At 40.1% G+C, this 72,089-nt stretch overlaps 3 protein-coding genes across 4 annotated transcripts; 1 reads left to right on the top strand and 2 right to left on the bottom strand.

Annotated features, from left to right (window-relative positions):
* Nucleotides 1–13,834: 13,834 nt before the first annotated feature.
* On the bottom strand, nucleotides 13,835–49,819 carry RDH10 (retinol dehydrogenase 10). 2 transcript variants are annotated; one of them, XM_063130841.1, is made up of 6 exons: nucleotides 48,802–49,819; nucleotides 46,757–46,992; nucleotides 21,723–21,821; nucleotides 20,552–20,697; nucleotides 18,644–18,775; nucleotides 13,835–15,067 (listed from the first exon to the last, which is right to left on the bottom strand). In XM_063130841.1, the coding sequence occupies exons 1-6, from the start codon at nucleotides 49,091–49,093 to the stop codon at nucleotides 14,944–14,946; spliced, it is 1,029 nt and encodes a 342-aa protein (XP_062986911.1). In that variant the 5' UTR covers nucleotides 49,094–49,819; the 3' UTR covers nucleotides 13,835–14,943. The 2 variants fall into 2 exon arrangements, with proteins under 2 accessions (XP_062986911.1, XP_062986912.1); XM_063130842.1 differs by having other exon boundaries at nucleotides 46,757–46,989; nucleotides 48,802–49,818.
* Nucleotides 49,820–51,896: 2,077 nt separating this feature from the next.
* Nucleotides 51,897–61,406, top strand: RPL7 (ribosomal protein L7). Its single transcript, XM_063130840.1, has 7 exons — nucleotides 51,897–51,972; nucleotides 53,624–53,729; nucleotides 54,646–54,812; nucleotides 55,820–55,957; nucleotides 58,371–58,480; nucleotides 60,164–60,374; nucleotides 61,347–61,406. The coding sequence occupies exons 1-6, from the start codon at nucleotides 51,905–51,907 to the stop codon at nucleotides 60,370–60,372; spliced, it is 798 nt and encodes a 265-aa protein (XP_062986910.1). The 5' UTR covers nucleotides 51,897–51,904; the 3' UTR covers nucleotides 60,373–60,374; nucleotides 61,347–61,406.
* Nucleotides 61,407–64,110: 2,704 nt separating this feature from the next.
* C7H8orf89 (chromosome 7 C8orf89 homolog) lies at nucleotides 64,111–67,005 on the bottom strand. Its single transcript, XM_063129868.1, has 3 exons — nucleotides 66,833–67,005; nucleotides 65,691–65,755; nucleotides 64,111–64,341 (listed from the first exon to the last, which is right to left on the bottom strand). The coding sequence occupies exons 1-3, from the start codon at nucleotides 66,904–66,906 to the stop codon at nucleotides 64,202–64,204; spliced, it is 279 nt and encodes a 92-aa protein (XP_062985938.1). The 5' UTR covers nucleotides 66,907–67,005; the 3' UTR covers nucleotides 64,111–64,201.
* Nucleotides 67,006–72,089: the final 5,084 nt, after the last annotated feature.

Here is a 72,089-nt window from a genome sequence, read left to right as displayed (position 1 = left end):
AGTTAGGAGTCAGGTTGAGCCCAGCACCTTTCCTAGGATACATGCCAGTGTAAGGGGAGGCTGCCCTGTGTCACCCCACTCAGCACAGCTCTGAGTAGGTAAGGCAGGATGGTCCCCAAAGGCAAACTAAATCCTGGCGCAAGGGTCCCACAGCCCCTGTGCAGCTGGCCTCCGGATTTGGCAGTCACCATAAAAGCTCCAGCAAGTGCTCACCAAACAAATGAGAATCAGTGGCAGGTAAAAAGTCCTACTCAGCCCTCCCAGTAGGCCAAAGGAATTGAGGCAGGTGGCTACCAGGAGGAGGGCCTTCTCTGCTGTGGCACCCCGGCTGTGGAATGAGCTCCCTAAGGAGGTTTGCTTGGCACCTACATTATATTCTTTTAGACGCCAGGTGAAGACCTTTTTATTCTCCCAGTATTTTAACAGTCTATAAATTAATTTTAACTTTGCTTTTTTAAATTTGTATTTTAAATTTGTATTTTTGCATTGCTGCTATTTTTATCTTGGTTGTGCTTTTACATTGTATTTTATATTATTTTTATTTATTTTATTTATTTATCATACTTATACCCCGCTCCTCAGCCAAAAAAGGCTCTCGGAGCGGCTTACATTTAGCAAAAAAGACATAATATAAAAATATTATGGTTTTATACTGTTGTTTTGTTTTGAATTGTCTTAATTTTTTAAACTGCCCAGAGAGCTTCGGCTATTGGGCGGTATAGAAATGCAATAAATAAATAAATAAATAAATAGCTAATCCCATACTGGTTATAGGTGTGAGAGTCAGAGCCAGGAAGGGAAGAGGCTGAGTTTGGGGCGGAGCCTGCCTTTATAGGCCTTGCACTGCCCTTTATGCAGCAAGCTTGCATGGCCATGGTTCGCAGGAGCTTTCCCACCTCCTTCTAACTCGCAGATGCTGCTCCCACCTGAAAAGTTCCGGCAGGGCAGGAAATGGGCTTGGGGTGAGTGGAAATCCCCAATGCAGGAGCAGAAATTAGTATGTGACCCTTAAGATCCTGGTCATGATATTTTGACTGGGACAGATAACACATGTCATGTGTGAAGAGGCTATGAACATTGTTGATTTCAGATAGCATGCTGGAGTTACTCTTCTTGTTGGAAAGCAGACCAGAGAAACAAAATACATCCACACTCACACACAGCTCTCGGCAACAAAGAACAGGAAGCACCAGCAGCTGTAGAAGTTTCCCTCAGGGATTTCAACATTCGCTCATTCTGTCAGGCCTTGTGCAGTTTTAATTTTTGTTCTCCCAGACATCTCTGTAGAGGCGGGAAACGACGCCTTTTCTATTCTCCTCAGTTCTCAACGGGGAGATTCCCAGCTGCTGTTGATCAGCTCGGGATTCTAATACTGAGCGCGCTTACATGCAAGTAAATCCTGTCGAACCCAATTGGGCTTCTGAGTAGACATGTATATAGGATTGCCTTGCTCGTGTCAGGTGTGTGTGGGGTCAAAAAAGAGGGGCATTTCCCTTAAAAGGTGGGAAATGTCACTATTTTGGAGTAGTGATTGGCGACAGCATAAATTACCAGTTCTCCCAGTCGCTGCTGCTGCCACTCCCTCTCCCTCTCTCTCTCTCTCTCTCTCACACACACACACACTGTTCAACCAGCCGCCGCTGGCCTCCTGCTGCTGGGGAAAGAGCCACCCGGGTCGGAGAGCTCAGCGGAAGAAGAGCTCTCCGACCTGGGTGGCTCTTTCCCCGGCAGCAGGAGGTGGGCGGCGGCGGCAAGGACGCGGCCGGATTCCCCAGCCGCCTCCTTCTCCATCTCTTCAAAGGCAGGATCTACATGATCGTTTTGGGGGCGCACTGGACGCACACGCAAGCGCCTTCAGTATGACGTGTAGATCCCCTCTAGATCCAGAGATACAGTCACAAATGCTCACTCCCAATGTGGATCACAGGAATATTGACAACATTTTGATATCTGACTGGTCAGATGGGGGCCCAGGAGACAGTAAGGAAAACAAGGACAACAACAACAACAAATACAGTTTCAGGAAAATAAATATATGAACTTTGCAAGCAAGTCACTTAGGAATTGTGAGGGATTTACTCATAAAGTTCAGTTTTCTTGATTGAATATGTTACATGTATGTGCTAGATCTCCAAATGAAATCTGTTCCCTGGAACGTATTAAAAAACAGAGAAAGTGAAGTTGGTTTCTGGTTTCTTTTGCCGCCCTGAATTGATGGGATGTTTTGCTTTATTTTTTCAAGGTGGGTATGCTGTGTAAAAAAAAAAAAAGTTTCCCTCAAGAGGTGAAATGGTATTCCCCAAAAGATATTCCACCCTGCTGATGGCAAGCTGGCCCTTTAAAAAAAAAAAATGCATAGCTGCTTTTCTAGCTTTAAAGGTCCAAGAGGAATGTGGAGAAAGTCAGAGGCGGTTTTGGATGTCAAGGGACGTCTAACTCAATTTGTACACAGACCTGCAATGAATAAAAGGTACATTTCCAATATATTTTTCAAAAACTGATAAAGATTATTATGATCACATGATAGTTCATCATAGTTTTTTTGACAAATCAAATTTGCCAATGTCTTAACCAAGAGAATGTTTTTGCATGTTTTAATAGATCCAACAGGCAAACATCGCTTATTACAGGAGCAAGCTGCTAAATTCCTCCTTGTCATGTAGGTCTTACTATACCCTCTTGTTTCTGTACTTTCTGTGCGTTTGGTACTCAGGAAGGGCTGTGGCTTAGGGGTAGAGCACATATTTTGCATGCAGAAGGCCCCAAGTTCAATTCTTTGCATCTCCAGGTAGGTCTGGAAAAATTCTTGCCTGAAACCCTGGAGAGCCGCTGCCAATCTGTGTTGACAATATTGTGCTAGATGGACCAGTGGTCTGACTCAGTATAAGGTAGCTCCCTATGTTCCTCCATAAAACTAGATTGGAGACTGGCACATGTCAATTGTAACACATTGTGATGGTCTTAAAACAGCTTCCCCGGCTTTCCAGAACAATTCAAAGTGCTTTTCTTGACTTATAAAGTCATTTATCGCGTGGAAACAGATAATCTTAAGGACTGCCTGCTCCCATGCCCACCGATTCACTTAGATCACCCAAACCTAGCACCCTCCAGCTATATTGGACTACAAGGCTCATCATCTCTGCCCATGCTAGCTGGGGCTGATGGGAGTAATAGTCCAAAATATCAGGGGGTGCACCAGGTTGGGAAACTCTGACTTACATCATCTGGAGAGGCCCTTCTCTAAGAGCTGCCATCTGGAGAAGTCAAATGTATGGCGAGAGAGTTGAGGTCTTTTCTGTAGTGCCACCAGTTTTAGAATGCTTTCCCCGGGGTTGTTCACCTGGGGGAAACAACCCCAGACAACTGCCAGTATTAATTTTAGCCTCCTTCTGAAAACATTTTTTATTTGCCCATGCTAGGGTGACCATATGAAAAGGAGGACAGGGTGTCTGTATCTTTAACAGTTGTATCTGGTCGCTCTACGCAGGTTTCCTGCAGCTTTAACTGTTGTGATAAAGAGGGAGTTTCACCAGGTGCTGCATGCATAAAATTGACACCTGCTGAAATTCCCTTTTCAGTATAACTGTTAAAGATACAGGAGCCCTGTCCTCCTTTCCATATGGTCACCGTAAAATTGCTCTATTTTATTTCTGTTGAATGTTTTGCCTTATGTTTATGCCTGTTGTTTTAAAATTTTATAGTGTACATTTCATTTTTGTCTGTTTTTATTATTATTATTTCGTCATACAGTGCCTTGAAAATATCCAATTGAAAGGCAGGGTAGAAATATTTTAAATACGAGATGATAGTTTGATAGATAAATTCTTAACAGAGCAATCGTATGCATGTCTACTCAGATGTAAATCCAACTGAGTTCAATGAGGCTTACTCCCAGGTAAGTATGTATAGTATTGCAGCTTTAATCCCAGGATTGAAGGGCAGATGTCCTTTATGAATAGACCCATCCTTTAAGCCTACATGATAGTGAATGTCTGGTCTCCCCTCATTCCTTTTAATCTTGTGTGCAATTACCGCAGTGGCATACATCAAAGAAAAATCAGCTTCAGTATGCAGCACCAGCTCTTTGCAGATTCTTTATGAATACCCAATTTAAGGGTGATTTTTTTTCAAAGGTCTATCCATCTGTAACAGTGCCATTGATGTCTTAACTGTGCAGGTTGGTCCTTTGGGAGATGGTGGGTGGAGGAACCTGTCATGTGACAGGGATTGTTTTTTGATGTAAGATTCTATCACTGGTGTGTATGTATGAGGGAGAGTGAGAGGGAAAGGGAGTGAGTGAGTGAGTCATGGAATTGTAATTCTCAGAACTTTGGGCATTGTTTTGTTAAACTGGTAATATAGGTTTGAAATGCACTTTATTACTCTTTTCATAAACTGTGTCCATCTGTTTCCACTGTTCCTTCAAGAACAGTGAAATGTCAGCAATAACAGACAATCTGAAAGGTTCAGAAATAGACAGAAAACTTAGTGGTCGACAAAGCATACAAATTTGGAGTATGTTAGTGTTTTGAGAAAGTCTTGAGGAATTTTAGACCACCAAAGCTCCTCCTTGACTTCTTAGTTGCAGACCACTGACTTTCCTCCTCGCTGAGCTTTACTTCTTCCCCAAATGTTGCTGCTACACAGACTCTTAATTGGATTAAGAAAACAAAGGATCCTGTTATCAAAGCCCCTGAGTGTGCAAGCCAGTGACAAGTTTTGACTAAATCATTATTTAACATCAGTAATATCTAATTGGTTTGGAAGGCAACTTGGTCAAGCTCAAGTAAACAGGGTTCTGTACTGAGAATTAAGAATACGTGGGTTGCAATCCTATGCACACTTACCTGAAAGTAAGCCCCATTGGATTCTGTGAGAGTTACTTATGAGTAGACATGCACAGGATTGCAGTGTGAGTTACTCTGTTGCTCTTTTAACTTGCGAGAACTGCATCAAATATTCTGTTTGCCTGTTACAGAAATGTTAATTTTGAAGTGACGTTGATATGTTTTGCAGTTCACTTGATGCCATTTATTTATTCATTTACTACATAAATAATCAAACCTCCTGTGATTTTAAACAGTTGCAAGTTTGGAAGATGCTGATTGTTTTGTTGCTGCAATACTCAGATCTTTTGAAAGCCACTTACACATTCAGCCACCTAAGCAACAACTTCCATGCACCTATAATCCCAGCAAAAGAAGCAAGTAGTTTTCATGTGACTGTGCACACTTTTTCCATGCAGAATTAATGACTAGCCTCTCCAATTTAATGGATCCATCTTGTCCCTACGAAAGCCTGTAAATCTCATTCATTTCAGTTGATCTACTCTAAATATGACTAAGGCAGGATCTACAATACTGCTTTAAAGCGCTTTATAACAGTTTTGACAACTGTTGGGGCCCAGGACCATTTTCAAAACTGGTCCATATACCATTTTCAAAACTGTTATAAAGAGTCTTAAAGCACTTTAAAGCAGTAGATTAGATGCGGCCTAAGTCTGGGGCAGGATCTACACTACTACACTGACAACTGTTCAGGCCCAGGACACATTACGTATAGCATTTTCATACTGTTTTAAAAGTGTTATATCCTGCTTGGTGTAGATTGGCCCGCACCCAAACAATTTTTTTAACTTTGTGACTGCTGGTCACTAATAAAGTCCCAATGTATATGATTTTTTTTGGTATATTTTGATGCATTTCCCATGAATAAGTATAATCTAAAATTGACTAAGCATCATGTACTTTTTCTTCCTTATAATTTTATTTTCTTAGTTTTCCTCTGTTTGATGTAATACTTTGGAACATTTTGCTTTGTCTTTTAGGACTTAATGATTATGTGTTAACATTGTTTATGAATTCAGTGTATTTTTTTAATTTTTAGTCTTCAGATTATTCGTTTTTGGTGGGGTAAGATGGTGAAGGTCTTTTCGTTTTATACAACAGATTGAATTACTGGGATAAATCTTGTATTATTGTATCTATAACAGTTACTCTGTTCATCTCCTTATTTTCAGTCTATAGGTATACAAAAGGTGCACTATGTTGACAAGTAATCCCCCTTTAAATTCATAATAGACTAAGTGGCTACTGTATAGCCTATAATCTTCAATATTTTTAGCAAGACCATTTTCAGTTGGGGTTCAATCTGAGTTCCAAAACTGTTTACCGCTGGGATGTCTATAAACAAAAGACAACATTTTCCAAACAGGGCAGCAAGAACTCAAGTTTTACAGCACAATCCTACACATGTCAACTCAGAAATAAGACTCATTGAGATCCATAAGGATTACTAGGTAAATGGGTATTGGATTGCAGCTGCAATCTTTTGACTCTTAATAATTTACATGTATCTAAAAGCTATTTGTGCAATCATATTTAGAAACTATTTCTCCCCCTTTCTCTGTACTCCAGCTTTTTGTGATACAAGGCAGACTATTCTCTGCTTGAGTTGTGTTGGTGCTTGACCAATGTCAGAAAGATTTTCTGCAAACACGCATGATGACTCAACGGGGAAGATGTGGCGATTAAAGTAGTCCCATTGTTAACTTAGCTACCAAGTCTGGAATTATACCAATTTGTGGTAATGTTCCTGTGTTTAGACAGGATTTTAGAACAGACACGACCACATACATTGACTTCAGCTCTGAATGCAGTGCATTTGGGCAACACAATATCTTCAGTTTAAGTGCCACATGTGTTTGGCTCATGAGATTTCCCTGGCTCAAGCTGCTCCTCAAATCAAAGGTTTTGAGGAAGCGATTAAATTGGTTTACAGGTGTTTTCAGACAGATTTACCCCATGGGGTTGGCACCATCCAAGTATAAGCATGACAGCTGTACAATGTGGCCACAATTTTATGTTATGGTATGCATCCCTCAAAGGTGCCAAAGACATTTGGCTATTTCCTTTTATCCATCTATTAATGGCATGTGTTAATCTTTTTTCAGACACACTTCCCATATCTGGTTTTCCAAAGGGTCACAGAGAAATGGATAGGCCTGCTTTACAATGCAGCTGCTTCTGGGCTCTTCTTTATCATTTCAGGGAACTTCCTGATGCATACCTGGGAATTCACAAGTTAATAGATGCATCTTTAGAAGCAAACAAACCTGAATGGAGAAGACTGGCTAAACATTTACCATGCATACACATCACCAAGACATTTAACTTGTGAGGTGTGTTAAACAGATATAGTCAGGATTTATAGACCTATTTCCACTGCCTCTGGGACACTGCTTATTCCACTTTTATAACACAGTTCTTTGCAACTTGCTTCTGTAATGGGAGGCATATACTTCCCAGATACTGCCCAAGCTGTCTTGCCTCAAGTCCATTCACATTTTACAGAGGCATGGGAATGGTTGCCATTGTTCTAGATTGATGTGCAAAGGATTGCAGATTCCGGTTGCATATTTACTTGGGAGTAAGCCCCATTGAACTCAGTGGCCTGGTTCAGACAACACACTAAACCATGCTGCTTAACCACAAAATGGTTAACAGAATGCATTGACCTTAATGCATTCCATTAACCATTTTGTGGTTAAGCAGCATGGTTTAGTGTGTTGTCTGAACCAAGCCAGTGGGACTGAATTCTGACCACAGATGCATAGGATTGCACTGTTCTTTATTTATTTGTAATATTGCTTGCTATTAAGTCAGAGAAATTTGTAACAGTTCAGACGACATGCTACGCCACAGTGGCTAAGCATTTTGAGCTAAACATTGTGGCTTAGTGTGTCATGTAAACCATGACTTAGAGTGTTATGTGAACCATTCCTAACCATGGTGGCTTTATAACCATGGTTTAACCATGCTCACTAACCATTTGCTGCAAAAAGGGTTAGTGGCGTAACCATGGTTTAGCATGTCGTCTTAACAGGCCCAATGGTTAACTTTCATAGAAACATTGGAAGTTGCATTATACCAAGTCAGACAGGTCGGTCCATCTAGCTTGTATATATTGATACCTGAGAGAGAGCCTTCTCCCTTACCAACCTGCCCCATTACTGAGGTCATTGAAGGGCATGCTCCTGGTAGTTTCATGTGGATCTTTGGCGTGACTGGAGTCCACCAGAAGAATAGCCTTTAGTGTGGTGATCCCTTTTCTTTGGAACTCCCTGCCCCTGGAGGTCAGGCAGGTGCCTATACTAGGCTGCTATCAGTGCCTCCTGAAAGCAACTCTACTCCAGCAAGCCTTCCTCAACTGACCAGACACTGTTTTTATTGGTGCTTTGTTTTAAAGTGAACAGTTTTAATTTGCTGTTTTTAATCTTCTTTAGTTTTATTGTTTTATTCCTATGTGCACTGCTCCAGTATCTGTTTTAGATACAATATTAATAATAATAAATTTATTTCTTACCTGCCTCTCCCTTTGGATCGAGGTGGGGAACAACATAAGTACAATACAGTATAAATCAGATACATAAAATTAATTAAAAGAGCATATAAAATCAATGCAGCATCAAAATAACCACCAACAGATCTTAAAAATTCTTGGTTTACCATTCATCTGGGTAGGCCTGCTGGAAGAAGTCAGTCTTTATGGCTGACTTAAACTCAGAGAGAGTGTAAGTTGACGAATCTCCTCTGGCAGGCCATTCCACAGTGTGGGGGCAACAGAAGAAAAGGTCCTCTGGGTAACAGTTGTCAGCTGAGTTTTCGCTGACTGAAGTAAGTCCTCCTCAGAGGACCTGAGTGTGTAGGACAGATTGTATGGGAGAAGGCGATCCCGCAGGTAACCTGGATCCAAACCATGTAGGGCTTTAAAGGTAATGACCAACACTTTGTACTTCACCCGGAAACTAATTGGCAGCCAGTGGAGTGATTTTAATGTTGGGGTTGCTTATAAATATTGATGAGATGATGATGATAATAATTAATAATATAGTTCTACACTTGACAGCAGTTCTTCACAGGAGTATTTTGTAGCCCTACCTGGAAATTGAAGCAGGGATCATTTTCATGCAATGCACATGGTCTACCAATGAGCAACGGCCCTTCCTCCGGTACAATTGTATATGTCAGGGAACCTCAGGCCCGGGGGAGTGGAATTTGGCTGTCTTGGGATCCCAATCCTACCTCTGGGTTCCCCAGATAGCCCATCCCCTTTCCCCAACTACTAGTTGTTTGGTAGTTTCCCAGATGTGCAGGTTTTCTTCATTCTAAAAACTGGAAATATAGGCTCAGTCACTAGTGGTAAAAGCTTTAAGCTACAATATGCTGGTGTTTTTTTTGTAGGTTTAGCACAATTTTCCCTTGCCTTCATTCCCATTCAACACTGGAATAAGGCCCCTGAGAGCTTCTCCGAAATGGAGTTTCGCTGAAAGAAGTCCCTCACCCTTAGTATATGATCTAGGAACTGCCCCATACCACCACCCTTATTCTTTGATATCTTTACACACACACACAACAGCATTTTCAAGCAAGTTATAGTACAACAGATTCACAGCCACTAATAATTTGTTCCAGGAGAGCCAGAAGTCTCCTCCACGTAACATTCGACAGAATCACGATAACGGAGTTCTTCACTCAGCCAGTCCATAACTTGTGACAGTGAATATAGTGTGTAATGTGTCAGAAGCACCAGTTAGAAAATGCCTGTGATGTCCTTAGTGTCTGTGCCCATACAATGACACCTGTCCTTGTTTTATTATTATTTTGCTTCTAAGTCTTTAAAAAGCAGCATAGACGTAGAGCTCCCTCAGATGGGGGAAAATTGTATTCCCTTACTGTGGCTCTGCTTCCTGCTTCTCTTCTGCATTTACAACCAGCTGTAATTACACAAGAGAGCAGCAACCACGTGGATCATACAATTTAATGGGACAGCACACTCTAGAGTGGCAGGAAAACCCGACAAAGTGTCAACTTTTTTGCGGTTTATTATTTTACCGCTAAAAATGGGGAACGGAGCGGGAGCCACGCAGGAGACTGATGTCATTGTCAAAACGACCTGCAAACATCTGTGGGTGGCCACATGCTATAAAATGCTCATTTAAAGAAACTCAGTATAAACAGTGAGATGCATCTGTCAAGACTTTAAGGTGCCAAAAGACTCTTTGTTGTTTTGGCTGCAACAAATTAACACCATACCCCTCTAGAATCTGTGATTTTGTCAGGCCTAAATTCCACCCTGTGCAAAACAGTCAAAAAAGCTTTCCGCAAAAGAGAGTTTCTCACATATATCTTTCTAAGCCCAACTTAGGGCCAAAACAGTCATTAGATTACATCCATAAGTAGCATCTGATCCAGTTCTTAAAAGCCTCCCTGACCCAAATCCGAGGGGGCTGATCCGGATTGAGGGTCCTGTACCTATTCTAGAGTAAAAATGCACAAAGACATAGCTGCCAGATATAAATTTAAAGTTATGTGTGCTTTGGCCCTCAGCTTTGACAATATAGCCTGTGAGGAGGACGAGGATAAGCATTTAGGGAACTGATAGGATCCAGTCCTGTGTTTTATTGGTTGTACCCCACTTATAATAAAAAAGTGGGAAATAAATTCCATAAATAAATAAACCAACAGCATTCAGTTGTTTTGCTTTGCAATTTCCCCTTTTCATTCAGAATTGGGTGCTTAACAGGAATAGTCTCATTTCCATACCTGACGAAGACCTTCAAGCAGCCTTCCTAGGGACTTCCAAATGCAAAGCAATGATTCTCAGTTCATTGAACATATGACCTTGAAATATGTAACATGATCACACAAACGCCTTATGCTTAAACTCATACCCAGATGCCACTGAGAATCCACAAAATGTCCGTGTCAAGTAACTCTCCTACATTAACATCCTCCTGCAACAGGCAATACCTCCTCCCAAACATTCACGCTCCAATCTTCACCTCACCATCGTTCTGGTCAGGCACTATATTCTTCAAACAGTATATATGCATTGCAAATCAGGGGCAGTATCCAAGGGAGTGTTTATGCCCTTGCTGATTCTTTGGTGCCCTGCCAATGCCATTGGGGAAGTGGCCCCTGCCGCTTGCGCAATGGTGATTTAGCACTTCTGGGGGCCACGTGAAATGAGCCAAAGTGCTCATTTCTGGAACGGGGCAAGTCAGCTGAGCTGACATAAGGGAGCCCTGCCAACATGTCCTAGTATAGGGCTTCTTCACACAAACAAAATAAAGCATGCTTGCGACTGGCCACTCATGGAAGTACCCCCCCCCCCCAATTTTGTTTTAAAATAGATCAGAGAAAAGCTGGAATAAACCCTAATGGCGCAAAATTGGAAGTGTGTAAAACTGGGGTTGTGCTGTTAACTTGCTGAGGAGGGACTTTCACGTGTCTGCGATTGAGGGAAATGAAGGTATTATTATTATTAATTATTATTATTATTTATATAGAGCCATCAAGTTTTCATGGTGCTGTACAGAAGAAAATAAAACAAAATACCTTGTTGCAGGGAGGCATTGCAGGTAAAATGCCTCCCTGCAACAAAGGGAGGCAGATCTGATCCCCCACCATCCCACTAAGAGCATCCCTTGAAGTTCAGTGAGGCTTACTCCCAAGTAAGTATGCAGATGGTTACAGACTTAAAGCACAATCTTACATACACTCAGAAGTAAGTCCTGGCTTTCCTGCGGGCTGCGAAGAAACAGTATGGCACAAGTTGATCTAGGAAAACAAGACTTCCCCTCCCCTCCCCTCCTTGTCGCCCCCCCCCCCATGCAGTCAGTTCATATCAATCGTGTGAAGAATTAGGAAGCACAACAGCCCCAGGTAAACATCATGATTTCCCTTAATGTAGAGATGTTCATATAAATGAGTGTTTCGCTAAATCTCTATTACACAAGCGGAGGGTCTTGTTTTCCCAATGGAATTGGCAGGACCCACTTGCAGAAGGGAATCGTTGGGGGTGCAAGCATGCACCCCATGGGATACTGCTCAATGAGTTTCTAACTCTAAAAAAAACCCATCCATGCCCATCACTGCTTGTTGTTTCTCATACCTCCATTCTATCTAACATACTCAGAGGCATAGTTTTTACCAACTTAAAAGATGCAGGCTGAGAGAAATTATAGTGCCAAGCTGATTGAAGGAATGAATGATAGAGGATCGGATAAGCACATTGACATTTTTATGCCACTGAACTTTCACCAGACTCTTTATTGCCAGTCCAGGACCAGTCTCTGCTCTAGCAGCATCCCCCTTAAGCCCTTGCATTTCCTGTGTCGCTTTTAATCACCAGACCCAGCATTAGGCAGAAGTTTTATTAAATATTCTGCACTGTTCACTGGTGGTTGTTGATCAGCACTTCAGTGGAACCAATGTTATTGCAGAAGGTACAAATGGGTTTGGGGCTGCAGGAAGAACGTTGCTACTTTGAGCCTATAGTGGGGTGGGTGGAAGTGAATAGAATTTGAAGGGAAGCATGTAGGAGGATAGAAATTCTGGCCATACAGTTGTGAAGAGGCATGGCTCCAAATAGACACTATGTTTTCACATCCTCAAAATGTGTCCTCATCCTCATGGGTGAGGTCACAAAGTTCCACAAATTAAGTTTCATGTCTGACTTCCCAAGTCATATGAATGACCATGCATATCAATTGTTAAAGCAGACATTGGACATTCTTTTGAACAAAAGCTAGATGATGTTCACACTGATATACGTTTGACAAATTATTTTCTTGCGTATCACCAGCTGGTTTTTAGTTCTTAGAACAAAATACAGATTGCAAGCATTTTATGTACATATTTAGAGGCACTCATCTCCTAAGTACTGTTAAACTGCAATTCGCATTCAGTTACTTTAAAAACCCTATAAAAGCTTTGTTTTAGAGGTGAATTCACTTACAATTGGAGTGGGTTTGTCCTTTTTTTCTTTTTGCTATCAGAGGTTCTGTGCTTTTAAATCCACAGGTGTTAAAACCATTATTGGGGGACTCTTGCATCTCCCCCACCCTCTCTAAAGATGAAACAAATCAACACAATGGCAATTTTACTTTAGCACTGTTACAGCAGCTTACAGCATAGTCCATATTTTGGGATGAGAAAAACCATCCCATAGGATGAGCTACAGTAATGCAGTGGCAACTGCAAACCCAAGTTCTTACATAGAACTGGGAAAGACCATTCGTCTTTATCAGGAATTCATATTTATTGAGCAGCAATGTACATTGCTTTATAATGGGATGGGTGGGAACAACATTAAAACATAGCACGTTGGTTTTAATAACTAGTTAGCTATACTTTGTGGCAGATGACAATTTAAGGTACCCAGAATGTTAGCTGGTGAGAGATTAGTTTGTTTCTTTCTACCAAGGAACTCCAGCATGTTTGTTGTGAAACCCATATTCACTGTAGAGATTCTGAGAGACCTTCCCAATCTGCTGCTCTCCAGATGTTTTGGATGTCAACTTCAGTCAGCCCCAGCAAACATTATCAATGGTCAGGAATGTTGGGAATTATAGCCTGCACTATTTAGAAGACACTAGCTTGAAGAAAGCTTTTCTAGGCAATACCTTAGATTCTAGGATACACATCAAAGCCAAACGGTGGGTGCATCTTTTAACATATATACTCCTCTCCTGGAATTGCACATTGCAGAGGAAGACCAGTGGTGGGAGGACAAGGCAACGGACCTCAGGAAGGTTTATCTCCCATTACTGACCTTCTCAAACACTTGAGGAGCTTCAGAATTTCTTAGAACACCGCATGAAAAACCACTGCTCTATTTCATGAGGAATCTTAATACTAGTACAGGAAATGAAGATACATTAATTTCTCTTCTGTAACGAAGTGTCACAGAATCAGCATTAATAAGGGACCCTAAAACTCGTCAGCATTTACAACACGTACAAGTCAAGGTTTAAAGAAGGTGGCTCACTTTAATAACCACAAAAGTTGGTCGCTATTTAACATGACATTCTAAAAAAAGTCACCACAGGATTCATTTTTATAGTAAATTTACAAGTGGATGGTATACATTTAGATATAGAGGTAGAAGTTCACCATTACAATATTCTACTAATACAAATTACCAAATTCAAGGCACAAAATTGTTCTTACAACAAAAAGTAAGAATTTTCTTTTCTGTTCTACAATGCAGATACCTTTGCTGTGTGTAAAAAAAACGTTTTCACCCTTTCCATGCGACAATGTTCAAGTTGCATTCAGCATTAATTTATCTCTGAGATATCTTGGCATGAGAACAAAGACTTACATTTTTTCTTCTCTTAACAAATTGAGTTTTGATTCTTACAGTAATGAAGGGCGATGGGGGGGGGAAGAATTTTTATCATATAATGTAGAAAGACTATGTAGTTATAATTTAGATACATCTTTGCCATTCAAACACAAATGTCAGCTTTTTAAAACTGTTGGCTTTAAAAGGGCTAGGGGGGTATAAGCAAGAAGTGTCCTGTATAGCTTCATTCTGAAAACTCCATAAAAGATATGTACTTTCCTGGTGAATTAGGAAATATATGCAGTTGTTACACAGGAGAATTTCATTAAAAATTATCTGTTCCACATAGGCTTGGAGAACCCTTCAAACACAGTCCTGTTATGTCACATTTGTATAAAACGATTACACAGAAAATATCACAAGAAAATTAAGAAGTTCAGACACAATGCATCTTCTAGTTGAATGACTGTCTCAGAAAAAACACAAACCCTTACATAGTTTATCTCTACAAAAAAAAGGAAAAAAGAGTAGCATATGTTACTGTACATTTAGTAAATTCCAAAAGGGCAAGGGTGACCACTACATTTTATACATTTGTTTTGCCTGTCATAGTTTCAAAGAACTCTAATAACTTTATATACAGTATGAAAAAAAATTGATTTTTTTTCTGTTCACTATACAGGTACAGGATCCAAGAGAATGCCACAGTACAATGTTAACAATTGCATTTGCTAAATGCAAGTGCACTTCACAATTCAGTCATTCAGTTTTAACCATAATTCAGCTACAAATAAAGTCCTTTGAAAAACGTTAAATTCCATTTTTTGCTTCATTGTTATTTGTAGCTTGTTTTCGTTGAGCAATGAAAGGGTACATGCACTTGTCTGCTCCCAAAAACCGGTACATGCACACAACTGCTTCAAAAGGCAGGATGCTAAGCGAGAAAGGAATTGAGAAAGATTACTTTAGAAGGCAATTGATAATGAACAGAGATAAAGCATTCATTTTTACAAAAGCAAATGTCTACAGCAGGGGTGGAGTTGCAATCCGGCCTTCCCAGGGTTTCCCAAATCACCACACTCTTACTCTAGCCCCACCTCCTTTCTCTTTTAAAACCCATGAACAGAGAACTGCAACAACTCATGGAAATTTGAGAACCCCACTCCTAATCGCTGGAGTGGTACACTGTTGTTTTAACTAAAAAAAGCCTTCTAGAATGGTCTGCTCCTGGCTGCACACACCCCAGACCTTTCTGACTGCTAGGGCATTAATGGCACTTATTATGAAATTATTATGAACTCATCCGATCACTACCAGTTTTAAAACTAATGTACCAACAATCCCTTGCTACTGCAGTTGTTCGCTTTAACATTCAGAGATCTGAATATGAGAAGAGCCATGCTGAATCAGACCAAGGATCCATCTAGTCCAGCATTCTGTTCACACAATGGCAGATCAGTTGCCTGTGGGAAGCCCACAAGTAGTACATGAGCTCAATAGCAACCTCCAGCTCATGTTTCCCAGCAACTGGTATACAGAGGCATACTGCCTCTGGTATAGCCATCATGTCCAGTATCCATTGATAGTCTTATCCTCCTTGAATTTGTGATATCTGTTGAAAAGCAAGAAGCCTCCCTCCTTAAATGACCCAAGGCTATTTCATGTGGATAGTTCATATAAACTCTAAAATGGTGCCTGCTTTTGCATACAAAGGCATCAAAAGTAGGGAGAAAGTCACTGGACGGTGGAATTTTTAGTCAAAGCCCTGCCATACTGAAGCAATGGACACAGCTGCTATCAACTCCACTAGCTTCATTTCACAGAAGGCGCTTGAGCCAATTAAATTAAATTAAGCTGCGTGTATCATTGGAAGCTAAGACACATGGTGGAAGAAGAATTTTCCAGATCTGAAGCTACAGTGCAAGAAGAGATGGCTTAGTACTGATTAGCTCCAAATTACATCCCAAATTAAGAAGATATGTTTGCTCCCCGCCCCCCTTTCCCAACTGTGGATTCCACATTATGGAGACTTAGCAGCTGGACAGGGATGGGGGCGGGGAGGAGATGTTTGGAAGGGACCATTTATTAAATATGGGTGCCAGCTGGGCCTGGTGTAGTTTTTCTGTACTTCTGTGAACTATAAAGTTTCAGACACCAAAGGAGCCAAGTGTGAGGGAGGCTGGTAAGTGTGTTATGGCATCCACAGAGGCTGTGTGTGTATGTTTACATTCTTAATATGGGGATGAAAATAAAACATTTCTTTTTTAAAAAAAATAGTGCCTGCAGTTAGGGCCTGTTGGGATGAGGGAAAATCCCCTTTCCTCCACTACCAGGTCACAAAGGTTTTACCTTTTCAGGGTTTGACTTGAACAGAGCCAATGTGCTGAAAAAGTGTGGACCAAGGAGCTGCCCTCCCCACCCCCTCAGAACCCAGATGTATAGGTTTGACTTCAGAGAGATTTCTATATTTGGGACTAGAAATCACTTCCCGGGAATTGGGGAGGGGTGCGTGTCTGCTTTTCTCTGGTCATGCAGCTTGACTTGCATGCATGACCAGAGTTACTTAGTTATTATTTTAATGAGAAGGGTACTTCAGTGAATCTTTTTCTCTGGCATGTTCAAGTCAGGATGCAAATTAATTTGCAGTGCAGCACAGGAGCCCCTAGTTTAGGGTTCTCTTAAATCCTCATGTTGCTTCCAACCTCTGTGCTTCTATAGAATAGCTCTTACAGGGATTGTCATGTCTTGTTAAGCATATTGCTGATCGAGGCTACATCATGCTCATGTTTCTTCAAACAAAGGAACATGGGAGTGCAACAAATAGTTCTTGTTCACATAGAGTTTGCTACACTAATGTTTTCATGCAAACAACACTGCTAGAGGGTTGGAAGGGCATAACTCAGTGGTACAGCACATGCTTTGCATGCAGAAAGTCCCAAGTTCAATCCCAATCATCACTAGATAAAAGGATCAGGTAGCAGGAGATGGGAATTATCTCCACCTGAAACCCTGGAGAGCTGCTGCCAGTCAGAATATACTATACTTGGCTAGATGGACAGAAATGAAATGGTATTATACCAAGTTAACTATGTTCCTATGAGTGCTCCCACTGCACCAATACCATTTCACCTGTGTTTGTAACACAAATCCTACATGCCTGAAGTACACCAAGCTTTGCAGTCAATGACGACAGTCTTAAAATAAAAACAAATTCTTGCATATGTCTTCCTCCTAAACAAGTTCCGATTATAGAGTCTCTACCTGTGACAGTTTATGCCAGCAATTTTGTTTTATGTCAACAGACACGTCCAGTTTCCTTAGGAATCACCAGACTAGTAAGAGCCTGTGAAGAAATGCCTGTATATAACTGTGTTGTTATGTAATGATTACTCTTGTGTGGCCTTTGTGTGGCTACAGTGTATTAATGGAAGTCTTGTTTGTCTCTGTCAAAGGCATGTGTAGTAGTTGCTGAGTGACATTCTGAAGGGGGAAGAACCATTTGAATATTGTTAGTTGGGGAATGGATCAGGTAAATTTCATTCTGATTGGCTGGAGGTTCTAGCTAGGTAGAAAAGAGTGGCGGGAAATGAAGTTAAGGTATGACAGTTGACAGGAGTCAGTCAGAGGGAGCTTGTGGAGAGAGGGAGAAGATCTGCTAGTTGGTGTGGGGTGTTTTGGAAGGACTAAGAGAAGGCTGAGGAGAAAGTTAATAGCTAAGGCTTAAATATTAAGCTATTCTTTCTTTGTTGGATAACCTTAGATGACTGGTAAAGATCAGGAGTAGGGAGCAGATGGCCGTGTTACGTGAAGAGGCTGCGTTAAGATCTTGCCAGAAGAAAGTTATACAAGCAGGCAGTAAAACCCCAGATAAACTATCCAAGCAGCCAATAATTCAATGGGAAGAGTTTGGGTATCAGATGAAGACTGTACCCTAAAGCTGGATCTGGTTGTAAGAGTATTGGCTTGAGTGAAAGTTTAGGGAATTTGGCTGAGGTAGAAGTCGTCCTTAAAGGCCTGTAACAGCAATAGGGTTTCTTCAGTCCCAAAGAATTGTCATTAAGCGGTCTCTTGAAAATCCCAAGGTAAATATTAGTAATCCCTTATGTACAAAATATCTCTTTAATAAATCATTTAATAGTTCAACTTGTCTCTAGTGTTGGTGCCTTTCTCATGCCTAAGCCTCTTAAACTAGCTACTAGGTGGTTTTCAAGTAGTCTAACAGAACTAGTGGCAGCAGGAAAGAGTCAGCTTTTGGAACTCTTGAGCTATAGTTGCAAAAGGTTCCTTAGGGCCAGAAATTTAAGCATTTGCTATACGTAAGATATTCCATAGGTGGGACTGTCCTGTGATGGACCAGTTTCCTATAGGTGGTGCAGTACGGGGAGAGGAAATCCCCCATAGAGCCACTCAGCTGTCCCAGAGTACAGTGCCCTGTAAAGTCTGTCTACCCATTTTTCATGCTAGAGCTGTGCATATTTTAAGTATTAGGTCAGAATTTCCAGATAATCACCTTTTCATGAAGGTGACCATATACATCAGGCGAGGTGTGCAAATCATAGGCTGGTCTGTAAGTATAGCTCTCATAGCTTGCTTTACACAATAATCTGGTTTCAAAGGTGGAAGGAATGGCTCAATTTCTTTTCTGAAAAACAAACAAAACAGAACTCATTTTAGAAATGTGCTCACAGAAAAGTACATGCAGACAGAAGATACAACTAGAGTTAAAAGCAATTTTGTCCCACTGATTCCAAAGGGAGAGATCTGATCTGGTAATGGTTATCCTTGCTTTGGTTACATCAGGGTCAGACTATTGCCATGTGCTCTGTTTGGGGCTACCCTTGAAGAGTGTCAAGAAGCTTCAGTTATTTTTTTAAAAAATGCAGCAGCTAGGCTGCTAACTTGTGAATGGTATCATGATCACATTACTCCACTGGTTATCCCACTGGTTAACAATTATTTTCTATGCTTAATTCAAGATGCTGGTTTTAACTTTTAAAGCTCTAAATGCCTAAGGGCCCAGCTCTCTGAGGGACCATCTATTTTGATATGACTCTTCTCAGTTATTAAGATCAGCAGGATCTTTTGAAGACACCCTCGTTTGCCGAGGCCCACTTGTCAGGCTCTGAGGAAAGAGCTTTCTCCTGTGTTCTTCCCAAACTCTAGAATGAGGTCGTTTTGCAGTTGTGACTAGTCCCCATTTTCTCTGCATTCAGGGAAAACAAGACACATCTTTTCATCTTGACTTTTTAAATGGTTGCTAGAGTTTTTAAAGGTTGTTTTTAATGTTTTACTATATTTTATTCTAATTTTTTTTTCCTTGAACCCTTTGTAAACCGTCTTGGTTGGCTTCAGAAAGGCAGCACAGAAATATAATAAATTTAAGCATGTGCTTAACTCTCTCATGATAGTTATTTAAATACTCATCCCTCCACTCAATGAGTGCTCCAGATGATTTAAAATAAAACCATAAAAAGAATAAAATATAGCCTTAAAAAATTAAACTAAACTCAAGATGTACATTTATTACAATAAAACAAGAAACCTATAAAAATCAAAGAGTGATATTAATCACTGAAAGCTTGGCAGAACAGTAGAACATCATCTAAAGGTCCATAATGTGTGTTCCCCCATTATATGAACATGGTTATGATATTTTTATTACAGGCCGGGTTTGGATGTGATTTTAATCCATGGTGACACAGTAGCTTATTTTTTTTAAATAGTCTGCAATGCCCCTCCACACAAATACGCTAATAAGCTACTGTGCATAGCTTATTAAGCTACTGTGTGTGATTTAACTGATTCCTCGTCCTCTGTCCACTGCAGTCCTCTTGCCTAAGCGCGCTGGTATCCCATCTTCCCTTGCAGTGTTTAAGCCAGTTTAAGCCTCCCACTCAAGCATGTAGTAGCTGTTCCCAAAACCACTAGCTCATCTGCTAAAGCACCGTAACCACAATAGCCGGTTTCAGCTGTTCCCAATGCTGCAGTTGCACACTTTTCATTGCACAGAGAACGCCTGTGAAGAATAGAGTGGCAGCAATGATCTGAACCATTCTTGCTGCACGACTCCATAAGCGAGCAAATTAACTCATGTTGCCCAAACAGACAAATAACTTACTCCACAGACCATTGGTTATTGGAGCAGGTTCTTTTTGGTAAAATAAGCCATCGTAGATTTAAAAAATCCTGACAAATGACATAAGCCATGATTGGTTAAATAAAATATCATGGTTTATTTAATCCACCATGGGTTATTGTGTCACCCAAACTGAGTTATAATTATGTTTGTGGAGTGAGTAAATCTTCTATTGAAACAGACCAAAACCATGCTGTTTCAACAGCATTTGATATAGCTATGTTACCTTTTTCTATGTAAGACTGAAAATAAAGAAGAAGAAAATCAAGCTAGCCTACTTACCTAATTCTGCAGCCTCTGAACATTCCTGTGTCTACAAGGTAAGGACAGACCAACGTTGTTTTAATGCCATCTTTTTCAGCTGCCTTTAGTTCATGGCTCAGAGATTCATGAAAACCCACAGCTCCAAATTTACTGGCACAATAGTCCTAGATTGGTAACACAAGAAACAAGTATGAAATACATATATTACAAAATTTAGATGTCCCTAAATTAGGAAGCTAATATTGTTTCAATGTGACTTTGTGTTGAAATATTTCTATTATTTCAAGCAGCCACACAAAGAAATTGGTTTCAATTCAGCCAGATCTCTTTGCTACAGTTTTCTCCTATGGATTCTATCTTGAAATGAATAAAATATTTTTGCCTCAGTTAATTTGGACAACACTTAATTTGGAGGAACAATAAAAAAATATATCACTTTTTTATTATTTTATTTTTAGCTTTTACTGTAAACAAGGGTGGGCAACCAGTGGTCCTACAGTTAATTTTCAAAAGCCCTCTGCATGCAATCAGTTCAGACCTCTGGCAAGAATAATCTATGCCTCCCCTGTTGGGCTGCTGCATAGGAAGTAAGAAGGAGAAAGAGAATAAAGGAGTAATCAAAGCATTGTTGGCTCTAGCCTTTTCCAGAACTGACTTTGGCCCTGCTCATTGCTGACATGTAGACCCCCAACAGATTACCCATGAGGGAATACAGCTTTTGGCAGAAAAAGGTTGTCCACTCTTCTCTAAAGTTGTTGTTATTATTATTATCTCTCCCTCATGGCAGTTTTTCTAGACGGACATGATGGGCATTAAGATTAGGCCAGGAGAGAGAACATACGTGGCAGGTTATGTCATTTTGATCACACAGGCTATCCATTTCAAATATATGTGTCCATGTCTCTGGCATTTTACTTTGTAAGTAAGAATGTTATATTGCTCCACCTAGATTCCTCAAACTATTCTATATTCTAACAGTACTTTCTGGTGGTGCATAATGGTTAAATCTCATGCTGTTGGTACTTCAAGAAGGCTTGCTTATTCTTATTCTTTCTGCAGTGATAGCTTCGTCATAACCATTTCTAGAAAGAATTTGCTCAAGTACTGTATACTTTAACTTATGCAGCAAGTCTGATAGTGACATGAAGTTCTTTGACACACAAGAACAGTTTCAAGAAGTCAAACAAACCTCTACTCCAGCAGTACTAAATAGGCCGAGGGAACTTGCAACAGTAACAATGTGTCCATGATTCAATTCCAGCATTTTGGGAAGGAACGCTTTAGTGGTCTGCAAAAGAAGAATACAAGAGGAAGTTACTCAAATGCAAGCCATTCTTTGATCTATTTCTCCAGTGCAACACTGCAGAGAACTTTATATATAATCAGAATAGCCACCAGATTGGAAGCCCTGGTTGCATCATTTTAATAGAAATTTCAGCAAAGAATTGCTTAAGTACAAACATTCCATTTAAGTAGAACTACAGCAACAAGAAGCAAAGGTCATTTAGCCTCCTCTATTGCTATATTAACTTCAGCTGTTAATTTAGTTTTGAGAGCCAATGCTGTGGTTAGAGGCCTGGACTTCAAGTTGGAAGATTTGGGTTTAAATCCTCACGTGGCCAGAAAGCTCATTATGTGACTATGAATAGTTACCATTTCAGTCTGCCTACCCTACTGCCTAGGGTTATTGTAAGAATAAGAACATTTTGGAGGAAAGGTGGGATTAAGAAAAAAAAGTGTGGTGGTGCATGAAGGAATGTTCTGCTGCTATAGACACCTCTTTAACTCTGAATTGGCAAGTGGGGGAAGGTAAGTGGCAATCCTTACTGTCCTAGATTTAACCCATGTGCCTCCAGCTGCTAATCCAAGGGGCTGATCACATATGCCATACAATCTTTCAAACATCTGTTATATAAACCATACATCAGGAGTACATGAAAGGGCCACAAACACTAATGGAATTACTTTAAAAAAAATTAACACCCATGAAACAAATATCTGCAACTCTTAAATACATAATCCCACTAATGACCAATAGATTTCTATTCCATCAAATCATCCCCCAGTGTCTGAATATCACCCAGAATTCTAGCACTAGGAACACATCTAACGTTAAACCATAGGGAGCTCTATTAAAAGAAATGATCTAATTTGGTCAGGTTGCTTGTCCAGATAGCTGTAACTAATTGTTTGTAGTAACAGTTAAATGAGTAACTTGACCAATTGTTTTCCATGGATCTTCTCTATGTGAGATTAAGTCTGGATCCAACAATATCTATTAGAATTGGAACTCAATTATTTAATTTGTACCTCCTGCCTAATTTCTTTTCCCAGTATATAATGGCTAATGTAATCTATCCACTACTTTTTCCATATCATGCTTCATTATTAAATGCCATCTCCCCATCCCTCATATTTTCAAATGGAAAAATTCCTAATATTAGGCTGCAATCCTACACATACTAATTAGAGCATGGTAATAATAATAATAATAATAATAATAATAATAATAATAATAATAATAATAATATGCAACATGGTATCCAAGATCTTCACAGTTCAGCAAGAGTTATTTCTTAACTGTACACATATGAAGTACTAGTTGCTGCTTGTGCTGTATTATTTCCTTTGCCAGTTGGCTTCATCAGCTAGTTTTTGCAAAATCCTTTAGCAACTTGATTGTCTGGTGCAAACATCATAGACTTAGAAAGTTCTGTATTTCATAAATTTGATCATTTAATAACTAAATGTTTGGAAAAGCAGATAAGCATTAGAGATTGTAACTTAAATTTGCTGCACCACCATTCAATTTTGCAGGGCATGCTGACCATAATATTAAGACAGAAAAATATTGTAAATAAATAAATAGTATCCAAGCTGTTTTTGATGCCACAGAGTACCACTGAACAATATTGTCTCATGCCTTGTCACGTTTTATAGGGATACTCTTAAACTTTGTACTGAAACAATCTTTAATATGGAACAATGTGCATGTCCTTCTAAACTGTTTACTGGCTTCTTGGAAGTTAACACATGGTCAGTGTAAATGGATTTTCAGAGCCCTTTTGACAGCTAAAAGTCATTATTACGTTGGAAGGATAAATGCTCACCTCCCATAATGCAATGGATTGAGGATTCAACATTTAAGCGGGTGTTATATAGGTGCGACTTGCGACTGGATAAGTGCATGGATATTTGGTCTGCTTTTCTTGAAACCTCTGCATAACTTTCTCCCTTTAATTTTAAATGAATCATATACCAATGGGGGAAAAATGCTATTCCTGTATATGTAATGTTTCTTTGTTTTTCTTTTTTACAATCTATTTTTGTTCTATTTTGTTAAATTTCACAATAAAAAAGAAAAAAATGAGCAAAGGCTTAAGGGCCAGAAATATTGGTTTTGCTCAAAGACAGACATCCACATAACACACAGAGTTATTCAATCCCTTCTACCCCGAGTGACCAGTAGGAGAGCAATGTAGCCATTTACACAACTCACTAAAAACAGGACAAAAAGTGATACAGATTTGCATAAAATTTAATATGTGTGTGAATGCAAATATAGAAATAATTACTACAATTTAAATACAAATACAATGTATCTAAATCCCATCATGGAGATTGATCAGGTGACCTGTGTGCCTACTCAGTCTGCTGTCCATTATGTTGATGAGCAATTTCAGCATCTATGCTTTTTCTTCTTATGGTTCTTTCTCTTTAAACTGGACTTAAATGGACAGCCCTTCAGATAGAGGACTGTCGTCTGTAAAATAAGACACATGGCCACCCTTATGGCACCTCGGCTGCTATTTTCCATTTTCCCATGTCACTGGCACAGGATTGAGCAGCTGCCATGCATAGTAAGGTTAGGTTTAAGGTTCACATTACAGGAGAGAAGGTTAAAGTGTCTGTTGCTTGAGAAAAAGTGACAAAGATACAGCACAAAGCCTTATGATCAGAGGCTATGCTGGGAGCCATATGAAAAGCCTTTGGTCCATTGAACCTCAAGCTGCTTACCCCTACTCCTGATTATCCTAGTAATGTTCCCTTTAGGTGAGAAACAGTAATGAAGACAAGATGTTTGATAAACAAGCTTTTTTTAAAAAATAATCAAAATATAACAACTGGCTAACTGATACTAACAACAGGCCTCAATTAGCACATGGATTCCCACTCAGGTTCTAGCCATATGAGGTAAGGTGGTTGTTTTGCTACAGGTTTTCTGGGAGATGGTGTTAAAGCAATAGCACCATATACCACAATCCTCAGGTCTCCAGAAGTAGAATTTTTTATTATTACTTCCATTTATAATTAATAAAAGGAGCTAAGGAGCACCACACATGGTGGTCTTTCTCCCCTTCCCCCTATTTTATCCTCACAACAAACCCTGTGAGGTAAATTAGGCTGAGAGAGAATAACTAGTCAAAGTTTACCCAGTAAGCTTGATAGGCAAGTGGGAATTTGAATCCTGGTGTCCTCCCACCTAGTCCAACACTCTAATTCAGTCTTCCCAAACCTAGTACCCTTCAAATGTATTGGATTACAGCTCCCATCATTCCCAACCAGCATAGCCAAATAGCCACTCTAATTATTATACAGCACTATACAGATGAACTCCAATTACAAGTAAAACAAAGTATTTTAAAAGTATATCTTGTTAGTTGCTTTTCCAAATCTGTAACAATAGCTTTATATTTCTCAGACTAATATTTAGTTATTTAATTTTTTTTAACATTGCATCAGGCATGCTAGGCCAGGGGGAAAAAGTAAAATAAGTCTCCACAGACACAGCTCCTTCTATATTGTCATCCCACAACACCTGGATATGCCTCCATGGACTTTGCTAGGATTCCACCTGCAGAAATCCATTTGAAAGATTAAGACATCTATAATTACTTTACAGCAGTCACTTTACAGCTGCCATGTGCTTGCAGGAAGTGACAATGTGCTAGAATTGCACTTCTGCCAAATTGGCTACATCTGTAAGCCAGAATTAGGGCTCAGTTTTAAGTTACTACACATCAGTTCCGTACAATTAAGACTCCCCTATTCAAACTAATACTGGCAGCTTCTTAGTTAAGCAATTAATTTTTAAAAATCAGAATAATTTGAAGTACTGAAAACTAGCCACCTAGTGAATTTTCTTTAACTTAAAACACTTGCCAAACAAATTTCTTCATTGGGTAATTGATGGCCTGAACAATTTTAGATTCATATCCGTAGAATATGAATACAGCTGACTCAATTCCATTCTTATGGCATCTCTGCATTTTCCAATCAGAGATGTCAGAACAGTTTTCCTTTAACGATTTTCACATGTTCTTGTACTCATTTTTGCTTGCAGGTGTTAAATGACTAACTCAGACTGCTGAGCACCACACAAAAGAGGGTTTTTCATTGGGCAGCTGGGGGATGACAGAAGATTAACACACACACACACACACCATTCTTGCCTCTATTGTCGATTAGCAGAAAGATGATCTTTGCTTCGGAATTAACCTGGTTTGCTTGTTTCTCTACTCCCTTAAAAGTTGTTCAAAATATGAACCCTGCAAGGTTTTTTTGGAGGTCACGTAGTTTACTACACCAAATAGTACACAAGTTCTGGGGCCAAAATTAAACTGAAAAGTGATATTATGCCCTATGCCCAATTAATTTATTGTTACATTTCTATGCCTCCATTTTTTCTCCTCCTCTCCATTTTATCATCACAACAACCCTGTGAGATAGGTTGGACAGAGTCAGTGACTGGCTGAAAGTCACCCAGTGAGCTTCATGGCACAGTGTGGATTAGAACCCAGATTTCCCAAGTCTCACTCTAACCACCTCCCTGGCTCTTGATATTTTGTTCTTTTAAAACAGGAAAAGACACATGTTGCTAAAGCTAAGGAACTAGTAAGTGAATGGGTGAAGGGTCCTTCCTGTCCTGTGGAAGTATGCTACACATTTACTACACATAGGCTGGGCAAGTGATAGAGAGTAACTGGAGGATACAAGGGAAGGGCTGATAAGTCCTACGAAGTACAAACTACTTATCTTCAAGACTAGAGCCTTTTACTGAAACACCCTGCATGTTTTAAACATATCTCTGCAGCTGTAAAACCTGAATACACACACACACACACACACACACATACACCATTGAAATCTCAGATTGTGCCAAATGTTGGATTCTGCCAAGCTCCATACACAATTCTGTGTGAATAGACACATGATAAAACGATCGCATTTTAAGTCCCTGCTCTTGCAGCCAGAGGCATCTGCAAACATCTTGTGTACTGATAGAGATGGGAATCGGTTCCATTTACCACCAGTGCCAGAGACATAAAATTCATTTCCTTTTCTTGAGTACAGGAGAGAACAGTTTATGCTAGGACAGAATGGTCTTGGGTGCAACACACATCTGTGGATGTGATAACCTTAGACAAGAAGAATATATTTCAAGTAGATGGGAACTTGAAGGACCAAAGAAGTGATCTGTTTTTCCTAATAAGTGGACGTTAGATGCCTAAAAGAGAGTGCCTTAAGTTGAACAATGCATTTGTGGTTTTCCCATATATGAGACATCATATTGTAAAGAACTATTTGCTTGGTTGCCTGTGGAATGCAAGACTTATTTCCAGGCAGTGAGGCAGAGAAGACAGAACAAAAGCCAGGTCTTCTTATGGGCATGCGACATAAAAGTTGGAGGCTTGTTACTTTATGTGGATTCATTTAGGAGGCTAATATTTCTTATTTATTCCCAAGCTTTTCTTGCTCAGAGAAAAAAAAAGTAGATAGCATTCGTTTATTTATGTAATCCATTTCTCATGGGAGGAAAGCTGTTGCAATGCAATGCAATGTGTCATTGTGCCCCATTTTAAAATTTAAATAAGTTCATCTTTATTGTTTTCTAGTTTTCAGCTATCAGCTTCGCCACCATAAAGGTCCCCTATCCCCATTTCACGTATCTCACAGGATCATTGTGAAGAAATGGAGATGTCTCATATATGCTGCCTTGGATGAAGGGTTGGACGCAAGGAAAGGTCTCTTTTTGTACCATTGTCTTATAAATCAACTCATAGGCACAAGGTAATTCTAGCTCAGCGGTTCTCAACCTGTGGGTCGGGACCCCTTTGGTGGTCGAATGACCCTTTCACAGGGGTCACCTAAGACCATCGGAAAACACATATTTCCGATGGTCTTAGGAAACTGTATTGACTGAACTATGTCATGTATCATCTTTTGTATTATTAAAGCTATTGTTATGTATTATTTTCATTAGCAAACCATCCCATGACAATGGATCATGTAGAGAAGAATGAAAATAATTTTATGGTTGGGGCCACCACAACATGAGGAACTGTATTAAAGGGTCGCGGCATTAGGAAGGTTGAGAACCACTGTATCTAGCTGAAATACAGTGGACAACCAACATGAACCAAAGTTTAACCGCCTAGGCAATTTTACTACATAAGCAGAAGTCCTCCATAGACTGTCTTAATACTTAATTTTCTTTAATTGTGCAACATCCTTTTCAAGACTTAATTTAATCTCAAGAAAGAACCAGGTGCTCATTTGATTCAACTGATTGGACTTGGAAGAGGCAAAGCAAATCCACGGTTCAGGACCAGGTCTAAATCCAATGTATCACTAGTGGAAGAAATTCCTATGGAAGTGGAGTTTTTCCTGACCATTTACCTGGAGCCCTGCGGAGCAGGAGGGAAGAAGGCCGGAGGATTTTTCATAAGCTGGCCTCCCCAGTCCCCTCCCACAGAACTGCCCCTTTCCTCCTCTCTGAGGAAGGCAACCTTGGAGAAGCAACCAGGGTGGTTCTCTCCATGCCGACTGTGATGAGGAAGGGAAAGAGGCAGGGAGCTTAGACTCCTGGGTCTCATGCCGGAGTGTTGTTTCTGACCTCAGATCCAGGAATCCAATTATCCAAATCTTGATGCTGTCTAGGGGCCCTAGGATTGCTCTCCCGGTTAGTATAACATTTTATAGTTATAGTTTTTACTCAACATTTTGACTTTTGGTAAACTTAACTTCCAACAGACTTCCCTTCATTTCTCCAAATTGTTTAGTTTTATTCTCAAAGCTGTTAATGAAACAAGTTGAACAATGTTATAGTTCAAAGTACAATAGTGAGAAAAGATGAAGTATGAAGCCTTTCTTTCTTTCTTTTTTTTAAAAAAAATCTGGGCGCAGTACAACTCAAGTATGGAAAAATAAATGTTCAAAAACAGAGAACATGGAAATATGTACAATACAAAACAGTGCAACACCAGGCACACACACCCCTTGAGTTCATCAAGGAAGATGTTAAAATAAGGGCTCTACTAACATCAGTAGCTTAAAGAAGCATTAGGGAAGAGTGTAAACCAGCTCCTTTGCACCATCCTGACAGCACAAAGGAACTGGTTCAACTGGTTTGACAGCCATAAAAGGAATTCCCTTGATATGCACATAGCAGCTACTCTTGATGACTCTAGGATAAGCAGGACTCAGTGTACTGTGCCAAAAAAAATGCCAAGTTGTGTGTCAAGGAAATCCTACTTTTTTCTCCAGAGATAAATTGAATGCATTTGCTACAAACTGACTTTAAAATTTGTATTTACTCTGCATGGAGGTTTTTTTGGGTTTTTTTAAGAATCTGGGATGCTTCAGCTGTGGAGAAAGAAGGTAAGAATAAAGAGAGATGTGCACGTGAGATAACATGAGTAGGCACAGAAGTGTTAAGTACACGGAAGTCCTACTTCAGACCAAACAAAGCTTTAGCTTCAGCCAGTACTACCCACTTTCAAAACTCTCCTCTATGAGACTTAAAAACATTGTAAAATGCAAAAGATACTAAACACATTAAGCTCTGAGTGGGGTAAACAGACAAGCACACACACACCCCAATCCTCACACATACACATGCACACAGACCCACACCTGCCTCTACTTCCCTATCCCTCCTCTCATCTTCCTCAAATCAGATTTTAGATTGTAATCTCCGTTGGGCAGAAACCTTTGTAGAGAGCCCTTGGGCCGGTCTGGCTTAGCCTAACCTCCCTCACAGGGTCTGTGTAGATAAAATGGTCTGTGTGAGGGATAGAACCACGTACACCATATTGAGCTCCTAGGAAGAAAGACTGGATATAAACATAATTAAATCAGATTGTTGTAAGAATTACACCAAGTAATTGCCTAGAAAACTTTGAAGTGCTATATAAAAGCCGTAAACACTGCAATGAAATATGTTTGGAGCAATAATATGCAAAATATTATTGCCATTATTGATGGACAGTAGAAGTGCACTATTGCTAGACCTGTTGCACCATTTATACATCATTGTTTATCTTTAAGGACATAAGCTATTGCCTTCTGGAATGCCTTGCCAAACTAGACTAATAGTGCCCGAAGTTATAGCAAGCATTTGCACTTTACTCCTGCTAGTTCCATTCTGCATCAGTACGTCCCTGTATACCTCAGTGCAATGGCAGGAGTGGGTGGGGGAAGAGAAGGTTAGCAGGGTTGTGGGGAATAGGTTTAGCTTATTTTTTAATCACTGTGGTGGGGAAGCATTCACACAAAGGAGATAGGTTGGCCTGCGCAGTGAGACTGTTTAAATTGTTGTTGTGGGATGGGGAGATTAAAGAACATTAGCTATCAATCTGTAGTAGTCAAAAAATGAGAACTACCTGTTCAAAGTGGGGGAAGGGGTTGTAGAGGATGAAAGTATCTCAACATAGGTGGGTGAGATCGTTACTCATTGGTGAGTGTTATCAGACACCGATGCCCAAAATACTATAAAAATGGGATGGCTGCATTTTCCTACCAGCTCAGGGTGTGACTTCAACAATGGAAAAGAAGATCCAATTCTTGGTCAGGGAACACTATTGAGATCCCCTGAAATGGCTGGGGAATGACTGCATTTTAAGGACTTTATGTAACATTTGTACATTGTTCTTCGATTGCAAATGAGCCCATGGATAATGAAATAACTCCAAGGTGTGTGGGATGAGTGGGGAAGAGAAGGAGGGAGTAGCAATGCTAACTTATCTTCCTCTAACAGGAGATGTGTTGTCCAGAGGTAGAGAACGTGAGAGCACATAGCTTAACCACAGTCTAATAAGGGGAAAGGTGCACACAAGCAAAAAGGCATTGGCTTGCTTTTTATCATTTTCCTTCCCTATTTTAAAGGCTGGCTGAGCACCTTGTCCTTCATACCACAAAAGCATTCCGCCTATGGTACTCAGCATAATTTCTGTAATCATGGAAAGCAAGACTTCCCCTGCAATGACAATGAAGGCAATAGCAGAGTGTCCCTTCTCTCTGTGAAGTAAAATTTTGTGAGGTCCTGAAGCAAGGCATTCTCCATGGAGATGCTGCAGCTCTGGAATCATTCTCCCAAGGATAGCTGCCTAGCCACCACACTATTAAGGCCAAACTACACATGTGGGAGATTGGATTTCCAATGCATTTGTGTTTTGCTAAAAGCAGCGGCAGGGCTGAGAGGTGACATTTAGATTGGGGATGCAGTGGGGGAAGAGTTCAACCTTTTCACCATGTGCCAATTCCCTGATGCAAAATTACTCCCCCCACCCCACACCAATACTATTATGTGCAATGGGGAAAACTTATAAGTGCCTCTTTGGTTTATCCCACTTTTTCCCAACCCTTCTTTCCCAAACAGCTGCTGCTTTTTGGTAAATGGATCTCCGAACCAAATGACGTTGGTTCGGAGATCCATTTACCAATCTCCTATGTCATGTGTTTGGATCATGAGTTCAGGCAGAGTAAAGCACCCTTATTATTTTCCTGCACTTCAAAAATGGTTAAATGGTGTTGCTGCATTATTGTTTTATTTTACAGAATCATTTTAATTTTATTTTAAAATCAGTTTTATATTTATATAGTGCCTTGCATAAGAATTCATCCCCCTTTAACTTGTCTGCATTTTGTTGTGTTACAACTTGGAATGAAAATGGAGTTAATTGGCAAGTTTGCCATTTGGTTTACACAACATACTTAACACTTAGAAGGTGCAAAATATTTCTATTGTGGCACAAAAGTTAATTAAACAAAAACAAACTGGCACTTGCTGGTTGCATAAGTACTCACCTCCCTGAATCAATACTTGGTAGAAGCACCTTTGGCAGCAATTACAGCTGTAAGTCTTTTGGGATAAGTCTCTACCATCTATGCACATCTGGATCCCTGCATTATTTGCCCATTCCTCTTGGCAAAATTGCTCAAGCTCTGTCAGGTTAGATGGGGACTGTTGGTGGTCAGCAATTTTCAAGTCTTGCTACAGATTCTCAATAGGATTGAGGTCAATGGGCCATTCTAAGACATTCAGGTTCTTGTTTTTAAACCACTCCAATGTAACTTTGGCTGTACGTTTAGTGGCACTGTCCTACTGGAAAGTGAACATCTGCCGCAGTCCCAGGTTCCTTGCAGATTGAAACACATTTTCCCCTAAAATTGCCCTGTATTAGGCTCCATCCATCTTGCCCTCAGTACTGACCAGCTTCCCAGAGCCTGCCAATAAAAGGCATCCCCATAAGATCATGCTGCCACCACTATTCTTCACCATGGGAATGGTGTTCCCAGGGCAATGAGCACTATTGGCTTTGTGCCACACATAGCGTTTTTTGCTAAGGCCAAAAAGTTCAATTTTGGTCTCATCAGACCAGGATTTAATATTTTTTTCAGAAATAGCTTTCTTCTTGTGGAGCATCCCGGTGATAATTGTCCCATGGATGGTTTCTGCCATTTCAGCTGTGGATCTCTCCAGCTCCTTCAGAGTTACCATTGGCCTCTTGGCTGCTTCTCTGACTAATGCCTTCCTTACCTGGTTACTGAGTTTTGGTGAAAGGCCCTCTCTAGGCATAGTCACAGTTGTGCCATATTCTTTTCATTTTGTGTTAATGGATTTAACAGTGCTCTGGGGGGTGTTCATAGTTTGGGATTTTTTTATTTATTTTTTATAAACCAAACCTGATTAGTGCTTCTCCAGAACTTCTGTTGATAGCTCCTTGGTCTTAATTATGCTGTTTGTTTAGATATGCCCTACAACAAATTCTGGGGTCTTGCAGCAACAGGTGTATTTTATCTGAGATGATGTGACAGTTGAATCGAGCACAGGTGGACTCCATTCAACTAAGTTGTGACTTGTGAAGGCAGTTGTTTGCACCGGAACTTATTTAAGGGTGTCACAGCACAGGGGGTGAATACATATGTAATCAAGACCTCAGTTTTGTATTTGTAAATCAATTTGTAAAAATATGTAGATTCTTCTCCCATTTTGATATTATCAACTATTTTGTTTAGATCACTGAGAAGAAAGCCTAATGAATTCCATTTTGATTCCAGGTTGTAACATAACAAAATATGGAAAAGTCAAAGGGTGTGTGTTAATATCCATTTATAATCTATAAAATTTTAAACGTATAAAAATTTATAAACTGGAAGCACTACTGGTGGTCATTTGTTTTGTTTTGTTTTGGAGAGCTGTACCATGGGGATCACCTGCATATCAGTTGATTTTAGTTTATTATACATAGCCTTGAAGTGCTTGTAGCAGAAATATGATTACATTTGTTAGACTTCTCATTAGCTAACCACTTGTATTCTCTCCCTCACTTCTGTGCAAGAGGAATGACTCTTTCCCTTAAGAAAGACTCTTTCTCTTAAGTCTTAAACAAGATTGGGGTGCCCAATAGGCTGAGTTACACCAACAGACTGGCATTTCCACACCCCTGTCTTAAGAGACAACATTCTTCTCTTGAGCACTTCTTTGGAGAGTTAAAAAAGGTGACTACCACCAGCTAATTCATCCTTCACTATCCTACCATTGATGAACATACACAATATTCTATAATTTGTACAATATCTAAACGTTCTAGAAATTAGAGATGGATGCATCTGTCAGTTTTACTTTCTCTCACATTTCAAATTCTAAAAATCTTAAGTTCTTTATGAAGAAATGTGTGAATTCTGGCAAGTTCTTATGAAAAGGTACAGCTAATTCCAGCATGGAGAGGACCATGTTGTACCTGTCTGCCAAGTGGCTAATAAAGAGAGGACCCTGATTTGGGGTGGATGGGGAGGCAGTAACCCTAATTCAGCCCTACAAACATGGTTGAATTCAAACCCAGACTTTTAAGAGTTAAACATCAAAGCCTTTTCCACCTGGATAGGCAAATCTGTCAATTTTGCTTTCTCCCACTTTTTTTAAAAATCAAGTTCTTTCCATCCTGTTTATGAAGAAATTAATTAAGTTAGTAAGTACTTATAAAAACAAGAGAGCAAAGAAAGTTGTCAACTACAAATACAAGAACAAGAGAAGGGTTTTGTACAATGTACTGTAATAAAACAATCCTTACATAAATTAACTATTGACCCACATTTCCCAATAAGGTATAAACATGAAATTATCCAAATACTCAAACTGAAGCAGGGCAGAAAGGAGAGGGAAAGAGGAATATCATCTTGCTAATGAGCCCACAGAAGTGGGAAAGGTATCTCAAGATATCGTCTTAGTAGGCTAAGAAGTGGGTGATGTTCTAGTTCATATCTACAGGAATGGGTTGTTCAAATATTGGTTGAAGCAAGGAGTAAACAAACATCAGGTTTTGATTGTCGGTCATTGATTTGTATGTTACAGAACACTAAACCCTAGCCAAAGAAGATGTCAAAGGTTAAAATGGCAAAAGTATGTGTCATACAAGATTACCATACTGCCTGACAAATACTGAGTTCAGCTCAACATTGCCACTTCCATAGCATATGGTTTTCATTTTTTTTTGGTCTTCACAGAAGCCTTTTCACATATACTTGCTTGCAATAGACATCCTGTGTATTGCATAGATCTTGAACGAGTGTTCAGTTTAGGTAGAAATCTGGCCAGGATGTCGGGTCTCACCATTGCCCCATGTGAGCTGCCAGTACACCCCAGAACATACACATCACACTAAGGCATTACAGGGGAAGACTAGCAGTAGAGTTGGGAAATTTATTTATTAATAGCACTTATATTAATATGGCGTTTGAAGCATACAACATTTTCTGCAACACCAACTGCACAGGGAAGGGTTTTCTAGAGGGTGAGTGCTGCCACCGAGAAGGCCTGCCTTTGACATATTACATGGTGGCATTCTGTTGATTGTGCAATGACCAGCCTTCTCTGAAGATCTTAAAGGCCAGGTGGGTATATATAGGGGAAAGTATCCTGGTCCCAAGTTATTTAGGGCTTTGTCAGGTATGCTTTAGGGTGGATTCCTGCACTGAGCAGGGGGTTGGACTCGATGGCCTTACAGACCCCTTCCAACTCTACTCTTCTATGATTCTATATCAACAACACAACCTTGAACATGGCTTGGCAGCTAATAGGCAGTCAGTGTAGTTCTTTTAACACAGACATTATGAGGACATAGTTGGGTGTCCCCCTGACCACCTAGTTGCTGCATTCTGCACTAACTGCGAGGTTACCAGTGCATGGATCGCCATGGCTAGGCTGCCCCTATTCAGGAGCAGGCATAGTTGGCATACCTATGTATCTACTCCAGGAGGAGTGCAACCCCATCCAGAATGCACAAATAGCCCAATTCCAGGACCTGGGAACCACCCACCAATAGGTTCAGTTTATTAGCCCTCATCCAAACCATAACTGCATCTAGGCACTAGTTCAGAATGTGAATAGCCTCTCCCAATTTAGATGCCACAGAAAAATATAGATGGATGTCATTAGCATACTGGTGACACCTTGCCCCAAATCTCCTAATAACCGCTCCCAAAGGGTTCAGATAGATATTAAATAACTTTGGGGACAGTTCAACTGCCAAGGTGCCAAGGTAGAGTCACCCAATATTGTTCTCAAGAACTGACCTTGCAAGTAAGAGCCATAACACTTTCGAACAGTGCTTCCAACTCACAGAGTCAGTCCAGGAGGACACTGTGATCAATGGTATCAAAAGCCACTGAGAGACCAAGAAGTAGTAACAAGGTTGCACTCCCCCTGTCCCTTTCCTGAAGAAGGTCATCCATCAGGGCAACCAAAACCAAATCCATCTAAAACTTGAACAGTCTGGAATGGATCCAGATAATCAGCTTCATTCAAGAGTGCCTGAAGTTGGGATGCTACCAATCTCTCGAGCATCTTATCCAAGAAGGTGCCCCCTCCCTCCCTTCCGAATTATATAGTTGATGGTACAAGGCATATAACAACAAGCCTTCACTTTGTATGGTTCTCTCTTCTTACTCTTCCCCAGTCTAAGCCATTGTATAACAGCTTGCAAAGAGTTCCAAATCTTAGAAGTTAAAAGAGAGCTGGGGAACCTCTTTCAGACTGAGAGCCTTATTTAGTTTAGGAGAAGCCCTCAAAGGCTACTTCTCAGTGGCAGGTGGGGCGAAATGCAAAAGTGTGTGCGGGATGGGGTGAGGAATATAAAAAATACCAGCACATTGTAGGTTAAAACTCTTATTGCTAATGGCTGAGCCTTCGGAGAGGCATTTCAACCTTTTAGCACAGGGGGAAAACTGCAGAAAAGCCAGGAAACGGTGTGTGACCACCGAGAAAGCCTGGAGGGCCAAATTGGGACTGCATGAAGACCAGAATTGGGCCCTGGGCCTGAGGTTCACATTCCTGAGTTAAGGAATTCCCTTGCTGGGTCAAGGGTTGGGACAGATATACAAGTCCCAAACAAATTCAATGTTGAATCCCAGAACAAAGGTTTACACCAGGAGTGGGCAATTGGCTATGATGGATATAACTGATTGGAATTCTAGGCCAAAACACCTGGAGGGCTACAAGCTGCCTACCCCTGGTTTAAAAACTTACACAATCCAGTACCAGTAGCCAGAAAGCTATTCAGAAGCAAGGAACTAAACACATACAAGTGGGGGATTTCTCAACAATATGTCCCATTTTCCAGCATCAAAATCTTATACTTAAGAAGTTAGTGGCAAGCTCCAAATGGTTTAGCCATTGCTTTCCAACTATTTAGCCTATTCAAAGTCTATCCTGATTCAGTATCATCAGGAAACGAAAGAAGTTGGCATAGACTTTAAAAAGAACAGCAAATAAAGAAAAACCCATAAAGGTTAGTTTATTTTTAGGCATAGAATCTAAGCCAAGCCCCATTAAAGGAGTTACCTTTTGTCTTACACAGTTGTTCATTATAAATTAGATATTTCCTAGCACCTAAATCCTAAATCTCACTTACTAAAGCATTCCATTTCTAGTTGCGAGAATTCTTCACCTAGGCGTCAGAGCCACTTCCCATTTGGTTATGAAATAAATGAATAATGCAAATATATCAACCTTTTTTACATGACACCAATTCATGTTTCATTACTCTTAGTTAAACACACACACACACACACACTTTTTCCTTTTAAGTGTGACCATTTTTTTAAAAAAATCACCACTAATAAAATCAGGCATCTGATTTAGGGGATCACATAATAGAAGTCAATTCTTAGTTATTGAACTTATCATGGATGCATTCAATGTCAGTCTAACAAATCCTGTTCATTTCAATGGATTTACTCTAAGTAGAACTAACATTGTATATAACCTAATAAAATATTACTTTTACTGCTGGGGAGAGATACTTGTCTTCAGAACTATGCACTTTGACAATGGTAGTGATGGGAGGCATTTGCTGATCCACAAAAGGCAGCAGAATGTCTTGGGCCAGCCCTGCCACTACTCCAGATGGAGATACAGAACTTTTACACAATACCTCTAGCTTTTGAGGTATTGCTTTAGCAGTAGAAATGAAAAATACTCAGTTTATTGGGTTAGATCCAAACTGCTTCTTCGGTTCACAGTGGGAACTGTGAAGACCTCCTTTTGGAAAAAGGGGCAGGGCAGAAATTTTCCCATAATGTTCCAGAGGGACTTCCAACCCCGTGGGCATTCCAGAGCACAGACATGTTAAAATGAAGCAAAGTTGGGAAAACAAAAGTAAATTTTTCAGATTTTGTTCTATGAAAAGTAAGAGCAGTGTAACAGTGACACAAATATTGAGTGGATTTATCCATCAATTAGGAGGCAAGACCAAAGAAAGTTTGGTAAGGAAATGCATAAAAAACTTCAGTGAAATATACGTCAAGAGGATATATACAGCACTGATACACACATGTACTCTAACTAGCCATAAGCATCAGAACAACTTAAATTTCACGCTAGAAACCAGTTCTAAGATAGAGATTTACATACAGCAACAGAATTTCCACTGTAGTGAGAATAAGGAAAAATGTTTCTACTTAAAATAGCATTTTGCTTCTTGACTTAATTGTGCAATCCTATACTTATATATTCAGAAGTAAGACCCAATGAGCTCAAAGAAGCTTCCTTCCCTACACACCCCTAGAGAACAACAGTGCTGACAAACTTGTTATGTCATAGCTTGCCCTTGTGGAAATTTGTGACTAAGTGTCTGAGTATACAATACAATGTTAATAAGGTATACTGCTTTGCCTGATTAATTTATCACTTAGAAATTGTATGACAAGGTTGAAGCCTGGGACAGAATGCAAATTTTACTTCTATACTGAAGTAATAAGAGCTTTTTTTCAGTTTGGTCTTATTGGCTGCACCCATCTGTTTTTACTGCGGCTTGATGTTAATAGATTAATCAATCTGTTGAATTTTAAAACAGTTGTTAAGCCACCCTAAGCACTGTGAAGTCTTGCTGAAGAAGAATCATAATGGCTTCTGCAACTGTAAGTCCTGTCTCACTAACCTTTTAGAATTCTTTGAGAGTATCAACAAGCATGCAGATACAGGTGATCCATAGACACTCTTACTGGGGCTTCCAAGAGGCATTTGACACAAATAACACAGTTATGAAGTAAGAGGAGAGGTCCACTTAGGGTTCAGTAACTGGTTAAAGAATAGGAATAAACAGACAGTTCTTGCAATGGAGGGACATAAACAGTGGGATCAGCCATGAATCTGTATTGGGACTGGTGCTCTTTAACCTGTTCATAAATGATCTGGAAGTACAGGTGAGCAGCAGGTGCCAGGTTTGATGGTGGAAACACATTATTTAGGTTAATTAAAACAAAAAGGGGCAGTAAAACACTTCAAAAGTTTTCTCCAAACTGGAAGAATGGGCACCAAAATGACAAATGTGGTTCAATGTAAACAACTGTAGTGATGCACATTGGGGCAAAAAAATTAAACAAATTCTATGCTTGGATCAGTAGGAAAGGTATCAAAAATAAAAACGCCAATATAATAATGCAGTCATACAAATCTATGGCGCAACCACACTTGGAATACTGTAAAGACTTCTGATCAACACACCTAAAAATATACACTGCAGAGCTGGAAAATGTAGAGAAAAAGGCAACCAAAATGATCAAGGGGCTGGAACAACTAAGTCTCCTATGAAAAATGTTACATCATTTTACAACTTGGGACCAGGATACCTGAGAGAGCGCCTTTTCCCTTATCAATCTGCCCACGGGCCTGCTCCTGGTGGTTCCACCTAGATCCATCCTCCGATTGGAATCCACCAGGGGAAGAGCCTTCAGCGTGGTGGCGCCCCTCCTGTGGAATTCCCTGCATCTGGAGGTCAGGCAGGCGCCAACCTTGTACTCCTTTCGGCGCCTCCTGAAAACATCTTTATTCCAAGAAGCCTTTCTTTAACATGCAGCCTTGGATTTCTGTTTTTGCTTCTTTTTTAATTTTGTTTTAACTGTTTTATTCTGTTTTATTTTCATTTTACTTTGTACAGCACTCCAAAATTTTTCAATGGGGAGCGGTTATATAAATATTTTAAATAAATAAATAAATAATAAATAATAAACATTTGTAGGGGGTTTAGCTTAGAAAGGGGGGCAGGGAATGTGAAAGACGTAGTGATAACCATTAAATTCCTATAAAGCAGGACTGGGTGACTGTGAGTGTCCAGAGGCCATTTTTCACATCCTGGATTCCCCCTCCCAGTGGGGCGCACTTTGCAGGGTACCAAGGAGGGAAAAAATCTCCAATGGCAAACAGCTAAAATCAGTGAACAGTTCATGCAGCCAAATCTGTTTATTTTGAACTGAGATTCCCTAGGTTGCATGCAAAAGATCCCAGGTTCAATTTTGGCATTTCCAGTTAAAGGATCTTAGTTAACTAAGCTGGGGAAGACCTCTGGCCAAGCCTTTTGAGAGTCACCGGCAGCCCTAGTAGACAATACTGGGCTAGGTAAACAAACCAATAATCTTACTTGAGATAAGGCAGTTTCATGTGTTCACATATGCCTAGCTGAAAGCTATCGTTCAAGAAGAAAACCAAGAGGACAGAGCAGGGTTTACAGATGCTACGTGTGTCAACTGAACCCAATCCTTTGTAAACTAATTGAACTTCAAGTACTCTGAACCAGTAGAAAAACAGAATAGCTTTTGAAAGTTATGTGTATGTATTGAGGGAAGAAGGTACAGGATTGTTTTGAATTAGGAGTTATATGGAGAGAGAAGGAAATACGCAGACTACAAGAGAGTCCTTTGCTTTGAGCAGAGCTTCGAATGATCAGCACTTTAAATGCTAGTAATTCAATATCTAAGAAGTTAAAGCCAAGACCTTCAGACCAAAGGAGAAACAAGGACAGAAGAAGCTGAAGTGACTTGCCTATTCCTTTTGCAGTTCATACATGCAGTTGCATTTGGACTTCCATTTCTACTCCTGTGGTTTATATTTGAGCTAGTTTACCACTGATTTGGAGTACTTGGCACCAACTCTTCAAGTACCAAGATTATAAGGAACTATCAAAACATTTTCAAGTTCAAGTGTAATAAAAACCAGAGAGTTTCTTTTATGCCCATGCCCAACTTCTTAGTCCTCCTTTTCCTATAATAGTTGGTATATGCCAGGTCTTGCATTGACACAGCAGTAGTCAACAGACTTTGCGGCATCCCTTAAAGATTAATAGTTCAAGCTCAGTCAAGGATCAAATATATTTGATGGAGAGTTCTGGGCAAAAACAAGCAAACTATCTAGAAAACAAAAACATGTAACTGTGGGTAAGATCAATTGCCTCAAGCTCATCTTAAAGAAATGGAGCCTGGGATGGAAGGAGAGGGGGAAGAGACAGAAAATAATCCCCATGGGGAACCAGGGTTTAATAAGATCCATTTCCAATATAGTTTTAGTCGTCTTGTTGTTAATCATTTAAGACAAGTGTCTACAAGATATTGAGGGAGTACCTATAAGCAAACTCCCCCTTCTGAAGAGCCAGTTGCTCTATATTTAGACTTCTACAGAGAAATGGAACCACCATCTATCAACACCAGCACATGTATTTAGTCAAACACTTGTACTAAAATATTGGAGCAGCGGTTATACTAATAAAGGACAAGATCTTTCTGTATATACACAGTCTTTAATACTATTAAAATTAATCCTGCTTGGCATCATCTTAGTTTGCTCTGGAGGGGATAAAGAGCCAATGTGCACACTCTAAATATGGTAGATATATACATGACATTTCAAAGTTATTTTTAGCTGAGCCTAAATGTTTCCATAAGATGGCAGGTTAGGAGATCAGGAGTATACCAAGGGCTCTCCCACTGCCTTCCCTCCTACATAAATTTACCCTTCTCTTGTGTAGTCTGCTTTAGCTATAGTGTTGCATGATATATGCATCAGTACTAACTATGGACAACAAGAATTGCCCTTATAACCATAGAATGAAGCAGCTTATAGAAAGGTGTTCATCAGCCTGTGCTTGTCAGCAGAATAGCTTACTCAGAGCTGAATAGAAAACTTGGTACATAGAGCTATTAGGACTAGAAATCCAAGAAAAAATGTGTAGGAGATATTATTCTATTAAGTTATTTTTGAAAAAAAAATCTAAGAATCTTTAGCAATGATCTGTTTAGCAAGATTTTTTAAAATGCACATTATATTTTAAGGTAAAATTAAATATGTTTTAAAAAATGAAAAATGGATCAAAACATATTCTCTTTGCTAACTCTTGATAGTACAATACCAAAATTGAATCCAACTTAGAAAAATTCTTGATATGTGCTTTGTTAGAAGTCAGCTACTGGTGGTTGACTGGTAGCCAAAGTCCTTTTTAATATGGGAACCAGGACCACCCCTACCACTAGGCCTATTTGACTTCTACTGGGAGATCTATTAAACTAACTGTGACATCTTGACAAAGATAGACAAAGCTTGTGTTGAAGGCAACAGCTCTTAGATCCACTAGAAAAGCTGATGTGTTAAGTGTGACAGGATCTATGCCACCTTCAAGTATTTACTTAACCTAGCCCAGGGTTGACATCACCTTCCTTCAGCAAAAACAGTACAAGTGGGCTAGCCAGAACAAGATCTGGTTAGGTCACAGGTTCCATGCCAACCAGCAAAATAAGATCTGGATGTGCTATAATACAGCAGCATTTTATCTTCCAAATAGAGCAATTTGACTTTAGCATACATCTAACAGTGCAAGAAAATTGCCAGGCTGACCACAATTTGAGGGAAATAGTTCAGCCTATAGCAAGGTGAACAACAGGGAAGTTAAACTTCTTCTGGTATTACATAGAGGCTTAACTATTTCTCTCATATTGTCTTGCTCAAATCACAACGTACAACAGACACTACACACCCTTGACTTGCATTGAGGTAGGTAAGTGTGCATAAGATGAGAACCTAGATGTAAGTTCCATGAACACAGTGGAATGCAATTCTTAGAAAACATGGATAGGCTTGGTCTGTAAGAAAACAAAATGTAGGCTCAATGAAATTCAACCACACTACAAGAGAACTGATGCCATAGTTTCAGTTTGTTGGATCACTCAGTCTGATTTCCTATGTGCCAAAAAAGGCCAAGTTGGCAATCGTCTAAAAAATGCATCGTAACATGGTAGGAGAAGAAAAAGACAATCCTATACAATTTTCTACTATACTGGCACTAAAAGTGGTGTTAACACGGATAATCTTTGCTATAATTTTTAATTATTTGCAAAACGTAAAGAGTTAACCAATGTTGCTATTCTTCATTATATTTGATTTTGCAGGCATTGTAAGTTTTATTATGTGAGCCAATATAGAACTGCATTCCCCAAGAGAGGCAGTGCTTGTTTGTCAATTGTGTAGATGACTCAGATGCACATATGAAAAGAATATTTAACAGCTGCTCGCTCAAAGAGCTTTGCCATTTCTTGATTATAGCAGAAACAAGCAATCCCAGCAAGTGGCCACTGCTCTGTTTCATCAAGTTCAACTGACTGGAAAAGCCAGTATGGAAAATAGTGTGTACTGAACATGTAGTATCAATGCTGTTAAGACAAAATTACTTATAGTCTCTTACTGGCTATGGGCTGGTTTGCATGATCAAACTAAGCCATAATGGCTTATTTAAATCATGGTTTGCACATGGTACAATTTTCATAATCACTGCCCATGTGCTGTTGGAGGGCTGTTTCTCCTTCCAACAAATCATGGTGCCTGGGTTTGGACAAGATGACAAGCCACACCTGGGGTGGTGATTTAAATAAACCACCATGGCTTATTTTGATCATGAGAACCAGGTCAATGAACAGAAGAAGAGTTGTACTGGATCAGACCATTCACACAGTGGCCATCCAACTGCCCAAGGGAAACTCACAAGCAAAATATGAGTGCAACAGCATCCTCCCACCCATGTTCTCCAGCAACAGAAGTACATAGAAGTGCATACTGCCTCTGATGCTGGAAGTAGCATATAGCCATCAGCAGCCATTGAAAGCCTACTCCAATTGCCTTTTGGCGGTTCTCACTGCATCTTGTGGTGGTGAATTATATTGTTTAACAATGAGCTAAGTGAACAAGTAACCACTTCAATTTTTTGTATTTGCTAGGTAGAGGTTTGTTGAATGAAATGTTTATTGGTTTGAACATGAATCAAGCACTGTACTATTAGCACTTAGGTACATTAAATTTGGAATAACTTGTTTGTCCTAAATAGCCTTGGTTGCCAAAGACACATGAGCTCCAAGTATGACCCACACGACAATCAGGACAACATTTACTTTGACACAGGATAAGATGTCTTTATCTATAAATGCTAAAGGCACAATCTCATGTTATTATCAGATCCCTTATGAAGTTTAATGCTACTTGAAAAGTATAAACACGTTTTTCCTCAAGTATTCAAATAGCACTCTTCATTATGAACTACATAATTAGATTTGGAGTAACACCAAGATGCCATCATGGTTGGGGCATGCTAAGCCCCTGTGTTTTACTTAGTGTGACATCTGAATAGGACCAACTAGACTTACGTTAAATTAGTTGCAACTAACTTGTCCTAGACTTCATAACAGGACCAAACTTTTTTAGAATTAAGATCATAACTTGGACAACCATAGAGATCAGAATTTTAGCTGACAGACCAGTTAGGATGCATGTCTCAGTAAAAGGCATGCTATAGTTGTTAGAACAAAACAACATGCAAATTAATTTATATCAGTTACAGATGTTAATGGTTCACATTTTGTCTTCGGATATTTATGTAGTTCATCTACACTTGGGTAACAAGCAATTATAATTTTGTGATTTTCGGCTAGGAAAACAAGAATCACTTAAGCATCCCCAGAAGAAAATTTCTTTGTAAATGAAGTTCATAAGAGGACATCTTCATTTAAATACAGAAGTTGTGGGTTGCTCCTTGAAAATACACAAAGTCTTCAAGACAAGGTCTGGACTTCTTTAGTATTGTTCTAAAGGTAGTACTGGCCATTCTAGTTCAAACAAAACAAATAGTGACAGCTCCAGAGCAGTACTTCAAAGGGGGGGGGGAGCTTGAAATGTCTTAAGAAGGGTATCAAAAGGATTTCTAAAACATGACTAGGACTGTAATCCTAAACACACTTACTTGAGAGTAAGCTGCAATGGATTCATTGGAATTTACTTCACAGTAAACATACACAGGACTGTGCTGCATAGCTGCAATCCTATATGTACTTCAAGGAAGAAATCCCTATTAAACAGAGTAGGACTTTTCGGTAAACATACAGGGAATTACACTGGATTATATCCAATGGGGTCCTTCCACCACTGGAATGAACACCACTTGTGGACTGAATTCCCATTCCCCTTGGAGGTCTCCCATGTACCCTCCAAATCTGCTCTGGTGGATTAGAAGATCATTCAGAGCAGTTTGGGGCATGTGTGTGTGTGGGGGGGGGTAGGGCTGCAGGGAGAGGAACCTCCCATTGTCTGAACACAAGTCAGTTCATGTAACATTTGATTTAATCCACTGTTTGCTTTCCATCGTTACTTCAGGATTTTAAAGTGGTGATTCCTTAGAACATACAATGTTGTAAATAACTGTTGATTTAGGTGCCTGAGGCAAGAACAGCTGGCTAGCCTAGGATCCTCCCATATTTTAATGGCGATGATGTCATAAGTGACAAAATTTCCAAGAACTCTAAATTTTACAATTATGCTACAAGTACACATTTACCAAGTTAGCATATGTCTCTGCTTTTATAAGTATGCATATAAAGCCTCCAAGTACATTCTATTTGGAAAATAATCAAGACAAGCTCCTTTGAATTATCCAACTAGTGTGTCCTGAAACTGGCTCTTCTTCCAGATCATACTTTAACTCACACAATGGTTTGCGGTATGGATCTAAATGGTATGCTTGACCAAGGGGTCAAGCACCAGTATTCTATTCTCCTATCTTAAGATAGGCCTCAGTAAATACTAAAAGTCTCAGCAACATAATATTTGCAAAGTATTTCAACACTACAGATGCTAGACTTGTCACCGTGCCTACTCTTCAATGAACTCTGAAGTAGATTTGATAACACAATTCAAGCAAATAATACCGAGTGCAAAATCATACTTTTCATAACATTTGTTGATATAAGCAGAGAAAGGAGATTAACCATCATTTTCTCTGCAGATCTGCATCACCAAGCACACTTTAGGCTTACACCAATCTTCCCCGACCTAGCATCCTCAAGAACTGTTGGAATAAAACTTGCATTATCCCCAACCAGCATGACCATTGGCCATTCTGATTGGGATGAGGGGAGATATAGCCCAATACATCTGGAGGGCACTATTTTGAGGTAGGCTAGTATTCACACTTACCTAGGAGTAAGCCTCACTGAACACAGCAAGATTTAATTCTAACTAAAACACACATAGAATTTATTTATTAAATGTAAATACCGCCCCATAGCTGAAGCTCTCTGGGCGGTTTACTCTCAGCAACTAAAACAATACTTGCTCAAAGTCTACATAGATACCTTACACTGAAACTGGTAGTACAGAAGAAGGGTTATTACAGATATTCAAGATTCAAAGGAAGGATCCATAGCTCTGTGATAAATAGCTGGGAAATACTTCTGCCTAGACTTTGGACAGCTGCAAATACTCAAAGAGAAAATACTGGCTATGGTAGACCAATGGTCTCAGTCAGTGTAAGGCAGCTTCATAAAGATTTTTTTTAATCAGTTCCAATTAAATAGACTATGAATTTGGTTTCAGTGAAGATTTTTTTAAAAATCTTAATGTCATAACACACTAAGTGCCATAACACAGCAATATGAAATCATTCATAAAGAAAACTAACTCCCAACTTATAGGCCTTTTATACACTATTGATGGTATTGTACATGACAGATTACATTCCATAAATATATTGATGTATTACCAGTACAAGAAGGTCTGCTGATGTCTCTATGTTAGCGGCTCTGATGCAGAGACTCTCAAGTCCTATTGAAATCAGTGGGTTGTATTCAATTTTAGTCCGATTTAGAGTAGATCAATTGAAATGAATGGGAATTAACTTAGCCAAACGTTGATATAACCCAAATATAACCCAAAAGACAAAAATTAGTTGTGACTAGCATGTCCAATTGTTTTCACTTAACATTTCATACTAATGTTCTCTGAATCAGGCTCACTGAGTAAGATGAAAGGCAAAATAATTCAAGGCACGGGACTGTGTGATAGAAACAAAAAAAAAAAAAACACATGTAGCCTTAAAGGAGGAAGTTGCTGCAGATTAAAAAAAAAGTAATTTCATTTTATAGATAAAGAACAGAGAAGAAATTTAATGTAGTAATTAAATTAATCATAACCAGAGAGTGTCATTCCAAATACCAAAAAATTATTATGATATAAGCTTTTGTGGACATTTCATCCACATCAGATTCATTGAAACTTTTGGCATAATAAATTGTTTTTGCTCTTTATCTTTTTCTGCAACAGATTAACACAGGTTCTGATTTGAAAATAAGGATATTTACCCAGAAATGTGCATGGCAGTTAACCATCATGGTCCTCTCAATAAGCTCATCAGGACATTCCAGAAGATGGTGCCCAGAAACCACGCCAGCATTGTTAACCAGGACCGAGACTTCACCAACCTCCTTGCAGACTCTCTCAGCAGTTGTGTATACATTCTCTCTTTTGCTCACGTCACAAGTATATGTGTGAACTTGCAAGTTGTAGTGAGGTAGTACTTCTTCACCATGCCCAGCTGCTTATATGAATCCAGACAAGCAAAGAAGAAGGGGGAGTCTAATTAGAGGTATTGTTCAGTGTTTGCATATCAGAAAATAAGAAACAGGTGGTCTACCTACTTGTCAGATTTTTGTTGTCCCGAGTTCCAAAAATGCAGGAAACTGGGGTTACTACATGCCAAGACAGTGAGGTATCAAACCTGCACACCTGATCTGCAATTATAATCTACTGATGCCCAATGGAAGACAGTCAGGCCATGGAGTACACCAACACCAGTCAGGCCATGGAGTACACCAACACCAACCCAAATAGAACAGATAACTGAATCCACAAACCACTTCACCTGGAACATCTGAATTTGAGATCAATGGAAACAAAAACATGCAGCCTGAGTCAATACATATTTACTCAGAAAGAAGCCTTATTGAGTTCAAGGGATTCATTCTCAAGCGTGAATAACATTGCAGGCTTAATAGGTTTAAAAAATAGAACTACTCCATTCAAACTGGTTTGTATACACAGTGCACATGTGCTAAACGAAGCATAATAAAAACTGATGTAGCCATGTGTGAGTAAGGCTGCAATGCTAGACCCACATACTTGGGAGTTAGCTCCATTGAAGTCAATAAGATTTACATCCAAGTAGATTTCTCTAGGATGATTTAATAGATTAAATAGATGTGCCAAAGGATCCTTTCTACATTAATTACATGGTACATCAATGCAGAATTTCTCACAATAGGCACAAAATGTCACCATTTACAGGGTGATTGGTGGTTTTGTTGATGTGCTCATTGTCTCTGGGTTGCTCTATATAACAAGTATTTGCCATCTCTATATAATGCCATTAAAGCTATTGAAATTGATTATTTCTTTATTCATTACCTTTCCAGAATATATATCAAATAGGTAAAGAAGGGCAGAACTTAGTAAACATTTGGTCAATTCTCCCTCCCACTGCAAGCTGAGATTTACTTTGCTTTCCTAGATTCTTATGTGTGCGGTTTTCACACTCCTATTAAGATGCAATTGCAAATTTTATAGCTCATCAAAAGCAAAATCATCAAAATATATGAACTTTTTCAATTCCAGCGTTGCCTGGCACTTTCCAAGTCCAAGATAGCAACAATTGCTTCCAGTGTATAAACCTCTGCTTTAGTGATGAATGATCACATCCCTTTCTGAACTTCTTGGGTGCTGAGAATTAAGAATATTCCCCAAGGGCCATGATTTGAGAGGTGGTTGCTGCATTTTCAACACTTTTTTGTGTGATACAAGAACCTTTGAAACAAAATCAACAGCCTTTGAAAGACAGCAGGTAAAGTCAATCTGGACAAGATTACAAAATAGTAGTGCAAGTTATTGTTCCTCCCCACTCTTAAGCAACTTGCAGAAATTTCTTCTGCAAGCATCCTATAAGGCACCTTAATTCTCTCCCCATATTGCCCTGACTAGTACCATCTTTTTGCTTTAAAACAAATAAAACTCTCAAATCCCCAAAAGTGGGACTGAAGGTTAATCCTAAATAGAAGTTTGTGTGGGTGCAGCAGGAAGTGTCTGTTCAAGAGCACTATCAATGAGGCAATAGTTTCGGCTATCGCTACTACTGTGGCTCCTGAAAGGGTTTAATCTTTTCCTCCCCATCAATGCAGTTTCTTCTAATGTACCATAGGCATTTTCTTACACACCTTGCTTTTTTTTCTAAAAAGGAAGGGGAACTTGATTCTCTATTGCTATTCATTACTGAAGAATCTCGCGCTTCTCCCGGCTCTTGTGGTCCCCAGAACTGGAGACTACGAGGATACACAGACTACAGCAACCCCATTACCTTTCTGAGCAGCGACCACGGCTTCCTCGGAGACCTCCCGATAGATGTGCCGCACCATGTCCGCCGTCTCTTCGTTGCTCTGAGTGTTGATGTCCCACAGCACCAAGCGCGCTCGGCGGCGGGCGAACTCCAGCGCGAAGAGCCGGCCCAGCCCACTGCCAGCCCCGGTGATCAGGCACACCTGCCCCGCCACGCTCTTCTCCTTGGGGCGCATGAGCCATTTGGCGGCGGCCACCACGAATGCCCAGAGGACTTTGAAGGTGACGACGAAGAATTCCAGAATGATGTTCATGGCGGCGGGGAGGTGGGCGACTTAAGCAGATGCGGCGGCCACCAACTCGCAAGCCCAGTTTAACGACTGCGGGTACTAACAGGCTACTTTCTGGGTTCCCTGCACAGGAATCCTGGAAGCGCCGCCTCAACAATTCAATGAAGAGCAGCGCGCCAGAGCATAGCCAGAAACAGCGTCTCCTCTCAAGAGAAAGGCAGGCAAGAGCCACCTACCCACTGGCCAAGCCTCTTAGTCCGCCTGAGGGCACCTGGCACGGACCTCGCTGGGCGCCTCAAAGCAAAGAGCTTTGCTTTCTCACGGTGCCTAGAAGCCCTCGGCGGCGGCGGTGGCGGCTTCTTGCTATGGGCACGGAACGGAGGAGCCAATCTCAGCGTCCTGCTACCTAATGCCCACCCTGACCCTGTAGAGGCGAAGCCAAACCCACCGCGGCTCCGGGAGGTCGGCAAGTTTAACGAGCCCAGAAAACAAGTTTCCACGGGGACTGCTGCTACCAGCTAGTGCCTTCGCCTAACAGCCCCTTCTCCTCTCCCACACCCGCGCGCCCTCACCACTTGGCGCTAGCAAAGGGGCGTTCTGCTGCTGCCGCCACTCTCACTGCTCAAGGGGGAAACGGAGAAAAGGCTGAACTGCCGTGGCTGTTGCTATTACGCGCCTCCCTTTCCAAGCCTACCTGTCCGCTTTGCCTTGCGGCCGCGCCAGAGCCCAACCCCTCTCGCCTGAAAGTGAGCATTTTCCCACTGCTCGGAGCCATATATAGCCCCGGTGCGAGGGAACCAGGCGGCCCCCCTCCGCCAACCCTTCCGCCCCCAATCCCACCATCACCCGTGCTTCCCGGCCCCTCCCTCTCGTCGCCCACTTTGCATTCCTAGGCCTTCCCCCGACATATTTCCGCCCAGCAGCGCCACCCCTTTTTGTTTTTGTTTTAATGAAGAGGCCGGTCCAGCTAACACGCGCAACGCCCCTTCGCGCTGCTGGGCCCGCCCAGCCCGTACGCGAACTACGCCTCTGACTGCTTTTCTTTCCCCACTCGTTAGTGCAACGACCTCTAGGTAGGAGCAAGCTATCAGAAAGCTTCCAGCGTTGCCCAACCAGTCGTGCTGGATGGAAAATGCTGGGAGTTGTAGGATTCCTGCCCCACCCCTGACTAAACATGCATAGGATCGCGCCCTTTAGGGTTGCCCAGATCTGCTTTATGGACCGAGCTGTCAGAAAAACCGGTCAGGAATTGCTTTAAACGTGTCTAGCAGCTATGGCTGCAATCCTACATAACCTTACCTGGGAGTAGGTGCCATTGAATTCAATGGGGCTTACTTCTGAGTAGATATCTATAGAATTGCACTGTCCTTTCATTTTTACTCTCCAGTAGGTGCTGGAGGCCAATCCTCCTACCCCTCCCTCATGCTAGGATCCTTATTTCTACCGGGGCCCTACACCTACTCTAAACTAAAAATGGGAGGAAAATACTTAGCTGCTAGACACCCATTTAAAGTAATGTTTGTTTTGGCCCTAAGCGCACTTAATTGAATGGGCTTAGGCGAGCCTACCTATGCGTACGATCGGATTGCTGCATGATTGCAATCCTATTACCCCTACTGGCAACCTAGGAAATCCTACGCATGCACTGAATATGGGTCTTACTCCGAGATAAATGGATGCAGGACTCCAGCTCTAGACAGCACCCATAACGTTGGAGAACGTTCTGATTCGGAAATGAAGTAGAATTCTTTGTGGCGCACGGGTGGTCATTCGGCAATATTCGGGAGATCAAGAAGTCATGAGATATGGCCTACATTTACCAGGATGCATAGCGCGACCTGTCGTACAGTCTTGCGTAAAATTTAAAGCGCCCAGTGGAGTCCCATAAAGACTACATGTCCCATAGTGCATTGCGAATTCTTATTTCTCCCTTTCCCAAAGATTTGAAAGTGCATGCTGGGAGCTGTAGTTTAAAGTTACTGTAGTTTAAAGTGATTAGCGTGTCGTCCGAACTCAGCCATTGTGTTTAGAATACAATCATATGCATGGTTACTTAGCAATAAATCCTACTGTGCTCAGTTGGGCTTATTCTCAGCTAAGCATGCATTGGACATGCCAGTTTCGGTGGAGTGTTCTGTGCGCAGTCATTGGGAAAAACTTTAGAATAACCATTCATAGATGTACATGCTATATTTCAGTGAAATAGAATTTACATACTTCCAAGCGATATATACATGAATACATTAATTTTAACACTCAGAAACTGAGATTCTTGATAGATGCATGTGGTTTTTTTTAGAATAAGTCCAGCTGGTCCGATTCAGAGATAATATACTTTTTGTTTACATGCAATAACAAGACTAATAATAATAAGACTGTTGTATTGGCATTGGCCAACTTTGCTCTTACAGCCCAAATGTATAGAGCAAAATTTTTGATCTTGCAGAATATGTGATTTGTTTTAGCATTGCTTGTATTATGCTTGTTGTAACCATTGGTTGGAACAATAAAGCTTTACTACTACTACAAAAAGATAGATGCATGATTATCAATGAAATTCCAAACTTGGTTTCATACACCTGATGACTGAAACAATCTTGTCAACATTTTCTACGTTTTGGGAAATAGTTATCCTAATCATCATCCTTAAAATATAGATAATGTGGTTCTGGGTTCTCCACTGCCTTATTTTCTTACTACCATAGGTGTGTGTTTAACCGTTGGCACTTATCTAGCCACCTCGCTCCCCTATTTTGCTCAGGCGCTACGTTAGTGAGCTAAATCCAGGGCTTTGCGCTCAGTGGTCCCTTCCATTGAGTTGCAGAACGACTCTTTATGTTCACTGCGCATGCGCCAGATCTCTCTTTTCCGGCGGCGAGCGCAGGAACCATGGCGGGCGAAGAGTGAGTACTCCTGTCTCATCAGGCACAATCCGTTGCCATCCGCGGATTTGGGAGAGCTTTTCATGGCTTCTTTTTCTCTGGCTTTACCGCTGAGGGATCCATAATCTGGAAAGATATTGCTAAACCGTTCTATCAAATGCTGTCTGTTGGGGCTTGACGAGAGATGTGGCAGGGAACCGGGCAGTGTCCCTGCTGCAATGGGAGGCGTTGGGAGCTGGTAAAGGGCTCATTCCTGCGGCGTGAGACGATGCTGGTCCAAGTGCGGAGACGGCATTCGCAGTTGGAGGCCCCCAGTCTCACTAGGTTGCCTTCTTTCGGAGCTTTTCGGTCTTGCAGCTTGTATGGCGCGGCCTAGGCCTCGCTGATGCCTTCCGGTACACGCGTACGTTGGTTGCTGAGTGCAAGGAGGGGCAGAGGAATCGAGAAGGCTGTGCTGACACGGCGCAAGTACTGCTCGTAGGGCTGTGAAAGTCCCTACCGTCCAACTTTGCAAACATACAGAGTTGTATCCAATTCAATTCCTGCTTATAGTAGACCCATTCAAACGAAGGGGATGTAATTAAGCTAACATTGGCTACAGCCCATTGGATGCAACCCATTTGGGGTCTCGAGTGGATTTTCCAAGATACTTTGTCTGAAAATAGCACCTTGGAAGTGCTCTTAGTGTGCGTAATAAACTTAGGTTTATCATGAGCACTGGAATTTTTCTAGCAGCCGTTTTAGCGGGAAAAAGAGGCATGTAAGCAACTTTTCTTTTGGCCCTAAGTGTAAACATGGCGTTTGTGTGTTTTTAACAATTTACAAAAAAGAATGTGAGCTTTTGTTAAATATATTTATAATTGTAGTGCAGCAGTAACAATGGGAGTTTAGTGAATTTGTTTATTAAGTATTTGTCAGTTACTCAGTAATGCAAGTTTTCTAGGTGAACAGTTAAAACAGTTAAGAAGAGCCATGCTGGATCAGACCAAGGGTCCATCTAGTCCAGCACTATGATCACACATTGGTCAACCAGCTGTTAAACCAGGGACCCACAAGCAGGTCATGGTGCAACAGCACCCTCCTACCCATGTTCCCCAGCAAGCTGTGTATTCAGGCATACTGCTTCTGATATTGGAGGTAGCACATAGCCATCAATCAGGACTACTAGCCATTGATAGCCTCTTACAGGAATTTATCCAACCCCCGTTCAAAGCCATCCAAATTGGTGGCCCATCACCACATCTTGAAATGAATTCCATATGCCCGGTGTGAAGAAGTACTTCCTTTTATCTGTCCTGAATCACCCATCATTCAAACAAGATCCATAAAATATGATCAAAACACAAACTGAAAATCAGATTAACACAGGCCAGAGCTAGAGCAGCAAAAATAGAAACACGATTCAATGCTTAGAAATACCACAATAATACTGTCAAATTTTTGGATAGGGTATAATTGCCATTTAGATATGCAGGAAACATGACTACAAAGAGGCAAAAAGGTCTTCAAAATGTACATTAAAGCTAAGTTCATTTAATAAAAATGTGTCTGAAAAATAAGTTTGGAATAAACTAGTACTGCTATAATAACTGGTTTATATTGTAAGTTAAGTATTCTAGCTGAAGTTGATCCATAGTTATGATTTAAATGTTTATTTTGCTTTTTAATGTAGAGCAAAGAAGAAGGTGCCTTCGGTGCCAGAAAGCCTTTTGAAGAAAAGGAAGGCTTTTGCTGATATAAAAGCCAAACGTCTGAAGAAGCTGTTGGTCCAAAAGAAGGTGAATATGGCTTAATTGCACAATTCTATGCATGTTTACTCAGAAGTTGGTCCTATTGTAGTCAATTGGTCCTTACTCCCAGGTAAGAACATAAGAGACATTTTGGATAAGATCAAGGGTCCATTTAGTCCAGCATCCTGCCCATGCAGTGTTCAACCAGCTGCCTGTGGGAAACTCACAAACATGATATGAATCCAACGGTATTCTCCCGCTTTTGTAATGTAGAAAGTTTTCTTCAGATATTTGTAAAAGTTTAGAGACCAGCATGGACTTCCTTTACACTGTTTAAATTTAAGAAAAAAGCAAAGGTATTGAAAAACGTTGGCACCCTGGTACTTTTTAGCAACCCAAAGGACTTTGCCTGATCAGTTGATAGCCACTCATCTATTTCAGTGGAATGTAACTCTTTCACTGTGATTACATTGATGTGTGTGTGTGTATGTATATATATGTTTGTGTGTGACGTTAATTGTATTATCTCACATACATTCTAGGAATCATTGCCTGAAAAAAAAATACAACTTTGAAACTGCTGACAGTTTATTTGATAATTGTGTTCTGGAATGAAATCCATCTTCGAAATGTCGTTGTTTAATGAAAGTAAGAAACATTTTGGTGTAGTGGTTACGATGTCAGACAAGGACTAGGAAGGCTTAGGTTCAAATCCACACTCTATGTTGAAGCTCACAAAGTGACCTTAGGCCGCCCTAGTGATGTAGAGTTTCCAGAAAAAATTGAATTGGATAATTTGCATATGGTAATTTATGTTGGAAATGTTTCAGTTTGCATTGGAAAAAAGTCTGATGCCTTAGAACAGTCTTCCCCCAACCTGATGCCCTCCAGATTTCACCCTGAACAGTTTGGAGGAAGGCTGAGATAAGAAATTGCAATAAGTACATTGTTATTCTCATTTCAGCTGCGAAAGTCAGAACGAAAACTCATCTATAAAAGAGCTGAGGCCTACCACAAAGAGTATAGGCAAATGTACCGACGTGAGATTCGTATGGCCCGAATGGCCCGCAAAGCTGGCAATTACTACGTACCTGCTGAACCCAAACTGGCATTTGTGATCAGGATTAGAGGGTAAGATGAACAAATGTGCTGTGCTGACTTTTAGTATAATGGCTGGTAGGCCTTTACAACAGCACTATCCTCAAAGTGCTAATTCAAGAATGTTCTTTGTAGAAGTTTATTCAAGTTGGTGTGGTTTTTATCCATTCAAGGTGCTAATACTTACCTTTAAATCCTGAAACAGCTCAGGACATCAATCCTAGATTGGTTCCACCTGGTACCAACATTGCAGTTCTTCTATTGCCAAGAAGCGTTTTTATTTACCAAAGCATTTTAATTAGTTGTAAGTTGATTTTATGAATTTTATTTATGCTTTATTGCTGTATTTTCGTACACTTCCCTAAAATCCTAAAAAGGATGAAGGGTGGTATAAAAATGGTTTAAACAAAGTTGGCACCATGCAAGTACCTCTGGGAAGAGTGTTCCACAAATAAGGCCTCCTTTGTTGTGTCACCTCATCTTCGGTTGCCACCTGCCTAATCCTTAATCATTTCTCACTTCCAAATGGTCCTTATTTTGAAATGATCAAGAACCATATTTTTACAGCATCTACTTGTATGGATTTTGAGTTCAGTAGTAGATTATTTTATGTAGCAAAAGTCTAGATCCTTAATGCTGTTAAGGAAAAAAAAGCTTTGCTGTTCATGTTAATTATAACAAGTTCAGTTGTCTTTCTTACTATGTATTTTGCTTAATTGAATGAAAATACTTGAATTCTATATATGTATGTATATTCCACCTTTTTTCCTCCAAGGAATCCAAGGCAGTGTACATAATCCTCCTCTCCATTTTATCCTCACAATAACAACCCTGTGAGGTGGGTTGGGCTTACAGTCTATGACTGGCTCAAAGTCACCCAGTGGGTATCCATGGCTGAGTGGGGACTAGAACCCGGATCTTTTGACTCCCAGTCCAACACTTTAGCCACTACGTCACACTGGCTCTCCTCTCTATGGGAGGAGTTGATCTATTTAAATAAGCGCATGCTGAAAATGATCTTACTTTACTGCATCTTTTAGAATTAACGGCGTTAGTCCCAAAGTTCGCAAGGTACTTCAGCTCCTTCGCCTGCGTCAGATTTTCAATGGGACATTTGTGAAACTCAACAAAGCATCCATTAACATGCTGAGGATTGTTGAACCTTACATTGCATGGGGGTAAGTTAAACCTTGAATAAAGTAGTTGCCATGTGAGTGCCTGATGTGATTTCTGTGAGTAATGTATAGGGCATTCCAAATTGCATTGCTTTGTGCTAGTCTTGTGTTGAGAGAAGAAGTTCTGCTTTCTGCTCCAGAATATGGATTTCTACTCTTAGCATCAGCAGAAGACTAAATATCATCTTACGTGCATTTGGCTTTTATGAACAAAAGACCACAAAGAGTTTGGTTGCTCTGTAAAGGAAATATTGGTCAACATTAGCCCATAAGAAATGTAAAAAATTTGCTCATGATTTCACTTGCGAGGGAAACATCCAGTGAGTTTTCATATGCATTTCATATTTACGTTTTGCATCCACTACAAATCAGCCCAAGTGTATGTATGAAATAAATGCATATTCTTCCTCTGTTTACCCTTGTACCATCCTTTGCTTCTGTTAATTTCTCTGGGTCAAATTTTAGATTACGATTGCCTTGGGGCAGGGACATGCCCACTACTTTGTAAACTACCATAAACATTAATGGCACAATATAAAGTAACTTATTCAACCTGGTGCCTCCCGGATGTTTCAGAAACTTCCAGAATCTCTGACCGTCATGCTGGCTGGGCTGATGAAAATTATAGTCAACATCTGTAGGGGACCAGATTGAGGAATTAGTACTTTGTAAGAATTTTTGAGGAAGTAACTCTGTTTCTCAGCTGCACTGTAAGTTGAAATTATGCCATCTGATTATGAGAATTCAGACTTTAGTTATATTTTTAAGATCACGCCAGCCTTTTTATAGATCTTGGCCATCGGTGAGGAGGCTAGATCGTTTCAGCCCTGGATTAATGGTTGGAAAATAATAGTGGGATGTTGGTCATATGTGGTTTGTAACCAGACCTTGACAATTACACTCACAATAATGAATGTAACACTCACCCTCTGGCAAGCCTGACAACTTTGAAGGTGCAGAAGTGAGCAGGAATCATCCTGATAGCTTCATGGAGATTTTGCCTACCCTCTGTTCCAGAGTTGGGAGGAAAGGAGTGTGTGTGTTCAGGAAACCTTAAGAACATTCTCCGAGGGGAAGATCCTGCTATGGAAATGTCTCTGTCTTGATAGTGGGGAAAGCACAATTGTTGGGAAATGGGGAAGGGCCTTCCCTGTGGCCATACTGAGACTATAAAACTCCCTGCCTTGGATGTTTCATTTGATTCCTCATTCTTTTTTTTTAATTCTTTTATTTATTTTCCACAAAAACAAGACACATAAGGAAGGGTAATAATACAAACTATACAATACAACGATACAAACTAAATCACAACGCAAACATCTACTAAAATAAACACAAATACATAAGGCTATATTCCATTTAAAGCAATCTTCATGTCAGACGGCAAATATTAATTATTTCTAGTTAACCAGATCTGAATTACATAAAAGCAAGCAAATGTATATAACAAAGGCAAAAATGCAAGTTATATATAAAATTTGCATACAAATATATCATCCTTTTGCAGTTCTTGTATATACTCAATAAAAGGTTTCCAGTCCATTACATATGAAGCTGTTGTTCCTTCTTTTACTATCACAGTTAATTTAGCCATCTCTGCCAATTCCAACACCTTGAGGAGCCATTCTTCCATTGGTACTTGTGTTTTTTTCCTGGTTCCTCTTTCTTGACCTTGTGTTTATTGAAGACATTTTTGTTCTTCCTATTTTAGTGCAGTTTTAGTTGCTGCTCTGTGTGAGATATTTTTAAACTGTTCTACATTATTTAAGTAATTTTAATGGTGCCAATCTGATTTCCTCAGCAGCATCCTTTCTGCCTTGTCAGACAGCGGGCCAGTTTGCATGACTGAACAGTTCTCCATGGCTTATGGAGCGTGCAGGTGGCCATTTTGTTTAACCCTGGCATAACCCATAGTCCCTAGGTTCAGACAACCTGTGGTTGGGGCTTGAATATTCAAAACTGGGTCACCTTCTTTCACTGCATGTTTGCTTCTCAATCCTTGATGAGAGAGCACCTGTTTTCAGCATTTGAATCTTAAGTTTGTGTCTGAGTACACCTTAATTTTTTTTAGAAGTCAGTTAGGTGAGGTAATTGCAAATGGTTGCAGGATATACTACTAGCAGTAGCTCTTTTAAAACCTTGTTTGTAAACTTCTGTTGATGGCAATAGTTCGTTAGGTGTTGTATTCCTAGTGGCGCCTTTTCCAGTGTGGTGCCCTCCAGAGTTTTTGGACTAAAATCCCTATCAACACCAAACATAGGTGATGGCTGGCTAGGACTGATGGGAGTTGTAGTTCAAGATTTCTGGAGCACACCAGTTGGGGAAGAATCATAAATAACTTACAACTGCAGCAAACTACTGTTATTATGCCATTGAATTAGCCAGTGTTAAGTAATTCCTTACCTTTTTGTTCCAGTTATCCCAACCTGAAATCTGTACACGAGCTGATCTACAAGCGTGGTTATGGGAAGATCAACAAGCAGCGCATTGCTTTGACGGATAACGCTCTGATCAAGAGATGTCTGAGTAAGTGCAGCCAGTCTTTTTGGTTTTATTTTTTGCGGTCATTACATAACAGCCTGGGGGACTTTGGAGTATAGTTACATCTACAGATGTGAAGGGCCAGGGAAATCCCGGGGAAAGTGTGTGTGTGCGGGGAGGGGGTTATTTGTTCTGAGGATGGTTTTTGTTTTTGTTTTTCAAAAAAAAAAATTGAAGAGCTTTTGATTATGAAATATTTTCTCTTACAATGTAAGACAAAAATATATATTACCCAGCCTTTACTCCCCCCCAAAAAAGATGGCTAAAAACTATGTAATAAGAACACTTTTATAGAAAGTCTAGGAATGTAAAAGGTCTGGAAATCATGAAATCATGGGGGAAATGTTTTAAATCCTCTCTGTAAGATTCCCAACATATTTCTTTCTTCATTATTAAAATTATTGATCTAAAGAATATTTTACTGATGGACATTTATGTTGTTTCCCAGTCCTGTGTTTCTGATGTTAAGTTTCAAAAAATAATGATCATTTTATGAGAAAACGAAGTTATACATAAAATAACTTTGGGAACAGAAAGGCTGCTTTATGTTCCTAAAGCAGCCCTCCCCAACCTGGTGCCCTCTGCATGTTTTGGACTACAGTGCCCAGGATTCCTGACCATCGGCCATGTTGCCTGAGGTTGATGAAGGTGAAGTTCAAAATATCTGGAGGCCACAAGGTCTTTTAGAGCAACAAAATGATTTTAGATCTGTAAAAAGTGCTAAAAGGGTATTTCTTCCCCCAATCCCCCCAAGTGTTTTTTCCCATGTCTTCAACATTTCCAGAAATTTTACATCTGTGAGCCTGTTGCATGCTTATATTGCTTACATGCATTCTTTGCAGTTACACTGGTTGGCTTGAGTGTCTTGGTCTTTCATATTGTACTTTTTCATATACTGGTCCAAACCTTTTACGATGCAGCTATGTATGGAATATATATATGCTGTGCCTCTGCTTCAGATCCTACCCACCCATTATTACATACGAGTAGGTAGTATTTTTCCTCTGGAAGGAATAATAGTGATGCAGCCACCTTTATGGAAGATTACATGAAATGTTGGATTTACGCTACAATTGGAAACAAAAAGTTAAGTTGTAGAGTGCAATGCTTTGCATATATTAGCACATTCAGATTGTTTCACTGATGCTCTCATCCATTAGAACTGCTCTGTATGGTAGGCTGGTATTCTACCTGTATTTCAAGATAGATGGTTGCCAAAACCAGTCTAGGTTGCGACTGGTGAGACTTGAACCAGAGGATTTGTAGCACTCTTACCCACCACACTATACCACACTGACTCTTGTATCTGTAGTTTAACATTAGAAGTTAACATCAAACAAGAAAACTAGCTTAAGTTTTACTTAATGGTAGACAAATTCAAGTAGACGTTTCAGTTAGCAGAACCTGATTGGGACATTCTGAAAGATGATTTGAGTGATGGTGACATTAATATTTTAATTAGTGGCAAAAAGTCTTGAATTCCCTGGTGGCCACTGGAGTGCACTGTTTGAAACTGCCCGCGTGCCAGTCCCTTCTCATAGTTTACCAAGTCTCGGAGGAATTGGCAAATCTCAAGTCTCTGGGCCTGATATAACAGGGTGGTTGTGAGAAGCAATGAGAATAGTCAAGCACTTTGTAGGCTGAACTTTTCTATATATTTATTTCTAGAGAAGCATGGTATCATTTGCATGGAAGACCTGATCCATGAAATCTATACCGTTGGCAAAAATTTCAAAGTGGCAAACAACTTCATCTGGCCATTCAAGCTGTCTTCTCCACGGGGTGGAATGAAGAAGAAAACTACTCACTTTGTAGAAGGTGGTGATGCAGGAAACAGGGAAGATCAGATTAATAGACTCATAAGGAGGATGAATTAAAGGTATGATGGGGGATGAAGAAAAGTATTTCATGCAAGTTATTTGGAGATACACCACTTTGGTATATGCGTTTTCAGAGGTCTCTTCATTTTTTTATTATGTGCAGATCATCATACTGCTAATTTTTGTTCTAATGTAGCAAGGGTGGGCATTATAGCACTATTGGCTATGCTGGCTAGGGCTGATGGCAGTTGTAGGCCAAAATACCTGGAGGGCCACAAGTCGCCCACCTCTGAAACATCATCATACAAGTTTTAAATGGGTAGCACCAGAATAGGAGATGGAGAAATGTAAAGGCTTGGATCCAGAATTCCTGTGAACGGAACTGTTCAGAGCCCTATGTTAACAAGTTCCTCTAGGGAAAGAGGGGTGTAAATGTGTTAAATTAGTCATTGATCTGCTTATATCTCACTTATTATGAGATACAGTGAAGTTCTACTACATGATATCACTACAGCAGTTCTCCAGGAATTTTGACAAATGTGTCGAGGCCAGATTGTCCTGATGGGGAAAAAGTAAACATAAAAGTTGTATTTTAAAATTTAGGTAGGATTTTAGGAAAGAGTACATGGAAGTGAATGTGGCGCTGATAATTGTTCAAGCAAAACATTCCACCTCTATTATGTGAGGTTGATTTTAGCAATGTGCCTCACTTTGCCTTGCATTTATAGCTCACAGTACTAGGTTAAACAGCAAACTGCAGGTTTCTTATTCAAAAGCATGAGTTGTGCCATCTTTTAGCGTTAAACAAAGTAAACTGTGTTGGTCCATTAAAAAAAAAAGAATAATTCCTAGTGAAAGTATTAGAAGGCAATCAGACAAGTGAGTATTCACACAAAAAATGTTGCTCTGTAACTCAGAAGATTCTCAGAAATGTTCATTTCCAAACTCACCTGATGTAAAAAGCCATAGATAGTAGTTTATACTATATGCTTTCTACTTGTTTTTAATGTTAATGTATTTTTTTCTTCTAGGGGCCCAGAAAATGACTTCCCTACTACATTGTTAATAAAACAAACAAACTTCTCTGTAAATGGCTTCCTCTGTTCCTTCTTGCTCTTACTTTGATTGACAATGAAGAAGAGTACTCCTGAAACCTGTCTAGTTCCATTCAAAACCGATAATCAATGGTAAACGGAGTAATGTCATTGAGAAGCACCAAAACATCAGAACATATAAACAGTGCAGCAAGCTAGTCATTTAAGCACCACTGATTTCATCAATCTTATATCCACTAACCTAGGAGTGCCAATTTTTAGCATAGGATGTGACAAACTAAAAGATGCTGTCCCTATACAGTGGGTGTCTTTCGTCAGTGCTTTTCAACTGTTGAGAGTTAGAACTAATTCTCTTTTCTATTCTTGCGTAGACTTAGCTGAGCACAAACTATGCATGAATTGTATCAATGGTGTGTGATTTTTATACATCCTCAAACAGTTGATTGAGGGCAGTTGGACAAACCTAGAAATAGGATTGCTATGATCATCTGGCAACCATATACACGATTTTCACCTTTCCTCAATACTTCTGTTCCTGTCAATAGCTATAACATTAAGAGGTTTTACTACTAAACTTTGGAAAAAGACAGTTTATTGCACAGGATCCTTTACGGACTGCATTTCCAATTCCCTATTGGAGGCAGTGCTATTCAGATTCATTTATTCCTTCTAGAGGAAGGAGATGCCACAATTATCCCTTTCTACTTTATCCCTTTACTTATGCAGGTACTTAAAGAATTAGTGTATACAGCAGGAAAGTATTGCCCTAGTTAATTTGCCGTTAGTAGCAATGGTTGCCATGTCATTGGGTAGTAGAAAAAATAGGAGAATTACAGAAATTGTACTGGGCCTCTATTTGTTAAACCTTAACCTATAAGGTAAGTAGAATAACCTGCTTAAGGCTGACCTCTTCCACTGAAGGAGAATCGGATGAATCCTGTCTCACACATGTGTTGTAGGGGGTTGGAAAAGACAAGATGATCTCTTGGTATTCCATCTGCATCAACGTTGAAACACCAGTGTCCTGCTCTTTATCAAAGCAGTTCTTTAAAAAACAACCCTACCATATATACTAGAGATCATAAATATTTATGTTAAGGCAGATCCTGGTTTGCACAGTCTGCTTACTACCTGTGACAGCAGCTGGGTTATTTCTTCAGACATTATCTAGCTATAGAATAAAAAAAAAATTGGCATACCGAAACCAACTGTTCATTACTAAAGGTTTCTATTCAAGTAAGAAAGGCAGCTATTGTATTGGTTTTTATATTAAGTGGCTGTACGGTAGAAGCTGCAGTTCCAATATTTTAATCACTTGACTAAGTTACATAACTGCCAAAGATTTGAGCATACAACTAAAAATAAAATACTAAACCAGGCTATTGTCTGACACATTTGGTTGAATCAACACTTAAGATTGGCAGAGTCCTGCTAATCCTATGTTGTAGAGTTCCCTGCAGCCCCCTACAATCCTGCTCTGCAAAGTTAGGGAACACAGTGCAGGGATGGAAGGAAATCTGCAAACCCCAACAGAACTGCTGGACCTGTATGTTTGATGAACTGAAGGAGTGGTTTCTGGATCCACTTTTTGTCTATTCCTGCCAGGTTCCCAGTTACTTTCATTCAGTTAATGAGTCATTAATGTGTCTTTCCTTTTGTAATAGGTTTCTGCAAGATGGAGTAGGAATGCACTTTCATATTAAGATATTGGCTGTTGCCCTGTTTTCTCTTAATAGAACATGGAACACAAATTTCATTTGACTTAATGAGATAACGTCTAGACAAAATAAATACATGTGATTTGGGAGTACACGAGACCTCGGGAGTGATCTGCTAGACCTTAGAAACCCCCGCCCCCTGTATATTAAGCAAATATACCCCAGCACATAATAAAGTGTGTGCACTTTATTATGTGCAGGACACGGCATAACGGGCTCAAGTTAAAGGAAGCCAGATTCCAGCTGGACATCAGGAAAAACTTCCTGACTGTTAGAGCAGTGCGACAATGGAATCAGTTACCTAGGGAGGTTGTGGGCTCTCCCACACTAGAGGCCTTCAAGAGGCAGCTGGACAAGCATCTGTCGGGGATGCTTTAGGGTGGATTCCTACATTGAGCAGGGGGTTGGACTCGATGGCTTTGTAGGCCCCTTCCAACTCTGCTATTGTATGATTCTATGAAATGAAATGTATGGAAACATTTGAAATTGCAACATAAAAGGCCAGTAAATGGGGGAGCTCTATTAAACCAAAGCCCACAGAGCAACTGCCAACCTATTGGCGGTCTATACTGGCCCCTTTTCCTATGCAGGCATTGCTAAAAGAGGTTACCCTTGAAATTAGAAGATGCCCTGCCTGCTTCTAAATAAGTGAAATTCAGCTGCTATAATTGGGTTAACAACTCTAGACAAAACATTTTTCAATAACCAACTGTCCTCTTTTCTCTAATACATAAAGTAATATTACAATGTTTTTGGTGTGTGGCAAGCATGCTGCATTCCACGTATTGGTTGATAGGTTGTAATTTTAAAGATTATTCTAGTAATTTTAAAGATTCTATCAAGTGTGTACAGATGGTTAACATCCAACATCCATGTTTGGATAACTGCAGGTCTATAACTTTGTAAATTTACACTTACGTGGACAATGAAAACATGCCTCTACAAACATATAAAATGTTTATTAAATATCACGGATCTCCCTTTTACGGTAAGTGTGAGGTTCACTGATCAACATAATATTTGTGAAAGGCGGTTCTGTACATAGTAGCAGACAAGAAAATACCAACTCATTAAAAAACTGCAAAGGAGCCTGCTCCTTGCTCAGTAGGTTTTCTACATTTCAAGTTTCTTGGCTTTCCTAGTTTTTCTGCTTTTTTCATGATGAATGGTTTCACATTCCAAAGCAGCCAGTTGAGAAAGCCGCTGGACATATTGAGGAGGAGCTCCACTGACCGGATCTGTGAAACGGTAACCTAGGAGAAGAACAAAGGACTCTGGTTTGCACACTTAATATTTATTTAATGTATCATGAGCACTTGAAGCAGCATTACATAAAATGCATCAGGTAATCAATCTTATCAGATACCTTAAAATATGAAGAGATGTTTTGGAAACAAGACATAATGGGCTGTGGATGGCTCTACAATGGGCAAGCAACCCAGTACCCTCTAAGTGCTTTGGACTACAACTCCCATAATGCATGACCATTGGCCATGCTGGCTAAGGCTGATCAGAGTTGTAGTTCAAAACATCTGGAGGGCCCTCCAGGTAGTAGGAAGAAGGCCACAGTACTGACAACCCTTATCCACGGAATTGGGTTGATCATGGCAACCCTAGAGAGGTGCCTTCAACCTAAATGGCCAAGTTTCCCCAACATTCTAAAACATAATAGCATAAATCTCCAGGGGCAGAGCAATTCAGCCTGGCCTTTAGTGTCTACCTAGTGCAACCAGCCATGCATTTCTAACATACAATATAAGGCCTGCACACAACTGCTATGCCCTAGATCACTTGGAACAATGACACAATAGATTTTCCGGTTCATTAAAAAAAATCCTTTCTATACTGCTATTCTGTAAGAAAACATTCTCCAATATAGAACAAAACTATATGTTTAAATCGCAGGTTCAATGAAAAAGAAGAGATAGTCTCTAATGTTGGGAAATAGAAAAAGTTTTTATTTTTTACATATATCTTCAATCTTTAAAAATAGTATTGTTGTAAAAGGACTAATTGTTCACTATGTGAACAGAGTGCTAGACTACATGGACCCTTGGTCTGATCCAGCATGGCTCTTCCTATGTTCTTAATGAAACGTCCAAGGAAAACTGCATAGGTTTGCATTGTAAATTGTTTCCTTATTTTAGATGATAAGCATAATCTTCTGAATAAGGCATGCATTTAAAGTCACAAATTTACATTTGTGGCCAGGATGAAAGGGTGGTGCAATACTATGTATTTTTATTTAGAAGTCACACAGAGTTCAGAGTGCTTACTTTTAAGTACATGCATTTAACAGCCAAAATAACTAAAACAAATCCAGAATAGTAAGTAGCTCTATAATTAATTTCCTTTAATGTTAATTGGCTGAATTAAGCATTTGAAATATAATTTACAAGAATACTAGAATGTTCTCTCTTCAGTACATATAATAGACTTCAAGAAGCAATACTGAGAATGCAAAATGGGGAGAAGTTAGTTCACGATAAAGCAGTGAGAAAATGAACTTTACTTAGAAATGGATAGTAAAGCAGTGTGAAAATTAGTTTGGCTTACTGATGCATTCTGGTGACAGAGGGTAATAAATCCACTATATATTTACCAGACTTGAATTTGGACCCTTCTGGAAATGAAATTAGGCTGGAACACCGGTTATATTTCTTCAACCTATAAATTGCACAAGAACACATAGAATCTGTTACATTTATTAATTCTATAGCAATCAATTGTAACTTTTTAAAGGAATCTCCCAAAGATGAAAAACATCTTGATTTATTAATGACATACCTACTGTGCAAGCATTCTTTCATCAAACTACTTGTGTTCCTATAGCAGTCACCATCCAAATTCCTAGTAGTACTCTTAATAAGCATCAAAATCTTTGTTGTTACGACTAGGAAGCAGAGGGATGCCATCATTATGTAAAATATACTAAAATACTATTTTCTGAGGTTAGGTAATGCTGGGCAATAGGGAACCTCAGAAGGAACCAGTTCTGACCATTTTATTGTGCTAGCCATAACATCCCCTTTAAATTTCCCAAACCCTCAACATTTCACATGAATACTCCTATACAACCTGATCTATGATATCAAAGAAGCTAGCCTTGTAATCCTATAGATGTCTACTTCAAATGCCCATTGAATTAAGTGGGGCCTACTCCCAGGTGAGTGTGTATAGGACTGCAGCCTAAATATAGTAAAATCTAGTTACTTTGTCCTAATTTGCTTGTATACTGTGAGGGTATAGGCAAGGAATATTTCTTGTGTGTCTTCCTCAAACAATACAGTATTTACAACATTTGCTAAATTTATAACAAATGAAAAGTGAAATCAACACTGCTGAAGCCAAGCAGATGGGGGTCTAGTCAGAGCTCCTATGGGAGACTCGCATGGAAGAAAGGTGGATATAAGAGAAATAAAGACAACATCCAACGTCACACGAGAAGACCTCCATTTGCACATTGGGATGTTCTTCTCTCGCTGCGTTTGGATCCCCAACACTCCAGAGCAGATTTGGGGGCTCTCGGGGAGGGGAAAAAGGAGAATCCATTCTGATAATGGTGTTGGTTATGTTGGCAAATGAGCCCAGTTGGTTATACCCTTAAATACTCACTTAATTTTCATAGTCTGAGCTTATTTCAAGAACAAACAGCCTAAGAAAAACCTTTACTATTTTTACTTCTATAAATGTCAGCATTCCTTTTCACGAAGTGGTTGTCTGTGTCCACTCAAACTGCCTTACCTTACGACACCTAACTCTCCCGCTCCACCATGCATCCCAGATGTCTTCAGGGAGTCTGGTTTCCAAGAACTCATCCCTCTTTTACTTATATCCCCCAATGCTATATCTCCTCTACAGAAAAAAGAAAAATTAATTCAAACTGATGGGCTTTACAGCAGTACAAACAAACATGATATTACTTCTTATTCACATAGTGCTATGAGGAAAGATCTCTTTGATATACCCAACGAGGTTGTATCAGCACCATGGTTCAACTACCTTTAACTTCCTCAGTCTTAAGGAAGCATGCACCCAAAACAATTTAATTTATTTTAAACTGTATATTTATTGTTTTATACTGTATGTTTTTATCTGTACAGCCACGCTGAGATCTTAGTGATATAGGGCGGGGATATATTTTAAATAAATAAATAAATTCCTACAGTGTATTCACAATGCAGGATTGTATCTTCTTGTTGCTGGTTTGTAGTACTCTTATCTGCCTGTAGTACTAGAAAATTATGCAAATCCTACACTTGGGTGTACAGGATAAGTAGACTGTAGGCCACTGACATTGCACTAGCAAGAATTTTGACTGACACCTTAGTTTAACACTTTAATATCTATCTGAGGTTTGTGCAGCTTCACAAAAATAAAAAACAAATAAAAAACAATTAAGGAAACTGACAGAGAAGTAGGTGGAAAGTAGACTTGTCTGGTACCTACCTGATCATCCTATGAATGAAGTTGAAAGGCAAAACTGTAGACAAGAATTACACCGGCAGTAATGGTCAACTAGAGACTCAGGGCACATTTACACCAAGCAGGATATTCCACTATGAAAGTGGTATATAAAAGGCAGGAGCCACACTACTGCTTTATAGTGATATTGGAGTGCACTCACTATTGGGGCCCTTTGACACATACCATATACCACTTTCATATTGCTATATCCTGCTTGGTGTGGCTCCTGCCTTTTATATACTGCTTTCATAATGGAATATTCTGCTTGGTGTAGATGAGCCCAAAGTCTAGAGAAGCATTAAGGTGACTTCACAAGCTTAAGAGCAGCATCACAAAATATTTTTTGAAACTGAAAAATGACTTGTGGTATCACAGAAAATGGAATTAACTCTTAAAATGCTGTAACTATAAAAATTTGATGGCACCTACATTAATTCTCAGTTTAGTTGCCACCAGTAAAACTGACTGGATCTCAGCATTGACTTAGTCCAAACACATATACCATAAAAACCTCAAGGGGAGGGGCTGTACCTCAGTGGTAAGAGCACATACTGTGTGCAGAAGGTCCCAGGTTCAATCTCATGTCTCTCCAGGCAGGACTAGGAAAGAATCCTGCCTGAAATCCCGGAGAGCCGCTGCCAGTTAGTGTTGACAATACTGGGCTAGATGGACCAATGGTCTGACTCAGTATAAGGCAGCTTCCTATTTTCCTAAAAACTATGAGAACAAGTGCTGCCTGCACTCTTCTCTAGGCCAAAAAGCCTGATCCTGGAACATGACCTCACTGGGCACACAAACCCTGCAGTCAGCCTGATGTCAAAACTACCAGTCATCTGTCTACGAAGTGCTGGAGGTAGCATTGGGGAAACTGATGGCTAGATTCAAACCATAGATTTTCCTCCCTCCCCCCACCAGATAGGATTTGATCTATTGAACACAATTCCGGTCCCAATTCTGGACAAGGCTTTTAAGTCTGGGGACGCTATTCATGTGCCACATGCATTACATCCTATTGGGAGGGGATCCGCACGTCGCTCCCAGAGCACTTCTATGCGACCCCAGTGCACCCCGAAAACGATAGTCTGACTTCCCTGTAAAAGAAACGAGGAAGAGCCGTCCATGCCGCTGCCTCCGCCGCCGAGGAGAGCTGGGCAAAAGAAGGCGGGGTAGAAAGCTTCTTCCGCTATTCACCCCGCCTTCTTTTGCTGAGCTCTCCTCGCCGGCGGAGAGCTCTCCGCGGCAGCATGGACGGCTCTTCCTCGTTTCTTTTACAGGGAAGTCAGACTATCGTTTTCGGGGTGCACTGGGGTCGCATAGAAGCTCTCTGAGAGCGACGTGCGGATCCCCCCCGGATCAGGGTGACTAAAGCCCCATCTTGACATGACAACATTTAATCTTCAGGAAGATAGCCACAAACCTCAAACTTTAAGGGGTAAAATTACCACAGTATACTTAATTACAATAGTAAATTTAACTGGCTGACAATACAAAGTGAAGACTTACCTGCTTTTGTAGAAGCTTCCAATAAGATATTGTGATGAAGCAGATGGGAGCAAGTATAAAGGTGGCAAACTGGGGTCATCATTACTGTAAGAGCTAAAATGACCAAAACAATAAGTAAATAAAAAACAGTAAGATCAGCACTAGCAGGTGGAACTTCTGAAGGGTGTGGATGAAGTTGCTATCATTGTCACTCCTCTGCCAGCTGTGAGAAACGGGTGTATGTGTAGCCCCCAAACTCGTTACCATGTGTGGTGCTCAGGGCTGAAAAGGTTGCCCACTACTGTATTACTCAAAGGTGAACTGCATGAGGAAATACTTCTGCACATGGGTCCCCTTACTGAATGGCACGGATAGTACTGATCACCTGTTTGGGTTGTCAGAGTACAACAGTTTCTTCTTTCCTTTGAACAGGTGATCACTGATCTTAGAGCTTATGGTCACAATCAGGTATGTCCTACTCACTAATGTATCTCTTTGTATCACAGCCAATCAGCCATGGAACATACACGGATTGGGAAATATCTGAATCTCTGCTTTATCTTTACTAAGTATTCTGTGGAAGTATATCTGTACCATTATTGATGTTCTAACAGTGATATTGTAGCATCTGTTTGACTTTAGATGCAGAAATGTATGCTATGTGCTTCATTTCCCATTGTGTTTTGTTTTGAAGAATTAGTATTTGGAATCTTGTGGGACGTGCCTATTAGAAATGCCACTACTTCTGTGAATTATCGTGTGCAGTGCACTTTTAAGAGTAACGAAGCATACACCCTTCATACAAGAAAACAAACTGCAATACTCTACCTATTTGGAAATGGATCAGCAGCACCTTGTGTCTTCTTTGCAGCAGGAGAGGGGTTTGGTATTACTGAGTACCACTCAGATCCGTGAGTAAGACTTGGCACTGCAGCATTTTCATTGGAGTCTCTCAAGCCATATGCAGATGTATATTCTACTTGAAGAAGTAATTCAAAATAGGATACATGGAACATCAGGCCAAAACTTCAAATACCATAGCTAGAGTCTTAAATTATACTTTCTTAAGCTAGCTCCACTGAAAGCAATGGGAGAAAACATGTCCAGGTAACCTCATCCAGTCTTTGTACAGTTACCTGATCGGAAGGAACAAGTCCACCTAATGAGGCTACTGTCCCAGCCACCTAGAACAAATTATGAAGGGCTGAAGTACCCTCTTCTGAAATCACACTTGTGTGTACTTGCTTACACCAAAACAATTATACTAACTAAATAGAAACAAACGCCTTTCTACACCATGCCAAACCCATGGCTAAAATTTGTACCTAGAACTTCCTTATGTTGGACCCACTGCAACTACCATTTACTCTTTCCATCTACTTTGGAACATGTCTATGGTTTTTCTGAGATGTACTAACACTGCAGCCCTATACACATCTACTCAAAAGTAAGCCCCACTAAGTTCAATGGGACTTACTCCCTGGCAAGTGTGTATTGGAGTGCAGTCTAGGTGGAAAAAAGAAGCAAGATGTGCCAATTCCAAGCCCCCTGAATAGCAGTGTCATAAAATATGGTGTTAAATCCAATGTTATGCTAGTGGACGTCTTCTAGTGTAACAGGACTCTATCTTTCTCTGACCCCTGCAGCCTTCTGTGCTACCCAAAATACTGCTCTGGTGGGTTTCTCAGCCCTTTGGGGCAAAGTGTGTGTGTGTGTACACACTTCCCCTCCCAGTTCTAATAATGGAATTGTTTCTATCGGTGGAATGCCTCCATTGGATACGCCCATATAGAAGAATCTCACTGCAAAAATATAGTTACTGTTTTAAAACAGCATATATATATATATATATATATATATATATATATATATATAAACACACACACACACATTCACCTTTATATTATTTTTTATGCAAGGTTTATATAATTGCCTTCAGTAATGCTTCTAGGGCAATTTACAAACACACGTCATATAAACATCAAATTTACATAAATTAAAATATATTAAGAAGCCTGGAAAAGCAAAAGCAAAAAAGTGGTTTGCTTGGTACTGAAAAGATTGTAACATGAACACCAGGGAAGATTCTCTTGGGGCACCACAACAGAGGAGGCCCTGTGTCTTCTCTGTTGTGGTGGAGGGGGCACCTGGAGAAGACTCTGAAAGCTCCCTGTTCACAGCCAGTTTGATATGGAAGCAGGTTTTCTTTCAGGTCCCACAATCCTAAGAGAAGTAGCGTCTCACTTTGAATTGTGCTCAGTTGCAGTTAGTAAACCTGGCAGCTGTATTCTGAACCAGCTGCAGTTTCCCAACAGTCTTCAAAGGCCTCCCCATATACAATTCAGCACAGTTCTCAATTCTAGATGTTACCAGGCTACCTTTGTCCAGGAAAAGCCACAGCTAAGCACACCAACTTAAACTGATAACAGGCATTCCTTGCCACAGGAGCTACCTAGGCATCCAGTGACAAAGCTGGATCTAGGAGTACCCCAAAATGCAAGTTAGATCCTTTAAGGCAGCAGTTCTCAACCTGTGGGTCGGGACCCCTTTGGGGGTCGAATGACCCTTTCACAGGGGTTGCCTAAGACCATCGGAAAACACATATTTCAGATGGTTTAAGAAACTGTTTTGACTGAACTATGTCATGTATCATCTTTTGTATTATTAAAGCAATTGTTATGTATTATTTTCATTAGCAAACCATCCCATGACAATGGATCGTGTAGAGAAGAATGAAAATAATTTTATGGTTGGGGGTCACCACAACATGAGGAACTGTATTAAAAGGTCGCGTCATTAGGAAGGTTGAGAACCACTGCTTTAAGGAGAGTGCAGACCCATCCAGAATTCAAGGAACACCATCTCTATGAACAGATGAACCATCTGCTCATAGAAATTGTCTTGATGGGATTGAGTTTCAGTTTATTTTCCCTTTTCCAGCCCATTACTGATTCCAGGCACCAGTTCGGCATTTCCATTGCCTCACCTTGAATGTGTTGAAAGAGAAAAAGTGCAGAGTGTCATCAGCAGACTGATAGCTCTTCACCCCAAA

Source organism: Elgaria multicarinata, chromosome 7 (genome assembly GCF_023053635.1).
Source record: "Elgaria multicarinata webbii isolate HBS135686 ecotype San Diego chromosome 7, rElgMul1.1.pri, whole genome shotgun sequence".
NCBI lineage: Eukaryota > Metazoa > Chordata > Lepidosauria > Squamata > Anguidae > Elgaria > Elgaria multicarinata.
This window is presented reverse-complemented; position numbering and strand designations above follow the sequence as displayed.

What these genes read in the sequence shown, in the direction of transcription:
- RDH10 (XM_063130841.1), bottom strand. Translation starts at nt 49,093, where the DNA reads ATGAACATCATTCTGGAATTCTTCGTCGTCACCTTCAAAGTCCTCTGG. An exon ending in CGTGGTCGCTGCTCAGAAAG is followed by an intron (nt 46,993 to 48,801) that starts GTAATGGGGTTG and finishes GATTCATATAAG; the next exon opens with CAGCTGGGCATGGTGAAGAA. An exon ending in TTCAGAGGCTGCAGAATTAG is followed by an intron (nt 18,776 to 20,551) that starts GTAAGTAGGCTA and finishes TTTGTTTTTCAG; the next exon opens with AAAAGAAATTGAGCCATTCC.
- RPL7 (XM_063130840.1), top strand. Translation starts at nt 51,905, where the DNA reads ATGTTCACTGCGCATGCGCCAGATCTCTCTTTTCCGGCGGCGAGCGCA. An exon ending in AGCTGTTGGTCCAAAAGAAG is followed by an intron (nt 53,730 to 54,645) that starts GTGAATATGGCT and finishes TTCTCATTTCAG; the next exon opens with CTGCGAAAGTCAGAACGAAA. An exon ending in TCTGATCAAGAGATGTCTGA is followed by an intron (nt 58,481 to 60,163) that starts GTAAGTGCAGCC and finishes ATTTATTTCTAG; the next exon opens with AGAAGCATGGTATCATTTGC.
- C7H8orf89 (XM_063129868.1), bottom strand. Translation starts at nt 66,906, where the DNA reads ATGAGTTCTTGGAAACCAGACTCCCTGAAGACATCTGGGATGCATGGT. An exon ending in GGAGAGTTAGGTGTCGTAAG is followed by an intron (nt 65,756 to 66,832) that starts GTAAGGCAGTTT and finishes TGCAATTTATAG; the next exon opens with GTTGAAGAAATATAACCGGT. An exon ending in AGGGTCCAAATTCAAGTCTG is followed by an intron (nt 64,342 to 65,690) that starts GTAAATATATAG and finishes TTCTTCTCCTAG; the next exon opens with GTTACCGTTTCACAGATCCG.